This window comes from Myotis myotis, unplaced genomic scaffold (genome assembly GCF_014108235.1).
Source record: "Myotis myotis isolate mMyoMyo1 unplaced genomic scaffold, mMyoMyo1.p scaffold_m19_p_5, whole genome shotgun sequence".
Lineage (NCBI taxonomy): Eukaryota > Metazoa > Chordata > Mammalia > Chiroptera > Vespertilionidae > Myotis > Myotis myotis.
In genome coordinates this window covers 32090223-32162311 of record NW_023416357.1, presented here as the reverse complement: position 1 = coordinate 32162311, position 72089 = coordinate 32090223, and the positions used below count along the sequence as shown (strand labels likewise).

The 72089-nt window shown below is 45.5% G+C and overlaps 1 non-coding gene across 1 annotated transcript; it reads left to right on the top strand.

Annotated features, from left to right (window-relative positions):
* Nucleotides 1-51048: 51048 nt before the first annotated feature.
* Nucleotides 51049-51152, top strand: LOC118657161. The gene has a single exon (XR_004967893.1). It is a non-coding gene; the product is annotated as a U6 spliceosomal RNA (small nuclear RNA).
* Nucleotides 51153-72089: the final 20937 nt, after the last annotated feature.

The following is a 72089-nucleotide window of genomic DNA, read 5'->3' as shown; positions in this document are numbered from 1 at the left end:
TCCCCCACCGTTACCCTTGAGAGAAAACTAATTTGCAGGAAAATAGCCCCTGCCAGCTAACTTCTCCTCCCAAATGTAGGATGACCCCAAACTCTTGTCTCTGCGGGCACTTCATTCTCATAGAAAAACCACAAGGGTTCTGAAAAGCAGTCCTCGCCTTTAAAAGTCGCCCCCCCCCCCCCCCCCGAAGTCTGGGAGATGCTTTCTTTTCCTTTCATTCTTTGCTTCTCTCTTTCTCATGTGTGCTGAACTTGGCACTTTCTCCATTCAGTTCACTCCCTTCCCAGTATGAATGCAGGCAGCGATGGAGAAATGCGCGCAATTTCTCCCGTCTCCGCGCTCGGCGAACCCAGGGGTGATGGATTAAATGAACAGGCTCCACCTTGCACATCACTGTTTAAGCGAAGCGCTGTGCGCGGTGTCATCCGAGCGCGCTGCAAGCAGGGGAGCAGGCTGCCTCCTCTGTTGTCTGAGTAAATAATGGAGCTAATGGCATTTGGTGCAAATGAGACTCCTATGCAACACGGCGGGCTGGGCGCGCTCCTTCTTATTTTTCTTTGTCAGAAAGCTCTCTCTCTCTCTCTCTCTCTCTCTCTCTCTCTTCTCTCCGGAGCTCCACCAGGGTGGCCTGCCTTGCTTATCTGGGGGAGGAGGGAAGGTCTCAGGGAGTTCAGGATTTTGTAACTAATATTGAACGCCAGGGAGAATGGAAGCCAAGGTCAGGTTAAGAATAAAGAAAATTGATTCGGAGGTCAGGGTCACCATGTGAAAGGCCCTGAATGCTGCCAAAATATTTTCATTATCGCTGTTTTTGTTATGGAAAAGACCAGGCCCTGTGTAAGGAGGCTGAGAGGTGAGGGCTGAGGCTGGAGAGAGGGAGCCTGAGAGCGAGGAGGGGTCAGAACTCCAGGATTTACTGGCTGGGCTGCCGGAGTTTCTCTGCCTGGCATGTGCCTCCCTTGTCTGAGTATGTGGACGGACAACCATGGACGATGATGCTTTTTCCCACTGAACCGGGCAGGTCTGAACTCTGTCTCCCGCTCTCCTGGTGCAGGGGAGCTGGGGACCAGGCCTCCCGTGCTTTGCAGGAGGAAGCTATTTCATGCATCACTGTGACTCTACTTGTCGCCCAAGCCTTCAACATGTCTGCAGCGCGGGACTGTATATTTTCGCAAAATCCTGTTATTATTGGAGCTCTGACCCGATTCTGTTTCTATATTCTGAAGTAGAAAAGACTCCAGTGGCATGAAATTAGCAACACATTCTGCTAGTGTGTTAATTGTGTGAGAGTTTTTGGCAGGAGAAAATCTCTGAGCACAACACGGAATTTATTTTTTATTTAAATTTGGTAGTGATTTCACACTGTGTTTAAAGAGAGGCACCATGGCTTAAACCACTTGGGATTTACTGTACGTTCAAGAAAGGGGGAAAATCTGCCTAATGCAGTAGTGCAGAAGGAATTATGTAATTTTTTTTTACTTAGCTGGGAAGCTGCTGGTGTGGATTTCTAATTTGTTATGAGAAATTGCCATTCCCAGGCAGTGGTTTGGGACGTCCTTGAGCCCCAGTACAGTATCCAAATGCAGCTGTATCTGGCCAGTAGCAGATTACCTGCTTTGATAAAAGCGAACACACATGGAAAAGAGAAAGTCAGAATCTGCCAGGCTAGGGGGGCTGTTTCTGAATCTCCCCCAAAGACCCAAGGAGACATTGCATGATCATGGCTGTCCCCATAAACATGTAGACGGGAAGCAAAACACGTAGAAAGGGGAAAGATGGGCATTCCTGCCAACTGATGTGTCCCACCAAAGAGGATAGACTCATGCCCTTATCTGGCGGGGAGGGCAGCTCTGAATGAGGAAAAAGGTAAAATAACATTCACTGAGAACCTATGTCTAGCAGCCACTGTGCTGCACGCCATCTCATCACCCTGGCCGGACAATAGATATGTGCTTCTCTGCTCGCCCTGAAGTCAGCAGCATCTCTGCTCCTGGCCTCCTGCCCATCTCCTCTCCCTACACTCCCCTTCTTGCCCACCACTAAGCTCTCATGTGACAGGCTCTGAATGGGACTCCCATCCCGGTTCTCCCACTTGGCGGCCTTGGGAAGAAACCCGGGCTTGGGTTTCTGCATCTGCGGAAGAGATGGCTGCACTTTGGACCAGGATTTCACAAAGTGATGGATGGAGAGCTCTCAGCCCCAGGCTGGCCCCTGTCTCCCAGAGGTCCCTTTGCTTCTTGATAGTTGAGCCCACATGAGGGGCCAGGCACCATGCCAAGCTAGGCATGGACAGAGACTACCCAAGGAGTACCTACCACCCCTCATTTAATCCTCACAAAACCTGGAAGAGGCTGCATAGACATCTTTCTTCTACAAATAGGAAACCTGAGGCTTAGGCAAGGGCACTATAGCAAGAAGAGCAGAGCCGGATTTCATCTTGATGGGTCTGATTCAAAAGACCCCCCCCCTTTTTTTAACTCTATGGTTCTCAACCCTGGCGATCTGCAAGCTTTTAAAACATTGATACCAAGACGCCTAGACCAAGTGAATGGAGATGGGGTTAAGCATCTGTTGCCTTTAAAAGTTACACAAGAAATCTAATCTGATGCTCAGTAAGTGATGAAATCACTGTCTTAATTTTGCTCCACTGCTCACCTTACCTTCCACTCACTGCCCACCTTACCTGCCACTCACTGCCCACCTAACCTGCCACTCACTGCCCACCTAACCTGCCACTCACTGCCCATGCCCACAAACTAGGGCTTCTTAATGAACAAAGGAATTTCAAATACTGGACACTCAATAGTAATTAAACTAATGTTTGCCATTTGTGGAAGATCTACTATAGGATGGGCACTTTATGTTATCTCTGATTCTCATGGCAACCATTTAGGAATGAATTGTAGTCAGTTTTCCTGGGTCACAGAACTTATACAAATAACTTCGTGCCTGGTACAAACAAGCCCTCAGAAAGTAGTAGTAGTAATATCAGCATCTTTTGAATCCTCGCAGCAGCCTCCAGACCTGTTGACTGTCTCCTGAACACCTGGGAATCTGTCTGCTTCTCACTAACCTACTGCTCCCTAATCTGATCCCCACCATCTCCCACCTGGAGAGCTGTGTCAGGGTCCTAACAACTCCCTGCACCCAACCCATCTTCTCCAATCCATTTTCTATAAAATAGCCAGGGTGATCTTTTAAAAACACAAATATTTAACCTTTCCTGGCTGTAAAATGGTGATAACTGTCAGGCCGCTGGGTAAGGTTTGGTAGGTTGAGCCCTTCATAAAAGTTCACAGTGGAGGGGCAGGTGGGTGGTAAATCTTCTCCCTGCTCTGCCGGCCCAGCCTGGACTGGAGACCAGAAACTGCATTGGCTGGAGGACAGGGTGCCTTTTTGTGGTTCATGGGCCCAGAATGTGTGTGTGTGTGTGTGTTGCGAGGGGCGGGGGAGATAGTAGGGGGGAGATAAAGACAGGGGCATACTAGTATGTTTTTCTAATTCACACAAAGGTTTTGTAGTAATAGCAACTGCCCTGAAATTGAACCTACCTCACTGAGTTGCTATGCTGGATAAATGTGAAAATTTAAGTAAAATGGAGGGTCCTTAGGGGAGTTGAAATTTGAACACAGGCTGTTATCTCTAAAGCACTTATCCTAACCCCTGTTTGCCCTTGAATGCAAAGTGATGATGTCAGTGGGACCCCACAGATAGGAAATTCCTTGGGCAGGGCGACTGGGAGAAGCTTCACAGAGGTGGAAGGTACAGTCGCTCGCTTCAGGGCCAAAAGTGGGCCAACCAAAGCCAACCAGCTTGTTCCCCTCGCCCATGTAGTTAGGGCCTCACTTCCTTTGACCTTCCAAGAAAAAAGGTGGTAAAGTTTTGATGAGAAAATTTTCTTTTAGGACAGAGGGGTTTAGGTGACAAGGGAAACGCTTGGCATCTGACCTCTGTTTCCAGCAGATTCATTCCAGGCTACCTGCTTGATAGGGAAAGTAGAGACAGAGAAAATGAGATTTTAACGTGATAATCTATCATTATTCTTCCTTATCAGATCATTGCTTGTGCCAGCCCTTGGACTGAATACTTGGCACAGCATTTTAGAGCCAGAACATCCCCTAGAAAACATCAACTCCAGTGGTAGGCATCCAAGAGCTCTTTTACGGGTGGGGGCCGTCCCATGACCTTTCACTATTTCTGAGTTTATATGTGTTAGGTTGGCATGTACTGAACATCTTATTTCTTTACCTTTGACTAGAACTTTAGTAACATAATATGTTAAAACTTTAAACATCTCATGCTACCAGTAAGTTCTGGCTAGCAGGTATGTTTTTAATTGATAAAAATAAAAATGAAAACACTTATCCAAAATCACACTTGGAGTCCCAGCAGAGTTCTGATTTCCAGACCAGGGTTTAGTTCCACCATAGCATCCTGTCATTTTCTTGACATTTAGGTTCATGGTGAATTTTTTTGATAATTAGTTTCAAATCACTCAGCTTGAATTTTAATACAGTAAATTCTTTTTACAAATTTCATTTTAAAGAAAACTTGAGCTCCTGTAAATTTAAAATCAGATCCCTTACATCAATAGAAATAAATACTATGGAAACAACGCATTGTGGTTGAATTTTAGCTAACTACAGCTGCCTGTTAGGGCTCTTAAGCTGAGGCTGTTCACTTTTTATTAAGGAAAGAGGGTAGAGGAGATTTGGCAGTGCTGGAGAGGTGGTAAAGGAAAAATGGCTTCAAATTGTGGCTTATTCCAGACTTATTCAGAATATGGGAAGGCAGTAAAAAAGGAAATAATACTTTTCTCACCATTTTTTTTTTTCATATTCCTACTACTTTCAGCCCATGGGAGAAACACCACAGAGGTTGTAAGAGAAGGCAGAAATGGAGCCTCTGCCCCCGCCCACTATCCTTCCCCTTTCAGTTTAACCAAGGCCCCACTCCTTTTTCCTCTTGAACAGACCATCTCTACTTCTCCTTCTTCTCCAGGGCTCATTGATCCTTTATCCCCTTTGCTCCCCACTTTCAGGGCCCTGCCTTTGCTCTACTAGGTCTCAAGTCATGGGTGTCCCAGCTGACTGGTGAGGGGGCTTTGGATCTTAGAGACAGAAAGAGAATGTGGTGGAGGCAGAGAGGGGGTGGCAGAAAAGTGCAGGTGGCACTGGAGGTAGTGGTGCAGGTGGTGAAGGGGGTGGAGGTGGTGGAGGTGGTGGTGGAGGTGGTGGTGGAGGTGGTGGAGGTGGTGGAGGTGGAGGTGGTGGTGCAGGTGGTGAAGGTGGTGGAGGTGGTGGTGGAGGTGGTGAAGGTGGTGGAGGTGGTAGAGGTGGTGGTGGAGGTGGTGGAGGTGGTGGAGGTGGTGGAGGTGGAGGTGGTGGTGCAGGTGGTGAAGGTGGTGGAGGTGGTAGAGGTGGTGGTGGAGGTGGTGGAGGTGGTGGAGGTGGTGGTGGAGGTGGTGGAGGTGGTGGAGGTGGTGGAGGTGGTGGTGGAGGTGGTGGAGGTGGTGGAGGTAGTGGTGGAGGTGGTGGAGGTGGTGGAGGTAGTGGTGGAGGTGGTGGAGGTGGTGGAGGTGGTGGAGGTGGTGGAGGTGGTGGAGGTGGTGGAGGTGGAGGTGGTGGAGGTGGTGGAGGTGGGGGAGGTGGTGGAGTGGTGGAGGTGGAGGTTGGAGGTGGTGGTGGAGGTGGTGGAGGTGTGGAGGTGGTGGAGGTGGTGGAGGTGGAGGTGGAGGTGGTGGAGGTGGTGGAGGTGGTGGTGGTGGTGGTGGAGGTGGTGGAGTTGGTGGAGGTGGTGGAGGTGGTGGAGGTGGTGAGGTGGAGTGGAGGTTGGTGGAGGTGGTGAGGTGGTGGAGGTGGTGGAGGTGGTGGGGAGGTGGTGGAGGTGGTGGTGGAGGTGGTGGAGGTGGTGGTGGAGGTGGTTGGAGGTGTGGAGGTGGTGGAGGTGGTAGGTTGGTTAGGTGGTAGGGGGAGGTGGTGGAGGGTGGTGAGGAGGTGGTGGAGGAAGTGGTGGAGGTGGTGGGTAGAGCACACTGTTCTTAACCAGGTCGGCTATTCCTGCTCAATAATCCAGGTTTGTTTAGTTCTCCTTCCCATTCCCATTGTGCTATGGGAGTATAACTGAGCCTAAATGTTAATTCTGACACTTGAGTAAGCCCTTCAGCCTCTTCCTCCCTTCACCCCGCTTCCCTGTCTCCCTGCTTCTCCATGACAAGTAGGAGGCCCCCATCTTATCCTTATATCCGTTACTCTGCCCTGCCTTCCTAAGGGTTCATAAATTGCAATACTGTTTTGTTAGTCAATGAAGTAGGCTAGATACATTGTTTAATTATCCAACGTTTCTATCCTGGTGATTTCTGGAAATTTAACCATCGGAAGCCAGAGTGTTATTGTAGATACCAACTTCCTTGTTACTTGAATCATATCAACTCGTTCCTCCAGCTCCGTGTCCCTTATGTTTGTTTATCCAGAAACTCTGTTATCTGAAACGAGGTTGTGTTACTGGCTGTGTTTTATTTACCTTGAAAACTGCCTGGCTCACCTGAACCCCCACCTGTCCGGTTTAATTCAGTGCTTACCCGGATTCCTCAGATCATCAGGGCCTTGGGGATCCCCACTCCATTTCCATGTTGTTTAACCTCTGCTGCAGAACAACTCCGATTTCAGTCCTCCTTTCTATGGTGGAAACACACGCCACACACATTACCTGAATTCTAGCGTTGCTCCACTTTATTCCTGCCTACTTTTTAAAACTTACATTAAAAAAAAAGGAATTGAACTTTTTAAACATCCTTTGGTATTCTGAGACAGCATGGCCAAAAAGAAAGAATGCTGTCTTACATGTAGGGACCTGTGTTCTTGGCTTAGTTCTATAAATGACTGTGTAACTTAACACAAGTCCCCTACATCCTATCTATTTCCATTTCACAATCAACCCATTGGGGGTAATAGTATCCAGTTTCCTCGTTTTCTGATGTTCTGTAGATAATAGAGAGTATAGCTATAGAAAAGTTTAGAGGGACTATCCTTTTTATAATTAATTCAGAGAGAGAGAGTCGTTCACAGCTAATTAATAATGAATCTAGAGAGAGCCCTTATAATTATTTTTGTAATATTTCACATTTGGCAAAGAATAAGATTGAGAGGTGTTAACGGAAAACTGGCATCAGCCTGAGCCTTTCTCTGAACAATGCAGAAATGTTGATTCCCAGCAAATGAATGCCCTCGCTCTGCGTAAACACTTCCCATAATAGCAAGATTGCTACTTCTTTTACAAGTTTGCATTACTGAACTCCTAGATATTTCTTTCTTGCATAAGGTAAAAAAAAAAAATATCCCTTGGGAAAGTTTCACTTGATTGTCCTGCTCCAATTCAATTTACTAACTATTTACCAAGCACCTACTGTATGCAAAGTCCTTTGTCAGTCATCTAGGATTATAAAGATTAATTCAGCTTGGTTTCTGCACTCAAGATCTCTGCAAATATTCTACAAATGAAAGGTCAAGTGCAGTGGTGGATATTTTAAAGACAGAGGTACCTCACAACTGGCAAAGATGGAATAATAGAGACCAAACATACCCTTCTTCCTGGAACAACCAAAATAATGAAGAAAATACATCCAACAACAGTTTTTAAGACACTAGCTATCAGGCAACAAAAAACAACAGTGATTTCCAAGAGATGGGAAACAAACAATTGTCCCTAAATAGTAAGCCCTACAAAAGCTTTCTATTTTGAGAGAGTTTTCAGGTTCTCATGCAGGGAAGGGGAATCAGGCACATGAGGCCAATGGACACCCTGAGAAAAGATGGAGCTGAATCCGGGGAGCAAAACAACTAGAGTTTGCAGGACAGACCATTGAAGATGAGAGAGCTACACAGAGTCAGAACACCAGAGATCTGCAGAGGGTCCTCTTAGATATTCAGCAGAGCGCCGATGAAGGAATGCATGTGAGGAAGCTACCAATGAGGAGGGTACCACCCCCCAAAATTAGAGGGAATAGGATCATGTTCCCACCAGCCAGACTGAAAAGCCTCATAATTTATGGGGCATTGAATAAAGTACTCAGAAAGCTCTTTTCTGGGGAATGAAAAATAATTCACCCTAGACTAAACACAGTTCTGGTTCCACCTAACAAATCTTACAAACAAGACCCAAAAGGAGCAAACTGTTCACACGCAATTTTAGTGTATCCCAGGACGAAGATTGAGAATATTTATAGGAATACAAAGTATTCACAAAGTATGGCATTCAGTAAAAAAATTACCAGGCATGCAAGGAGGCAGGAAAAATGTGACCAATGATGAGTAGAAATAACAGTGAATCAAAACCAACCAGAAGTGACACAGATGTTAGAATTCACAGACAAGAACATTCAAACTATTGTTAAATCTATATTGTGGACGGTCAACTAGTGAAGTACAAACATGGAAGATATTTAAAAGACCCAAAGTGAACTTCAAATGATGAAAACTACAATTTCTGAAATAAAAATTCCATGGAATGGATTTACTGACAGATTGGATATTGCAGAGGGAAAAAAACCTTGAGGAACTTTGAGAAGTAGCAGGAGACACTGTGCCCAATTAAACATAGAGAATAGAAACAAAAATGAAACCTCACTTGGAATAACTTCAAGTAGTCTAGAATTCATGGAATTGGGATTTGCAAGTAGAGTAGATGGGGATATAAAAAAATGATTGAAGTCCAAGCAGGGGAAACATAAAGAAAAGTAAACAAGCAAAGATCATAAACAAATTGCTCAAACCAATGATAAAGAGAAACTCTTAAAAGCAGTCATAGCAAAAAGACAAATAACGTATAGAGGAGCAACAACAAAATACTGGCGATACTTTCTCATCAGAAACAACACAAGTGAGATACCAGTGAGCAATATCTTTAAAGCTGAAAAACTGTCAACCTGGAATTTTATACCCCATGATAATAACTTTCAGAAATGAAGACAAGATAGAGACTTTTTAGACTACAAAAGAAGAAAGAATTTTTCACCATCAGATCCATGCTAAAAAAAAAAAAAAAAAAAAAGTTCTTCAGGCAGAAGGAAAAGTGATACCAGATGAAAATCTGAATTTACACAAAGGAATGAAGAGCACAGGAAATGGCTGTTAAGTATATGCCTTTTAAAAATTATAAGCTATATCTCTCTAAAAGATAACTGTTTAAACAAAAATGTAAGGTAAGATTTATAAAGTATATAAAGGAAATGTATGACAAAAATAGCACAAAGCCTTAGAAGGGAGATATAGAAGTATTCTAAAGTTCTTAAGCTATGTGTGAAGTCCAGTATGACAAAACAGTTTCAGCTAAGACAGCAAAGGAGATCAAACAAAATCATAAAAAATAATCAAGTTAAAAGAAGGCAGAAATAGAGGAAACAGGGTAAAATAATAAATAGGAAAAAATAGATCTTGTCATCCACTCTAGACTCAAAGTAAAAACTGGATCTCCCCATTCCAGAGTAAAACAGTTTCCGCTTGTGTGGAAACAATACCAAGGCCTCCTCTGAGGCAGGTGCTTCACAAGATGATACTTGTCCTCCTCAAGATCTGACCTTGCCTTCCTCTCATTACCAATAACTGGAGTTAGGTCTCAGTACAGCCGGATCCAAGAGATACAATGCCTCCTCCTTGGATACCAAAAGACTTGCAAGACCTGACAAATAGGCACTAGCAGAAACCAGCAAAGCATACATTGACATGCATCTGCAGAGGTCTGGACAAAGGAGGCCTGACTATGAAGATGGGTGGGAAGAATTCACTGATATCGGAGCATTCCTCCTTGACTCAGGATTTAACATCCTGCAAAAACTAGGATGCAGTCACAGTACACTGCTAACATGACTGTTGGAACTTGGCTACAACAATGTATTACTGTCATTAAGGTAGAGTTGCTAGAATGACCTTGACAGACTATCAAGGAAAGGTTGGGAGGATGGAAATGTTCAAATGGATTTATTAGTGAGAGCAGAAAACTCTTCATCTGTCTGTATTCCCCAGAAACTCTAGGAATGTCCTCTGGGAATGTCTAAAGCAATAAGACTAAATAATGACTAAAGCAATAAGAAATTCACTGATGAAGAAAACCCTGGTGTCTTTTGAGAAACTCCAATGGTGCCTGTCCCCCATAAAATGAGGTTGATAGGAGGAGATGCTGCTATGGGTCTGGGCGCCTTAGCACCAATCATAATGATAGGATACTGGAATATCAAAGGCCATGTGGCAATTCATATATATATATATATATATATATATATATATATATATATATATTATTGATTTTTTACAGAGAGGAAGGGAGAGGGATACAGAGTTAGAAACATCGATGAGAGAGAAACATTGATCAGCTGCCTCCTGCACACCTCCCACTGGGGATGTGCCCGCAACCAAGGTACATGCCCTTGACCAGAATCGAACCTGGGACCCCCCAGTCCTCAGGCCGATGCTCTAGCCACTGAGCCAAACCGGTTAGGGTCCATGTGGCAATTCTTAAGTGATAGTGAATGGTATATGTGGTTGCTATTTGGGCACCAAGGCTGGAAGATACTTTGGCCCTCAGGCATCTGTGCCAGTGGCTAAAAGGCCACAGTGTTCCTAGTGATGAGATGGAGGAACAGCTAACTAGGGTGGCACTTGCTTGTAGAAATGGAGAAAAATATTGAGAGCTGGCACAAGTACACCTCAAAGTAGATCCAATAGGTCTACAGACTCGCCTTGTGGTTATTTTCCCCATTCCCCAAGTGCATAATTTAGATGGATAGACAAAGTATCTGGCAGAAATCTCCCACTGGTTCCCTGACATACATAGTAAGAGCCATTACAGTAGGAAGGGCCAAGTGGAAGCCTCTATAACTATCCAACCTCACCCCCACCAGCCAAGACAGTAAACCCAAGTCAACACTGCACCCTGAAAGAGAATTGGTGCCACCATCAAGGACAAAGTATATGGGGATGATGTTCTCCATTATACTCTTATATAATTCATCTGTGTGGCCCTTGAAAAAATTAACTGACAGATCATAGTGGATGATGGTGGGCTACCATGAACTTAACCAAGTGGTAGCCCCAACCTCGGTTGCTGAGCTAGATATCTTTATAAAACAGATAAGCACAGCCTCTGGCACTCTGTATGTTGCTATTGATCTGGTGAATATGTTCTTTCAACCCCTCATCAATAAACAGGATCAAAGCAGGTCTCATTTAAGTGGAAAGGACACTAGTACATTCATAGTCTTGCTTAAGGCTATGTGAAGCCTCTTGTGCAATGTCACGAAATAGTCTGCAGACATCTCAATTGCCTTGATATTCCATACACATCCTGGAACACTATATGGATGACACCATGCAAATAGAAACAGCAAGTCAGAGAAATCAAACCCCACACAGATTCCCCATCCTGCTCCATCAGTGACAGCTTTAGGAGTTCTACAGCCTGGAAGGTGCTGGCACAACACCTTTCAAGTAAAGAGCAAGATGTTAAATCTTGTACCTTATTCCAGTTTTCTATTGCTATGTAACAGTGATGGCGAACCTTTTGAGCTCGGCGTGTCAGCATTTTGAAAAACCCTAACTTAACTCTGGTGTCGTGTCACATAAAGAATTTTTTTTTGATATTTGCAACCATAGTAAAACAAAGACTTATATTTTTGATATTTATTTTATATATTTAAATGCCACTTAACAAAGAAAAATCAACCAAAAAAATGAGTTTGCATGTCACCTCTGACACGCGTTCACTATCACTAGGTTCGCCATCACTGCTATATAATAAACCACCCCAGAACTTAGTGATGTAAAAGAACAACCATGTTATTGTGCTCATGGATTCTGTGGGTCAGGGATTTGAGCAGGATGCACCAGGAATCTCTCTCTACTTAATTTCTGCCAGCTTTTCTAAATTGGGTTCCATGATAGAATTAAGCCGGAAAATCCTAAGGCATCCGTTTGTATATAATAAACCAATTTCTCTCCAGTGTATCTAGAATGGTTTTGTACCATACTTGGGAGAACTGAGAAAACAGTCCCTCAAGCCATTTTCTGTCTTGTGTGACTCAGATGAGGAACCTCGGTTCAGAAAGGCTGGCTGGAGCCTTAGGTGGGGAAGCTCAAATGACTGGAGGTGACTCAAGCTTGACTGGAATCCTGTGGCATGATCTTTGCCTATATTTCTAGTGCTTAGGCTGGATGACTTGAAGGCTAGGCTCAGTGAGGACTCTCAATTGAGATACTAACATGTGGCCTCACCATGCAGCTTGGATTTCTTCACAGTAAGGCAGCTTCAGGGTAGTTAGAAGAATAAGTGTCCCAATGAACAAGGGAGAAGCTATATGACCTTTTATGACCCAGCCTCAGAAGTCACATCATATATCTGCCACTGTCCTCTATTAGTTGAAGCATAAAAACCCTAACCAGATTCCAGAAGAGGGGACATGGACCCCATCTCTTGATGGCAGGAGTGTCAAAGAATTTTGAGGGGTTTTAAAATCACTCAAAATCTTTAGAATCTGAAGGCAGCATATACTGCTCTTGGGAACACTGCTCTGACCCATTTATTGGGTGACTTGGAAGGCTGCCAGTTTTGAGTGTCAGAGAAAAATCTGCAGCAGATCCCGCTATGGGACAGGTGACCCTGTCACTCACGCCATGTGACCGGTAGGTCTAATGGTGCTGTCTATTGTGAATAAAGATGCTGTGTGTGTGTGGTCTCTGTCGAGCCCAATAAAGACAGCTGCGGAGCAGATTCTAGAGTTCTAGAGCTACCCTCCTCCTGCAGCAGAAAACTATAAACTATTTGAAGGATGTCTCCTGAGCCCTGATAGAGATGGATCTTTTGACCATGGAACCTTTGGTGACCATGCATCCAGAACTGCTCATTATGAGCTGGTGTGATCGGACAGATAGAGTTGGGCAGGCACAGCAGTAATGTGTCATACCGTGAAAAGGATTCATTTGGAATTGGTCCAGAAGGGAACCAGAGGCACAAGTAAGTTCCCTCTGCCTCAGACTCCTATGTTATCTACCTCTCCTGCTCAGTTCACACCTAAGGCCTTCTAGTTCCCAACCGACCAGTGAGACTTGGGCCGAGTTCACAGATGGGTTGCCTTGACAAAACTGCACCACCACCAGACTACAACCTCGGGGGAAGGTCACTCCTCCCAGCGAGCAGAGCTGTGGACAACACACTTGCTTATTCACTCTGTAGGGAGGGAGAAGCGGTCTGAGTTAAGGATACATGTGGACCCATAAGCAGTAGCAAATGGCTCACTGGTTGGGACAGAAGTCTCAAAAGAGCACGCTTCCAGTTTGGAGACAGAGGGATGAAGTGTGGAGAAAATATGTAGATGGACCAAAGGTACTGGACACATAGCACCCGGATCTGTCTCCCAGCCAGCTGAACCGCTAGGTGGACTGGCTGTCCTGAGGATGCCAGCCAGCCGGCTCCCTAGCTGCTCCAGGACTTGCGTGATGGAGGGGACATGGCACAGGGGCAGAAGGTCTGAGTGGCCCCAACAGCATGAGTGGCTTCTCACCAAGACCAAGCTAGCAACTCCTGTACTACATGTCTGCCTGTCACCACAGAGACTGCCACTGAACACTCCCTATGGCATGTATCCCTGAAGGAGGCCAGCCCGTCACTTGGTAGTAGGTTTTTCCATCAGATACCCTCTATCCCGGAGGGAGCAGTGACTCAGCCTTTACCAGAATCAGATATGGGTTTACTTCCTTGACCCAGTGCCTCTGCCAGCACCACCATGGGCTTAACATTCCGATATATGTGCACACCTGGATGCTTGAGGAGTTAACATTCCAGATCAACCCTGGACCGATGGGTACCAAGAGCCAGGAAATGATCCTCTCTTCTGTTCCTTGAGAGGTCGGTCCCCAAAGGTCCAAGCAAGATGGAGCCACATTTGACCACTGTAGGGACCAGCTCAATAAATCACCATTTGCTTTCCCTCCTCCTTTGTTTGACATCTTCGTTTCCTATTCCTGGTGTCTGCGTTTCCTAACATAAACCACCTGCCTCATCTCAGGCTCTGCTTTCTGAGAGAATCCAGGCTGAGACACTATTGGAGACCTAGTCACAAAACATGCTTTTTCTGAGAAGTCCATGTGGTGTAATTCAAGCAATCTCTACTCTCGTTGGCACAAAATGTGTTTTCTGTTTGTTTGCTCACTTGCTTTTAGGTAAAAGGTAATTTGGAGAACACAGATTTTCAGGTTCCAGCTTTGGTATTGTAGATTCTAGTCATGGACATGATGCACATCACACTGGTCTTCTGGTACATTCTTCAGGTGAGGCCCTGCACAAAGGATTTGGCTGAGGACTAGGTAGAGTCTTCATTCACCAAGTGGAGCACCTGGCACAGACACATCTGCCCAGAGGAAGGGGTGCCTCTTCCTCATTCCCAAGAGGCAATGTTGGCTCACTAAGCCCTGTGCCTAAAAGGCATTTCTGCCCCAAAAGGTGCATTTTGTAATCACCAGGAAATCATCTTAGGGGCCAGCAAAGCGTCAGTGCCTATCCACACTCCCACCTCTGCCAGTCAGCTCTTGATGCCCCCACATTTGGTTCAAAACTAAGAAGCATTTTCTTGATTAAATAAAAACTCAGAACACAGCTCAGCACATATTTTAAAGTTCTAAGGTCCAGAACTAATGAGAAAATAGTTGTGAAGTTGGAAGGAACTTTAGAAATTATCTAAGGTTAGGCCAACCCATCCACTTGACAGATGAGCAAACTGAGTCCAGAACCACTTCTGCATCGCCTGCTGCTCTCACCAGGCCAGGTGCCAGGCTCCAGCCAGGGATGCTTGGTAAGCAGCTTCTGTGACCAGCTCAGTGTCAAGTAAAGACTAGATGACCCCTTTCCTGAAATCAACTTTATGAAGATAAATAAAGTGAGAAAATAAGGCATCAATCGACACTGTGCAAACTTAAATTACACACTTTTTCATTGTGCATATTTTTGGAGGAGTTTCTGTTTTTTGTGGACCCTAGGCAATCTTTTGACTGTAGTTACTAGGTGCCTATAAAAGTGAGGACACGTTATTGAATTCAATTTTAATGTACATAAAACACCAGGCTCCCTTCCCACCACCACCACCCCCCCCCCCAAAAAAAAAAGAAAGAAAAAATATTATTGAATGGCCATTTCATTGTTGTGTTTTCAACAAGCCATGGCCATTCCACTGGGGCCTTTTGACTTGCTGGTGGCACAGCTTTGAACATGCTTTGTTGTAGGTGGTAATTGATCACATTTCACTGTAAAATGAAAGATGAGACCGATAAAAAATCTAGTTATAAAGCCGCTGTCTAAGAGGAAGTCAAGAAGGAGATGTAGGTAAGCTAGTTTCCAAGAAATGAAATAAAGAGCCCGAGGGATCGGGCTGTGGCCCAGGCTTAAAGAATTTGTGAATTCCAGGCTGAGCTTTGTCGGGTACCTTGACATTTTCTGCTGGCTTTTTCTTATTACCTTGCTCAGGTGACCGCTCTGACCCTGCTCAGGTTAGTATCAGGTTAATAGATATACTGATGATGGTAATGTCATGGCAACCTCCATGCAAGGAGGGAGTCTGCCCCATCCTCTTCTGCCCAGAATGGGCAACTGAGCTGCATGGAGCACACATTTGCCATGGCTCTCCATGGTACCCATTTTGGAAACTGAGGACCCACCTGGCTGACCTTGGTCCCCAAATTCCCACAACTCTGCTCTCCCTTCTGTTTGATAGCAAGGCATAAAAGTCTGAGAAGCAACTACTCACCTGCCCCTATCTGCTGGGGTCTGCACACCTGCAGGAAGGGACCTTGGAGGAAGTGAGATTGGAGGGAAGGTTGGATGTCTGCAGATGGTCACTGCACAATGGGGAGGGTGATCCAAAATGTGAGGGACTTGTTTTGCATGGTAGGCAGGCAGGCAGAGTGGATCAACTTCAAACCAGGGGAGGTGATCCAGCCCCTCTGCTTCAAAGTAGCAGGAAGGGAAAGAGTGGGCCCTGTTGCATAATGCTAGAACCCTGCTTCCTGATTAGAGACCCAACGCTGCTGTTTATCAGCTCTGTGACTTAAGGTGCCTACCTTGACATCTCAGTGCCTCAGTTTCCTTATGTGGGAACTGGGGACAATAGCAACAAACATTCACTGGCTGCTTGCTTGCTATGTGCCAAGCCAGTTCAGAGCCCTTTACTTATTTATTCCTCATACTGAGCCCATGAAGTAGATACTACTATTGTCCCCATTTTGCAGATGAGAAAACTGAGTCACCCAACTGGGAAATGGCAGCAGCAGCATTCAAACCCCGTGGCCTGGCTCCATGGTCCATGCTCTTGGCTGCTCAGCTATGGTACCTCCTTCATACAGTTGTTGAGAGACTTAAATGAATTAATCATGTTGAGATCTTACAGTGTGCAGTGCTGGCCACCTGGTAAGTGCTCACTAAATGTGATCTGCCACTATTACTCTTGTTCCACTCTTATTTGGACTGATGATGAGGGCACTGAAAAGGGTGAGGACATGGGAGTAGAGATGGGGAAACAGGAGATTTGGGATGACTTGGATCTTTCTTTCCCCAGCAGCCCTTCCCCAGGCAGTGGGGATGATCATATTGGTATCTAAGAGTGCACAGCTTTATCTCTGTGTAACATTCCACAGAGAATTCCTGTGCGCATTTTGGGCCAACTGATCTGTGATCCCAGCCCCATGCTTGGAAGCTCTGAGCACAGGCAGAAAAATCAAATCACTCACCTCCTGTTGCCCCAGCAGGCCCTTCCTTTCTGTTTCAGTTTCCTGACTAAGAGACACCCCTTCTCTCCAGGGCACTGACATCGAGGGCTCTGCCCCCTGAGTTTGTTACTCATTCCCCATCTCCAGACCCATTTCCTGCCCTTCTCTGCCCGGGTCTATGCATCAGGGAGCTAATCTTTATGGACTGTTTACCCTGACTCCCTTACCAATGGGCTTCCAGTTGGGCTTGGTCAACAGGAGGCACCAGCAGAAAATAAGAAAGCAGAAGAGAAGGTCAGGGTACTTCTTCCCAGCTTCATGGGTGCCTGACAAGGGCTGTGACCCTTCACTGCTGCAGCTTCCACCGAGGAGCCCCTCCTCCTCAGCACTGTCCCTGGGCTCTGTAACTACTTCCTCCTCTTGCCCCTTTGCCCTAGAGGTGCTCCTGGCTTCCCACTGTTCCTGGTGTCTGGGTGCCTTGTCACCCCTGCCTGCTCCCCTTACCTGTTTCAACCACTGTAAACGGTGCCTTCATTCATGCTCTGCATTTCCACCATCTGGTTGAACTCAGGTCCCTGCCAGGATCATGGCTGATGCACCTACGAAGTGGGGATCATGTTACCCAGGAGGCCCAGAGGTAGAGCTGTACCTGTTCATTCATTATTATCATAAAAGTTGATTTGGCTGAAAATGTTGAGTAGCACATTGCTAATGTTCATTGACATTAAAGTTGGGAGTGATAGATGAGAATGAGAAAAAAACACAACAATATCACACACATTCCCAGAGTGCAAAATAAGCACTCTTTTACGGTGCACATTCTTATCACAACGGGATCATCTTGCATTGTTTACTGGCCTAAATGTCTTAGGAGTAATTTTCTTCATCAATACATATACCTCAACACTCATGAATTTACCTCTCAGACCTCTGAGTCAAAAGTCCCAGTGGCTGCATAGTGTTCCATTGAGCCAGTACCATAGCGTAATCAGTCCTTTATTACCGAACATCCTGGTAGCTTCCAGTTTTCCTGGTTATAAACTCTGCTGCAGTAAACATTCTTGTGCAATACAAAATACTTGAAAATACGACACAAAAACTCAGTCTTCCTAAAGCAAAAGCCGGACATGTGCTGCAGCAGCAGGATCGCCCCTCTCCAGAGCTGATAATATCAGCCTCGCCTGCCTCCCACCGACGCTGCGAGGTTCCACTGAGAGAATGTATATGTAAGCTCTTTGTAAACCGTAGAGTGTGGGGGTTGGTTATTGTGGTGTGATCTTATTCTTTCACAGCCTGCGAGCAAGCATGGTGGATGTATCCGTGAGGCACATTGTGCTGACGATTTTGCCGGACATAAAGAACTGAAGGCTTTCTTTTAGGCTTTTATATATTTCTCTTTAGCACAACAAAGAATGGTGTGTAAGAAAGCAGCCTTCCTGTACAGGAGTAAACTACCAGCTGGCAGCACATTCGATCTGTCCTGGGGCACGTTAACTCATTGTGTCCCTTCCAGACAATGGAAGGAATTTGAGTAGTCTAAAACGTCCCTGGGGCGCTGAAGGCCCTCGCTGACAATATTGGTTACCCCAACTCCTGGAGCTGATTAGTCATAATGACTGCTTTCCAGTCCTTTCCTGATAGTCTTTTCTGAAAAGCACTTTAGATAACTCTGCTTGATTAAAACAATTGAGAAGTAGCTTCGTGTGTGTTGTTGGTTTTTTTTAATGGGAACTTTTATGTCAAGTATAAAAGCTACATATGACATAGAAGCCTCCCCATCACTTAGAAGCAGGCGCTCCATTTAGGATGAATTCCTGATTTACCGTCTATGGATCTAAGTTCCTGGATGTTTCCCTGCTCTTGCGAAGGCAGCACTATTCAAACGCCAGAACACAGTTTTCTGAAGCAAGGGTCTTACATAGTTTTAATTCTTAATAAAAGGCACCAGACCAGTTTTTAAATTGGACTTGAATCATGCTTAATGCTGTTTGTTAGTTAGTGTGAGAAGAAGAGGTTTCTATGCATTAAAGTGGTGACGTCCTCCCACGGTGAGTGACGTCCTCCCACGGTGAGTGACGTCCTCCCACGGTGAGTGACGTCCTCCCACGATGAGTGACGTCCTCCCACGGTGAGTGACGTCCTCCCAAGGTGAATGATGTTCTTTAGGATTGCTTGTTTTCCATTACAGTTTGGTTTTTCCACAAACATTCAATAAAGGGGGCATAACTCTACTTTATAATATCAAGAAGTGTTTTTACTTCAAATCCCCACGAATCAAGAAAAGGCACAAAGCCTTCTCTGATTCTTTTCTTGGTGACTTGACCATTTTCATGTCTTCTGCGAGGAACAGAAAGGAGCAGGGCGGGTGTCATGTGTCAGATATAACTCCCCTCAACAACAAAAGAGGCCCAGGACTTGTTTTCTGTGTGTGTCAAGGAAGCACCTGTCACCTAGTCCGACGACCTGATACAGGGGTCTTGGCAAGGAAAGGTGTGCACGCCTCACACAGAGATACTGAAATGGCTTTGGTTTCCTTCCTGCCTAATTTTGTCTCTGTAGAGATTCAACTGTTTCCATGAATTTTTTAAAATTTCTGTCACTACTACTGCCTCCATTTTTTTATAGTTGTGTATTCAACCAAAGAAAAAGTAAGAAAAACAATTATGATAGTAAAAAAGAAAATTCAAAACTGCCGCATGTGAGACCCTGGGGAGTTCCTGATTCGTTTTCATTTTCGTTGTTTAGTTCTGAGCTCGGCCTGAGTCAGTAAACGTGTGAATAAGCACGGTCATGGGCTTGATTTCCTTGCAGCTTCAGCAAAAATGAACCAGCCCAAGTCTCTGTCTTACTGTGACAGGTTCCTGAAAGGTGAGAGCTGTGACTCCATGTGCAGGCGCTCCTCGTACCACAGCAGCCAAGCTTTGTCACGGGGCAGTTCCCAAAGTGGGTGTCTTAATAGATTTTAGAGCGCAGCCAGCTAACTCTGAAAGCTTCATGTTGTAGACAAAACTGTTCACCCCTTTGTTTGTGTCTCCCTTGTCTTTTCTTGGATCCATATTCTCCTACCCATTCTGAATGCTCAAAATACTAATTCTGAAAAAGAAATAATCAATTAGCAAATAGTTTCAATGGTTAGGACTCTGGAGAAGCTTGTTGAAAATACAAAGTAGCAGCATGATAATTGTACAAAAAGTACTTGTGAAAATTCAAACGCGGGGAGATGGCCGTACATTGGGAATGATGAAGAAAGGAGCAAGAGCCTAGGACAGGTAGGAAGGCGGGATGGGGCTGAGCGAGGTGGGCAGGAGGAAGACAGACATGGCATTTGTGAAGTACAAGTTCACAGAGGTCAGAGGTTAGTCTGAACAGGTGAGTTAAGAAAACAGTGAGTCTGACTAGAGTTTTCATGAAGGGGCGATGGTACCTAAGGGCAGCAAGCCATCAGGAACTAGTTAGTTCACTTAAAGCAGTGGTTCTCAACCTTCCTAATGCCGCGACCCTTTAATACAGTTCCTCATATTGTGGTGACCCCCAACCATAAAATTATTTTCGTTGCTACTTCATAACTGTAATTTTGCTACTGTTATGAATCGAAATGTAAATATCTGATATGCAGGATGTATTTTCATTGTTACAAATTGAACATAAAGCATAGTGATTAGTCACAAAAACAATATGTAATTATATGTTTTCTGATGGTCTTAGGCGACCCTGTGAAAGGGTCGTTTGACCCCCAAAGGGGTCGGGACCCACAGATTGAGAACTGCTGACTTAAAGCCTACGAAATTTGGGCCTGGTCCTACAAGCAACAGAAAGTCTCTGAATATTTTTAGGCAGGAGAGTAGAATGGGGAAAGGCATACTTAAAGACGATTAATGTGATACTAATAACCAACATGGGTGTCAGGAGGCTCCCACGCAGTCCAGCGGTGAGGCCATGAGGCCTGGGAGGACGGTGGCCTTGGCAATGGAGAGAGTAGAAGAGAATGACCAGTGAGGAGAGGAAGACCTAACCGAACTCTGGGAGCTGTCTGGGTCCTCCCAGAAAATGCCTCAAGGTTAAAGCCTTTTTTCTTCCTCTAAAAAGTCACCTCTGTCCTACTCCTTTGCTTTGCCCTTGACAGCTTGATCAGCTGTGCTGTGCTAAGATGGTAAGGACAGATTATGACTTAAAATAGGAGCCAGATAACACAAAATTGCACAGTGATGAGAAATATTAAGCAGCAGGCACACTATTAAAAATAACTTCTCATAAAATGTTTTCAAAATTCTAGAAAACACAGTTTTCAATAGAAAAAAAAAATGATAGGGTTGGGAGGAGTTACACAAATTTTTCTTCAAGTTGTGGCTTTGGAGTTGTGGTTGACGGCTACGACACCAAGAGCAAGCAAGTGGGCCTGGATATCGTTTTTCTGCTTTCCAAATTACCCTGATTGCTCAGGGTCATTGCCCTCCACACATCTGGACTCTGGGAATGAGTCATTTAAAGAGGCACCCCCCCCCCGCCCCCAAACAGAAGTTTCTGTTCTCTTCTGTTGCTCTAACGTGCACTCTACTTGGACAGCCTGTTAAACAAATTAAGGAAGAAAACAAGAGTATCTAAAGCAGTCATGCAAATTTCCACAAGCTGAAAAAAAAATAAAAATCAGTCTGAACAGAACTGGGCCTGGCCAGAATGACCTCAGGCATCTGCCAAGGAGAAGAACTTTGCTTCTGAGAATGTTCTGCAGCCTTCCATGGCTCCCCCCATGACAGGCATCAGCGGTGTGACAATTAGGTGTGGTGGGTGGGCATTTCTGTGGGCTGGCAGCCTATTTTAACTTCCAACTGTGGGAGTGAGCTTTAACTCTGTGCTAAAATTAGGGGAATCCAGCAACTCCTGTGGTTATTTCAATCAGTTCCCACTTACTGAGTAGCAGCAGCACAGTTAAGTAATAACACGGTAACCTTGCCAAGACTTAAATGAAATGCTGAGTGTTGCCCAGTTGGATCTGAAATCGCTTCAATGATCTAAGTGGAGAGCCAAACCAACAAAAGGGCTGCTGGCACCTCTGGGGGTGGGGGAACTGGGGACATGCCGCAGCGTCCCCAGAGCAGCTCCTCTGATGCTTGGGGAAAATTTAAGGCAGCGGGAGCTATGGGCCTGGCAATCCAAATTTCCCAAAGGAGATGCCAAGTGCCCCGATGGTCTGGAAGCCTCGGTTTGGTCTCCCTTTCAGAGATGATCTCCCTTTCAGAGCAGCCCGCCACCTGGGCCAGGGCATCCGGTGAGTGCTCGGCCCCTGGTGCTTGCACTCACACCATAGTAATGGATGCAGTAATGATCCAGATCAGCAGCTCCTGTGGCTGCACTCTGCAGAGCGTTGTTCTGACTGGCTCTGCTTTGAGAGGAGGGTTTTCTGCCAGCTCCCCATTCAGACGCGGCAGCGAGGTAAGGAGGAAATGCCAAGGAGGAGAAGGGCAGAACCAGAGGCCGCAAGAAAGGTTCTATGAAGGGTGCTTGGAGCACCAGGGACTGATATCCCCTAAGCCACCCCCACTGGGTTGGGGCTAGAGTCGGGGGGGGGGGGGGGGGGAGGGAGGAGGGAGCCCTAAGGTGGCAAAGGTAGTTGATAAGCACAGATTGATCACCCAAGTTTGTGGAGCATGCAGTTTTTATTGCACTTTCCCCACCCTTCTAACTGTGCTGGCCAGTTTCCTCTGGACAAGTCCAGATCTGAGTTCAAGTCCAGCTCACACTCAAGGGACAGGGGCCACACAGAGCAGGAAGACCAGGAGGCAGGACCACTGGCGGCCACCACACGTTTACCATTACGTGTGGGCCATCTGAGAGCAAGAAGGAGCTCCAGGAAGGAAAGAAAAGGACCGGACCCAGTCTCCTGTGCTCCGTGTCTGACAGTGGCCGTCCACCCTGGCTGCCCTTCAGCATTCTCTAGGGATCTTCTAAAAACACTGGTACCTGCCCCTGCCCCTGGTATTTTATTTTATTTTATTTTATTTTATTTATTTTATTTTATTTTATTTTATTTTATTTTTTAAAAAACATTTTTATTGACTTCAGAGAGAAGGGAGAGGGAGAGGGAGATAGAAATATCAATGATGAGAAAGAATCATTGATTGGCTGCCTCCTGCACGCCCCCTACTGGGGATTAAGCCTGCAACCCAGGCATGTGCCCTTGACTGGAATTGAACCTGGGACCCTTCAGTCTACAGGCCGACGCTCTATCCACTGAGCCAAACCAACGAGGGCAGCCCCTGGTATTTTAATTGACTGGTTGCAGGCAGGGGCTATGCTTCCAATTTTAAAATCTCCCGTGTGATTCCACTGAGCAGTAGGACTGGCAAACACGGATGTAATCTTTCCAGCAAAGGTTAGGGAAGGGAGACGGCTGAAACTTTGACCAATAGGAAGCACAGGTGTAAACGCCGGGAGTTTGCAGGTGGAAAGGCCTGTTACAGGCCACCAGCCCAGTGCCCCTCGCCCCCCACCTGAGGGGTGACTCACCTCCATGCCATGCCAGACAAGGAGGGGTGCCTTGGCCTCTGGGATCCCCTTCGCCAGCACCTCCCCCCATATGCACAGGAGCCAGGCAGCTCACAATGGACACAGCACACGGCTGGAAAGTCACCTTACGCTGAGCTGATTTCCGTGATCTTTTCTGTTCTTATTCCTATCTTGAATTTTAGTAGAAAGGCACAAAGAACATTCCACACAACATTGCAAAAAAGAAAGAGAAAGAAGGAATCTGATCACCAGCTGTCTGAAGGGCTTGAAGGCTGGGTCCTGTGAGACTTTCAGTGAGGAAGCTGCTCAAGTTGGAATGGCTGGTCTCGGCAGTTCCGAAGCTGGTCTCCTTTCTCCGCCCCTGGAAGCCCACCTGTCCCCATCTTTCATATTCTAGCAGTACCCAGGGTCAAGAGCTTAACGTGCTCCTTTGCCTTTTGTTTTTAACAATTGCTTCACTGCCTTATCCTGAAAGTGGGGCTCTACATAAAAGTTAGTCACTTTTGTTTCATTTTAATTAACTAATGAATTAATATTTTCATGCAACAAACCTTTATTAAAAGCCTATTTCAGGCAATGCTAGGTCCCAGGACATATTAAGGTGGGGCAAAGGGACCCGCTGTTCCCCTTTCATGGGAGCCTTCACCAAATAGTCAATCAAACATGTGTCAGGTCTCCGCTGGGATAGGTTGTGTGCAGAGAGCACGCCCTGGGCCTCACTGGGGTGGGTGTTGGGGAAGTGAGGCTTGCCCCAAAATGGGTGGGTTAGGAGGGTGGCGGTTGGGAGAGAAGTCCAGGCAGAGGGACAAGCACAGGACAAGGTCCTGGGTGGGGAAGGAGCTTGTGTGGGAGGAATTGGAAGAACTGTGTCTGAAGTCCAGAGCAAGAAGGAGGGGGCCCAGGAGGGGATGAAGGCCATGTGAAAACAGGTCATCACAAGAATAGAAAACCATCGTTACCAACGGAGGGCAAATGTAAAGATGCCAGAAACCTCCACATTAGTTACCTTCCCACCCCCAGTTCATACCACTGCTCTGCATTTGGATTTTAGAGCCTGGGAAGCTTCTCTTAAAAACTGCAAAATCCTTGCCCTGGCTGGTGTGGGCCTGTTGGTTGAGTGTCATTCGGTGCACGGAAAGGTTGCTGGTTTGATTCCCGGTCAGGGCACAGACCCAGGTTTCATGCTGGAGATCTGTGTGTGTGTGTGTGGGGGGGGGGGGGGGGGGGGCGGGGAGGGGAGCGGGCTGCAGGAGGCAGCCAATCAGTATTCTGCTCTCACATCAATGTTTCCCTCTTTGTCTCTCTCCCTCTCCTTTCCTCTCTCTCTAAAAATCAATTTCTAAATTTTTTTTAAAAAACCTGAAAAAATTCTTTCTAATTATCCAAAGGCCTCTATCACTTATTTATTCTATTACTATTTCCAGCATCCACTGTGTACGGAGCACTGCCTCTTGGTCACTGCCCATAGGAACTTACTCCTAGGAGAGAGAGACAGACAAGGAACAATAGCCAAGCTGTCAGCCCTCCTCCCCCAGAGCTCCTGATATTCCCAGTGCCTCCCTGCACCCAACCATCCTCAAACCAGCATTGGTCTGAGCAAAGTGGAGACTCACAAGGCAACACAATAGTGAAGAGAACAAAGTCCCTGCTCCTACCAGGCTGGCAGCCTAGTGACAAGAGACAGGTAACACACAACAAATAAATAGGTATATACCCAAAAATCAGGCAGTAATAAATGCTATGAAAACAAATCAAGTAATAGGGATACCAAATGATGTGGGCTTGCTATTTTACATACAATGGTCAAAGAACATTTCTGATTCAGTGACATTTGAGCTAGGAAGCTCTCTTGGGGCACAGCATTCCAGGGAGATGGTGTAGCAAGTGCAAAGATCCTGGGGTATGTTCCAGGAGCACAGGGAAGTCGGTGCAGCTAGAGGGGCATGAGTAGGGGGTGAAGTAGCAAGGGGAGGTTGCCTTAGAAAACAGAGGGCATGGTGTCTGAGAAGGAGGCAGGAGCCAGGTCACATAGCATTTTGTAGGCCGCAGTAGGGAGTTTGGGTTCTCTGTTGCAATGGGAAGTCAGCATCTATAACAAAGCCTTGCACACAGTGGTTAAGTTCTTTGAGAAAATAAATCAGGTTAAGGGGATAGAGAGTGGCAGGAGGCTGGGGAGGCTGTATTTAAAACAAGAGGTCAGAGAAGTTCTCTCTGAGGAAGTGACTTTAGGAATGAATCGTGAACCACCTGAGCTGTAACCATCAGAGATCTGGGAGAAGCCAGTTCAAGGCAGAGAAAATAGCACTGAAGTGAGACTAAGCTGACATATTCCGGAAGGAGCAAGGGGGTCAGAGTGGTTGGCACATACTACAGGTGGGAGAGTTGGGGAGACCAGGCCGGGAAGCAGGCAAGGGTCAGTCCTGGAAGCCCCAGGAGGCCAGAGTGAGGCCTTCTGTTGTAATGCACTGGAAAGATTTTGGAGGATTTTAAGTGGAGAAGTGACATGATATCTGTTTTAGTAGGATAACTCTTGTGCTGTGCTGAGGAAAGACAATGGGGGGGGGGCGGGCAATAGTGGAAGCAAGAAGATGGGATGAGAGGCAGCTACCGAAGTTATGGTCCAAGATGGCAACAGACCGGACTGCGATGGCAGCACTGGATGTGTGTGTGTGTGTGTGTATTTAGTTTTTATTTAATGATGATGATGATGAGAGAGAGAGAGAGAGAGAGAGAGAGAGAGAGAGATAATATCATTGATTTGACCGAACCTTGGCATATTGGGACGATGCTCTAACCAACTGAGCTACCTGGCCAGAGCCAGATTCTGGATGTGTTTTTGAAAACAGAACTGGCAATACTCATTGATGAATTGGATACAGAGGTTGAAAAGAAAGAGGAATCAATGCTAGCTTCTGTTTTATTGTTGTTTATTTGGTTTGTTGGAGGAACTGGATCAAAACCCAGTTGCTCTTGGTTGCTCTTGACCAAGAAGACTATAGACCAGCCATGGGCAAACTACTGCCCGCGGGCCGGATCCGGCCCATTTGAAATGAATAAAACTATTGAAAAAAAAGACCGTACCCTTTTATGTAATGATGTTTACTTTGAATTTATATTAGTTCACACAAACACTCCATCCATGCTTTTGTTCCGGCCCTCCGGTCCAGTTTAAGAACCCATTGTGGCCCTCGAGTCAAAAAGTTTGCCCACCCCTGCTCTAGAGCAAAGCCATGGTTTCTGGGTGAGCATGTCTTTCACCACGACTGGCGTTACCACCAGCGTCATCTCCACAGGCATCATCTGTAGCTGAGGCTGAGGCCATTTTGATGACTGGCAAGTCTTTGAAAGCCAAGAAGCATTTCTTCCCTCAGAGATCAATTTCTACTACAAGAATTAGTAGTTCTGTTCCAAAGAAGATATTTAAAGACATTCAGTCTCAGGGCATTCTGTTCAAATGTGGCACAGGTTGTCCTGGAGGCCTATGGTTGGTTTCATGAAGTTCTCATCCAGGCCAGACTGATAGTTCATGGGATGACTTGATTTTTCTTATAAACTTACTGAAAGGAAAAGCAAACTTATCTATCCTCCCGGCACATGCATGGTCCCAATGGTTTGTTTGTTTTTTCTGATGCTAGGTGGATTTGTTACAAATTTCCAGGGCTCTGCTGAGAATGCAGAGTCCACCTGAGCGGGGCACCCACACTGTCTCATAAAGTTGAGTAGTGATCCCCTACTGCAATTAGAGAGAAATGGCCCAGTAGCAATATCCTTGCAGCTTAATTGAAAGGAAGCCTGACCCTAAATGAGAAACCCATCCTTTTCCTACATACTTGCCTGAACCAAAGGAGCCTAGCAATTCAAGGGCCTGTCTCTTTAATATATTTTAAAATTAAAGTCAACATGGAAATGAGGTGGGTGGGTGGCTCACACTGAATGGTCATTGTGCACCAGGCTGGTTATCTCACCATTTGTTATACAATAAAGGAGGATCAGATAAACACAGGCATAACCTCTGCCTCCATTGATAATGTAAATCATCCCTTGTATCATTTGTCTTTCCTTCAGACTGGATACAAAAGGCACAGAAATGAACAATTCATGCCTAAACACAGGAGAGCTTGAAAGCCAGTGTATGTCAGATGTTTATTCTAGGTCATCATTAAGGGGTTGAGTGGATTTGCTTATAAACACAGCCTATTCTGTCAGTGGGGACTGGGAGAGACTAAGTGTTTCCGGAGACAGCTCTTTTAAAGTCACATTGCAACTTTTCTACCATACACAGTAAGCTGTAAAGATAATTCTTCTTATAGGATATGAAATGTTGTCTCCTGAGCAGTGCAAAGCATAATGTGTTATAGAAACAATGCTTTATTCTCTCCACTTTGTGCAAATGCCATTTTTCATCAGCCACTGAGTTGGGAGCTTGCTAGAGATTGAAATGACTACAGGGTTGCCCTTCCCGCAGATGGTCAGGCACTTCCTAACACACACTCAGCAAAGACCTCCGTGGGAACCTTGGGAGGCCTCCCCAGACAGCTTTCCCCACAATCGAGTTTTGGAGCACCACGCTCTTGAAAGATGTTGCATCCTTGTAGGTTATCCATTTTCCCTGCCCTCATTCTCTGCTGAGGGTTTTGGGGGTGGTAGTGGTGTTTTTCCCACCCAGGCCCACCAAATGCAGCTAAAGAAAAAGTGCCAAGACAAACAGAACGAGAGCCTTGGGGACCCAGTAATGGGTACAGAGCGTAGAGTCTGGTAATCATTCTTTTGATTTGTGCTCAGATATGTTTTCTATTTGCTTTTGTACAGAATGCACATTTTCCCCCTGGATTGCAAATAATCTGAACCAGGGTAAAACCATTACAAAGTGGCCTTCAAACATCACGTCTGCATTGGAATTGAATGACTGATCAGACATTTAAATACGGAAACTGGGAATTCAGGGAAATGGCACTGATATGGTTTTTAAAAACACTCTCAGAGTTGTTTAAATCATCTTTGCTTTCTTGGGTCTCTCTCTCTCTCTCTCTCTCTCTCTCTCTCTCTCTCTCTAAAGAATTTGGCATCTTTTTCCTTTTTATTTTGTTCCCATTTGTTCCTATTTTAGTGTTGTTCAATGATTTAATTGTTCAATGATTTAAAAATTGTTTTTTGCATCATTCCCAACAGATAGAGAACAAGAGGAGAAGATGAGATCTCAGACAGGGCTCTAAGTCCCAGGTTAATGTCAAGTGCTGGGTTTTCTTTTAGTTACTCAAGGATCAAAGGGAAATTATTCAATAAAAAGGAACTTAACGGGGACTTCTGGGCCGACACAAACCTTAATCAAAAACACTTGTTCAAACGCAGCTTCCTTGACCAGCCTTTTCATATTGTCTTTCCAGTTCTTATACAATGTGATTAAAATAAGGGGTTTTCTCCATCACCGTGCAGCATTCCCTCTGCTATAACTGTTCCCAGTGTTATAACTGACAATAGGAAGGAGCAAGCCAAGGCACATTCCTGTTTGAAGTGTGGGTGATTAGCCACCTCCTCTGTGAAAACTACCCTTTAATAACTCCCAATAATTGCCTCTTACTTGTATGAATACCACTCATGCATTTGAACTTTTCACTTCGGTTTGTTTTGCCCGCTCTGTTCAGATCCCTGTGCCTTCACAGTTGAGTTGTGTCAGAGATTTATCACACTGTGACCTCAGTCATATTCTCCTTTAAAGGGAGTCGAGCACAGACTTCCCGGAGTCTCTGTACCCTAGGTGTTCATCAGGGAGACTGGAACATGAAATTCCTCCCACTCAGAATACACCCACATCAATGTCTCTCAAAAAATCTATTTGTCTTAGTCACGACCTATGAACATGACTAGAATGTGGCTAATGTTCCCCTCTATCCCGTGTGCCTGAGCACTGGGTAAAGTTAGAATTCATGCAGTTGCCATTGCTAGGGAGAAGGGCAATAACTTCACAGTTTTCTTTAAAACAGAATTCTTTAGGGAGCAGAATGTGCCCTTTCTTTTTCTTTTGCAGCATTAAAAAATATCTCGGTCTCTCAATTTGGTTCGCCTGCTATCACGTTGCTGATTTTGTGATTGTTGGATTAAGAAAAATGGGAAAGTCTAACAGCAGATGATTTGACAAGTGAATGCTACGCATACAAGAATAGACAAGCACACACCAGGAATTAAAGGGGAAATGGATATTTGCAGAAAAGGAAACAGTGATCCTTTGAAATTTGAAGATAAGGGCTTAATTAATTACTTCAATAGAAAACTACAGGAAGATGTGACCTGAATTTGATTGAAGAGAAGTAAACTTCAGTGGTCAAATTCTTGGGTGGTAGGCCAACATTCTGCTTGAATTCTGTCTATCTTACCCCAATGAGGGACAATTTGGAGTAATACATGTTTACTCTGCTAATGAGTTTTCTGAACACTGCAAAGAAGAATGGTGCACGTGAAAGGGAAAACAAAGGGTACATGGAAATTTAAAAAAAAAAAAAGTCCTGGGAACATGGGAAAGTTCATTTTGGTGGGCTGGTAGAAGGCCAAACAAAACAGGTTTTAGAAAGAGGTGATGTGGTTAAAAGACACTCACTCACTCTGGCAGGGGCAGAACTATAAACAGAGTTTGACCCTGACCTCCCATAAATGTTATAGGCATATGTTGACAAGCAAACTTGGAGTATGTTGCTTGATTCTGCCCATTATTTATGCTGCATGAGACTTCTTTCTGTGTGCCTTAGAGTTTTTTCCCAATCACCCCAAAGTCTAAAGTCTACACACAATCTGAGAAATAAAAAAGTAGGAAAACCTTCTCAGTAAGGTTTAAATCCCTAATCAGAAATGTATAATTGAAGATATTTTCCAAGTAGTACCAGTATAAATTTGGTTAGGGTAATTAGGGCTATTTAGTCTCAAGATGAGAACATTTAAGAGACTCGACATATGTTTAATCCCTTCTATATAGGATTCTGTTGAGGGGCAGAGGGATCAGAAAAGAGGAGCAAGGAATAGGCTCTGCCCTTGGAAAGTTAGGACATGACAATGAAAAAAACGTAGGCACATAGGACTAAGCAAAGGGTTCTACAGTAAGAATGGCTTTGGCCAAACATGCCACAGGAGAGATGAATAATCCAAGAAGCCCTTTGGGAAAAGCAGAAGCTTGTCCTGATAACCAAAGAATATAGAGGTGGAGGGGAAGGAAGAGGGTGTCCTTGGGCCAGGGAATAATATCAGGAAAGGCAAGGAGGCTGGTGAATCCCTGAGATGGCTCAGAATATTCTGGCTATCCACTGGTGTGTAACAAACAACCCCAAAACTTAGTGGTTTAAAACTAACATTTTGTTTTGCTCACAGTTCAGGAAGGGCTCCACTGGGTAGTTTATCTCTGATATATATGATGTCAGCTGATGCTGGAGGGTCCATTTCCAAGACTGCTTCTTCACTCATAACTGACGCTTAGAGTCCTTGGCCTGCCTGTCTCTCTCCCTACCATCTCCTCACCTTAACTTGGGCTCCTCAGCATGGCAGCCTCAGAGTAGTAGGATTTCTTCAAGTCCAAGAAAGTGTTTTCAGGGGCACAGCCTGAAGTTTCAAGGCTTCTTATGACCTGACTTTGGAAGACCCAGACATCACTTCCACCACATTCTGTTCGTAAAGCAGATAACAAAAGCCAGGCCATAATCAGGGATTGGGAATTAAATGCCAAATCTCAATGAAAAAAATCACAATGACTATACACTGAGTGGCCAGATTATTATGACCACCTGATGTTTGTAGGCAAATTAGCCGTACACTGCATCGTATGGGATATGGAAGCCGAAGGCCTATTCGAACACCTTTGCTCTCTGCAGTTACCAAGATAAAACGTCTCCAATTCACACAGGAACACAAGGATTGGACAGTCAAGCATTGAAAAAAAGTCATGTGGTCCGATGAATTATGTTTCCAGTTGCATCATGCAGATGGCAGAGTGAGAATTTGGCGGAAACAGCATGAAAGCATGCACCCCACATGCATGAGTACAACCCTTCAAGCTGGTGGGGGCAGTGTTATGGTTTGGGGCATGTTTTCCTGGCATGATTTGGGCCCTTTAATTCGTGTGGAACAACGTCTGAATAGCACAACATACCTAAGTATCGTTGCTGATCAAGTTCATCCTATCATGTTGATGGCGTATCCCAATGGAGATGGCGTCTTCCAACAAGACAATGTGCCATGCCACAGTGCTCGTATTGTGCATGAGTGGTTTCAAGAACACGAGGGAGACTCTACCTTGCTTAGGTGGCCCCCACAATCACCAGATCTCAATCCAATTGAGCATTTGTGGGACGAAGTTAAAAAAGCCATCAGGCAGCTGGTTCCACAACCATCAAATCTCACAGAACTGGACAATGCTATTCATCAGGCATTGTGTCAGATTCCTCGCATCACCTTTCAACATCTCGTGGAGTCAATGGCAAGAAGAATCGCCACAGTATTGAAGGCAAAAGGTGGCCCAACGAAGTACTGATGGGGTGGTCATAATAATCTGGCCACTCAGTGTATACCAACTTTAATCTACCATAGGGAGCAATGAATAAAGCAGAATGGTTTAAGTAGATGATAAATGCCCAAAAGTGGGAGCAATCATCAGGGTGAGAGGCAGTGTTGAGTATAGAAAGCTTTGAAGGTGAGGTTAAAAGATTTGAATATTTATAGAATAATACTTTTTCTTATGGCATATCCTCTCTTGTGGAACTCCGTTCAGCTAGACCCGTGGTCGGCAAACTGCGGCTCGTGAGCCACATGTGGCTCTTTGACCCCTTGAGTGTGGCTCTTCCTAAGCCTTAGGAGTACCCTAATTAAGTTAATAACAATATACCTACCTATATAGTTTAAGTTTAAAAAATTTGGCTCTCAAAAGAAATTTCAATCGTTGTACTGTTGATATTTGGCTCTGTTGACTAATGAGTTTGCTGACCACTGAGCTAGACAAAAGAGAACACTAGGACTTTCTAGAGTTCCCAACCATTGGACGAGGTAGGTGAAGGAGACTAAAATCCCCCATCTGAATCTCTCTAACAGGATACATTCTGGTCAATGCATATTCAGTTGTGAAGAACAGAAATTCATTCGAGCCAGTTTAAGAAAAACAAGGATCTACTCAGAAGCACAACAGGAAAGCATAAGAGCATCCTGGGACAAGAGAATAGGGGAGTTGGGCCACAGGGAGTTTGACAAATCTGACACTGCAAAGCCCAAAGCCAGGGTTATCCTCTCTGTCCCTGACAGGGGCCTGAAGTCACTCATCTCTGTGACAGCTTTGATCTCTTGCTTGTCTTCACAGATGAGCTTTCTCTGTAGACTCATTAGAATACACATGGCCAAAAATGGCTGTCCCAGGCTTGCCCAGTCTTTGATTCCTGCATGACCTTTCTTTATGCCTTTGCTTCCAAGCACCCAACATTATCTGATTACAGATTCTGTATCTCTTAACTTGAATTTTGGAGAGAAGGCATCTGATTGGATTGGATCAGTCTATGAATTGGTTCCCCTTGAGTCAAATATCTACTTTTAGTACAATCAAGTATGGCTAGAGAACAGGCTTAGATGTTTAATAAAAAGTAAAAGCATAGTCACCTAGTCTTTCCCTATAACTCCCCCATGAGTGAGAGAGCATAGTTGGGGAACAATTCAAGAAAAAGGTATAGGATGGCTAAGTGACAAGAAAGAAGGACCACATAGAAAAAATGCCAGCCTAGAGCTGGGGACTGGAATAAAAACAGAACAACTTGGTGTCTAAGTCATTTATCATTTACATCCTGAACTCTCCCCTCATTGAGTCAGACCAGTTTCCTATTGAACTTTTCCTCACAGTCTTGATGTATGAAGCAGTAAAGTAATAGATAGTAATGGATAGTATCAAAGAAGGACCTTTCTTATCTGGCTCTCACAGAGGATGTTAATGCTTATAATAATATTTTGGGGTATGAGCCCTCTCTTCCTCTATTATTCTCCAGCATGCGCATCTATACCCATCATAAGGGAAAGAATGATAGCACAATGTAAGCTCTTTAGTTTTGTCAATAAAAATTATTAATTAAAAAAGTGAGTAAGAAAACAAATCCCAGTCGGAGTAAAGTATTAATGGCACTTTATACTGTCATAGAAAAATGCAAATTGGGATTTTCCTTTTCCCTAATTAGCAGACATAAATCAGGATAAATTTTAAAGTGATGAGAGCTCTTTCAACATTGGAGAAAGGTATTGACCTTCTGTGGTAAAGGTAAGTATGAAGTACATTAAAATCACCATTTTCTCAGTAATCAAGTTTACCTCTACAATAACTTTGGACTATGACACTCCTTCAGAAATGCTGTCTGCTCAAAATTCTCCAGCAGCAGCAGTGAATAGAATTCTGCTGGGGTAGGAGAATCGTGGCTGGGCCATCAAAATCAATTTGTTCCTGTGATTGACATGAGGGTCTGTGTGTCAGCCAAGCTCTTATACCATCTGTGCTCTGATTATGATCAATAGGTATTTGTGATATGCCCAGGAAATGTGCTGTTTGATTACTTTCACATGGGAGAGAAGACAAAAACATCTCAACTCAGAGCCTCCTAATGTGGATGTGGAAGCTGGTTGATGAATTATTAGAATATAGAGTTTGCACTGATAAACTTTTGAACTTTCATTGAACTTGTAGATTAAGAATAGGCAGTTTTTCCAAGAGGAAAATTCACCAGACAACCAACAATTTTTCTTTCACATATTTAAGTGAGATGTTCGATCTGGTAAGGAAATAATAGTAATTTATGTCTTTGATAATTGAGAAGGATTATAGTTCTATACACAGAAAAAGCAACCATCACCCGGGCCCTGTGAGTCACAAAGCCATTAAAGAAGAAGCTTCCAGCTGAAAAACAGATGAAACCTCCAGATTTGGAGCGTGATATTCTCCAAGAGGGAGTTGAGAGAGGAAAAAAATCCTCATCTACTTGTAAAATTAGGACCCCCTCCCTGCCCTCTTTCCAAAGGCCATAATGACACTTATCAGATTCAGCTTGATCTCCCACACTAAAACACACACACACACACACACACACACACACACACCGGGGGGGGGGGAGAGAGAGAGAGAGAGAGAGAGAGAGAGAGAGAGAGAGAGAGAACCATTTCTCTTTGTACACACACATAACAGACCCACAATGACCCTCAGTGGGAGGCAACACTCCAAATATAAGCGATGAAGCTGCCTCCTTCTATTTGCAGAGACTCATCATTCTCCAAACATCATTTGTCCTGTGATCTGTAGGAACAGCCTGGAGCTGATTAAGGTTAAGAGGGAAGATTGCTGACCAGCTGGAAACATGTGTTTGGTACATTCAACTCACTACAAGAAATTATTTTACTGATAAAACAGCGTCAGCTGAGATCAGGCTCCTGAGAGATGGGAATTACTAACTTTGCTGCTATGACACTGAACAGCTTGTGGCTTGCTCTTTGGCCTGGTTGGTACAGTATACCAAAGACTTCAACTAAATGCTGGCCATTCTCAGTTCAGTTGCCCTTTTGAATGATAGACCCTATCACCTTCCTTCCCTGATCTCTTCACTGTAATGCTTTTGCTTCCCTGGAATTCAGGTTGAGTGGATCCTATTACTACTTTTAGCATGCACCTTGTTAGATGCTAAAAAATGAGGACACATCTTATCACAAGTTGCTAATAGCTGGTGTTTATAGCATCATGGGTGTTATAATGCAAGGCTGGGAAACAGGAACACTGTCTCCAAGAGAAGTCTAGAGATGGAGCCAACAGCTCCATTTGGGGCAGTGGTTCTCAACCTTGGCTGCACATTAGAATCACCTGGGAATCTTTTTAAAATCCTGATTTCTGGGCCTCATTCCCAGGTGATTCTAGTGTGCAGCCAAGGTTGAGAACCACTGATTTGGGGGCTCCAAAGTGGCTATTTCAGTTGCAAGGAACAGAGACTTAAGTTATGGGGGTTACTATGTGAACCCAGGACCTGGCATAGGACAGTCATCAGGAACTTGGGCAGGTCTGGGGACACATTATTCACTCCATCTCTCTTATGCCATCTCCACCACATTGCCAGTTCTGTTCCATCCTCCTGTCTCTACTGACTTGTCTTACTGAAAGTTTCTGTTTCCTCATAACCATGGTTTGCACATGACCACTCATGATCTTGACTCTATCTCCTCATGTGTAGTTTTAGCAATCACTATGGCCTTCGTTTGAATTTCTAAAAAGGAGAGAATTCAATTGTTCCTACTCATATTTCATGTGGCCACACTCTGGGTTACTGGCCAGCCATGGATAGACTACTCAAGTGCCAATTACCCAACCATGGACCAATTCTCTATGGCCAAAAGGACCAGGTTATGGGATATAAATAAAGCTGTCCCTTCAGTAGAGGCAGTTCACTTTATAAAGGGCTTGGCAGGCATTCTGAATGTCGATCTGCCTGGTCCACGGGACAACTGGTAAAGGCTCCCTGGAGGAGGTTACATTTGAGACAAAAAGGTCCTGTGTGTAGGCAAAAATGAAGTACACATGGAGTTAACTACAAGTAAAAGCCAAAAACAGAGAGTATATTTTGAGTATTTTGTTTTGGCCACAGCAGTGCTTCCCAAACTTCCTGTGCATGTGAATCACCCGAGAAGCTTGTTAAAATGCAGATTCTTATTCAGTGAGCCTGAGGTGCTGCATTTCTTACAAGATCCCGGGTGATGCTGATGTGTTGGTACACGCTTTGCATTGTAAGGCTAGAACAAAGACTATGTCAAAGCCTTGAAGACCAAGCTAAGAAATTGCTACCTACTCTACTTCAACAAGTAAGAAGCTCTAGAGCAGTGGTTCTCAACCTTCCTAATGCCACAACCCTTTAATACAGTTCCTGACCCCCAATTTCATTGTTACAAATTGAACATAAAGCATAGTGATTAATCACAAAAACAATATGTAATTATATATGTGTTTTCCGATAGTCTTAGGTGACCCCTGTGAAAGGGTCATTCAACCCCCAAAGGGGTCACGACCCACAGGTTGAGAACCACTGCTCTAGAGGCTGTGGGACAGATAATGATATAATCAGAGAATGGTATGAAAGGACAATTCTTTTGACAATTGTGAGATCAATCAGATCACCCATTTAACAATTGTGAGGACCAGGAAAGAGGTACTAAGGACTCAATCCGGATGACTGCCATGGAAGTAGAAAGGAAGGGTTACGTAAGATATATCCAATTGAACATGCCCTTCCCACTGTCCTTACCTAGTCTTGCTTTACTGATAAGAGAAGCCACTTCCTTGGGCATCATCTGGTGACATCTTTCTATGTCCTTGGAGGGTGTCTGCTTTTCATTTTAAATCACATCTAAAGATACAGCCTCTCTTTTACCTCTAACCCTTAATTTCATTCTCTCCGCCTAACTGCATTTTCTATTGTGTGCAACTTGCTGCATGATTTAACTATATTATGACCATGTAACTATGTTATTTAGCTATTATTTCATTGTGTACCAGTAACCAAATTCAGTAACTATATTTGTTCTGCTGAGTTTTGTAGGAAGCGTATCTGAAGGGCACTAGGCAATGAAGTAAAGTCTATTACCGCCTTATGACCATCAGGAAAATGATCTGTTTGTTTGCAGTTCACTGAAGTACATAGCCAAAGAAATTGAAAGAGCTTAGGGAGGGCCTGAACAAAGTCCAGATGTGGAGATGGATGGATACCCTAAACACTATTTTTTGTTCCAAGATCCCCCAAAACAGCTATGATAATAAGCAGCATAGATGCTTCCAAATCATGTATTGACAGGGAAAAGAGATAGAGAGACAAACCCTATATTAGAATTCATAACCTTGGTTATTACCCAGCTTACCCAGTTTTTACTATACATTTAAAACCAAGAAAAAGATAAGCTTGATGTTAAACACAAATCCTGACTGAAATTTTCTTAAGGCTAAAGGCTTCATAATATCCTGAGATTATGGCTCTAAAGGAAGAACTCTGTGCTTACCTATTGGATTGTTCGTGCCATTTTAAGGTCGAACTCTGAATGTTAAACTTTGGTTTTCTGGTTGAACATTTGAGGTCCCTGTACCTTAAATAATTTACACAGTAAGCCAGATTTTAAATCCAATCCTTTTTCTCCTAATGGGATGGGATTTTGTGCACCCATGCAAGCTTACAACTCAGAAACAAAACAGTAGCTGATCAAAAAATAAAATAAAAATAACAACTTGTTTGTGTTTATTAAACAACATTTAGAAAGAAAAGAAAGAAAGAGAGAGAAAAAAGACTGCCCAACCCAGGAGACTAGACTATTTTCATTGCACAAGAACATAATCAGAGTCAGGAACACAATGGAGGAAAAATTCCCAAAGGAAATCAAGATTAAGATGCACACTTTGGCCTCTTCCTACAAGCGCCAACCTCCCAAGCCCAGAGGTCATTTTGCTTGACTGTGTCACATCAATTCACATTTCACAATATGCTCTTAACTTGAGAATCTTAATGTGCTGGTTGGAATTCACTGTATCTTTGAAGAAGAGCCTGATCTTGGCCATGTCCTCCTCTGGAGAGACTTCCTAGTTGGTTGGTAAATGAGAACCAGGAATAAATAATGTGTGTGTGTGTGTGTACACATAAGCATATACATGTATGGATTACATACAAATAAATATATACATGAACTAAACATATGTGTTTCCTCTATATAAAATTGGAGACATAGCAGGCATGTCCTTTAGGACACCGGGAAAAACTATGCTTTCCCAAGAACATGGATTCTGGGGGGGAGGAGGGGGGAAGCCATGTTCCATAATGACTGTAATAATTATTTCAGTACATATGTATATCAAATAATCATGTTGTACACCTAAATATATACAATTTTTATTTTAAAATATAAGAAATGAGAAACTGAGACTTCCTGTATTTAGTGAAGGTAATGGTAATGGGTCAAGCTTTCTGTCCCCATTACTGGGAGTAAAATGAAGTGCAGGCCGCCAGGAAGCTGCAGACCGGTGTGAACGTGTGTGGGTCACGGGGTAGGGGAAGGAAACCTCAGCTCCACTCCATGTTCTCAAGACTGTGGGCACATTTCTGAGTGTCCTGGGGAGGCTGGCGCCCGGAGGGAGAGGGCACAGAATCAGCCTGCCATGCTGATCACCTGTGCTCTCAGAGATCTCCCCCAGAGGTGATCCAGGAGGAAGTATTACAAATCCTGCTTCCCTCTGGGACACCCCCTGGCCAGTCCCACCTCCCAGAAGTAAGAAGTACCATCGTCATCAGCAAGATCCCTGAGAGGTATGGTCTATGGTCACACAGCTATTACCACTCAGCAACAAAGAAATTCAGTCTTTGGATGCAGAATGCCATGGCTCTTTCCTCCCGGCCTTGTGAGCAGAGCACCATTCAGCATCTGTGACTGCCTGGCAGGCCCTGCCTCCCCGGTACAGGATGGATGCTGGGTTCAAGGTCCCATCCCGCTGCTCTTTGCAGTGTCACCCTCCAGGCAGTCATCATGGGACATACTCCTCAGTCCCAACATCACCCACAACCACCCTCTGCCCCCACTAGGAGAGCTGAGGTTTCGGGGCAAAGTACAGATGCAAATTAGAATATTTTTAATGTTATAAGAACGATAGTGAAAACTCCTTGAGGACAAGAGTTGCATTTACTATGCAAATGTGTATTGAGAAGAATCCCTGAAAGAAGTTATCATAAAAGAATTCTAATGATGATTGAAAACACATGTACTTTAGAGGGGTGATGTCTAGGGGAGGCATCGTGGAGAGCTGTGGGTGTTTGGGAGCCACTCTTACCCCGAGGGTATTCGTGAGTTGATGTAGAGAAGATTTCGAGAGAGCACTCACAGTGTGCTAGCCAGGAGAGCCATGCCAAAGTGCCCAGGCAGAGAAGATCCCTGTGGAGGGAGGAGAAGGGGCACAGCACAAAAATGGGTCCGCTGGAAATGTCTGACTCCAAAGCCCACCATTTAACCCAGAAGTCAGCATGGGTCAGAACCTGGCAGCCAAACGAGGAGGGTCCTTATCCCTCAGAGACCAAATGCAGGTGACATGGAGAGACCTGGCTGGGTACACGTGGAGGATGCTGGGCACTGGCTTGCTCAACCTCCAGTCTAAGCTTCTCCAGGGGACCACCCTATACTGCAGACACCGTGTGAAAACTAAGGTTCCTGTCCTCCTTTGCAAGTAGGCATCCAGATGAGATTAGGTTCCACCGATCAGGTGCACTGGAGCAAGACCTGCATGTAAAGCCCAGCTGGGTGGGGTGCGAGGCCAGGCACGCAGTCTTTACTTGGCTGGCCCTGATCATGGCAGAGGCAGCGGGCTCTGCAGGGGCAGGTGGGAGCGCAGAGCCAGAGTAATTCCGAAATCTGGGGCTCCTTCTGGGGGTTCTGAGGAAAGCCTGCTTCAGAGTATTTGTAAATCACTTCATGCCCGATGGTTAATCCCCTCCTGCGTCAGCCAGCAGAGTGATCCCTGTCGTCTGAATCAGCACAGGCAGTGGAGGACCTAGCATATTTGATGCCCAAAGGGGATCGTTTTTTTAACACCCTCCACTGTGTGACAAGATCATTTTCAGTGATAATCATATAAGACTCAGTAATTATTTTTATTATTCTCATTAGTTCATTCATTTTAAAATAGTCATTTAAAAAGAATAAATTCCTATTTTAAAAATATTATATGAATTCAGTCAAATACTTCATGTATGAACTAAAATTTGCATTGACGAAATTTTAAACAGAAATTAAAATGCCAAGTCATCACCTAGAAGCACAGAATTGAATGGGCTCAGGTTTTGTTTCTGCGCTTTGCAATCACTGTGCTGCCATCATTTGCCTATTGTCTTCATGCAGGAATACCTGGCACCAGGGGCTGGAGGCTCCACGTGTGCTGAGAGCCAGATGGAACCATCTAGCACTCTTCTTACTGGGGGTTCTCCTAATTAACTTGCATGTAGGATATGGTATTTATTAAAGGATAAGTAGTAAAATATGCTAATTTGAAGTGTATACACACACACACACATACATATGAACATATGCAATTAAAATTCAAAAGTCACCTCAGCGATTGTTTAGAATGTGGACCAACAAAAGATTTGGGGGAAGGAGTATTTTATCACTGACATTGTTTAGAATTGCCAGCATGGGGATAATAAAAAGCAGACTGACTTACAGTCGATTTTATTATTGGTTTTAAATTCTTGGCAGACACTGCAGCCCCGCACCGCGTGCACCAGCCAGGAGGACTGCTCCACCTGAGGCACCTGCTTTCAGGTCGGCTGAGCCTGAAGGAGCCTGAGCCCAGGCTGAGGGCCCCATGAGGGACATGAGCACGAGGGGAAGTGCTGGAGGCTGAGCCTGAGATACCAGGGCCTTCGCCGCCTACACCAGAGGCCTCTGCCAGGGACAATCCCGACTCCCCCAGTTCCCCATATCACTGAAGCAGGAAGATGCCCTCAGAGGGTGCCTTTGGTGAAGAGGAACTGAGAGCCCAAAGCTCTGTGGAAACACTGGTGCCGGGTTCTCAGTAGTGGAGTGACGCACCCACCGCATGTGATGGAAACGTGTGTCTCAGCACAATCAGAAATCACTTCATGTCCCCAGTCCTGGAGGGCGCACACAAACACGTGAATCCATAAAGGTTAACTCTATCAGTGCCAACCTTCCACTTCCATCTTACCAGTGCCAGGCAGAGGAGCAGTGCCGCCGCTCAGGGGACAGGCAGAGCGCAGGTCTGGGCCGGGGCACAGCCACCGTGCAAAGCCACCCCCAGGTGGGCACTGTTTTTAATGAAAGCACCTCTCTCTCCTCCAAGTGGTAGCCCCCCTGAGAGACATCGAAAGTGCGTTGTGGGCAGAGACTGAGTTTCTGTTCAGTGACCCCACGGTCCCCAGTGGCACAGTCTGATGAAAGGCTAATTTCCTAGTTCTGGGGAGAGTCAGGTTTGTCTTTTCTTCTCTGGGTGAGAGAGTTAACAGAAAGGTACGGATTGCAAAGGGTGGCTGCAATCACCAGCAATTTGAACCCTGGCTCCTGAGACCTTGTGGGGAAGGAGGAGTGAGCATCTCTCTAGACAAACAAGACAGCAGTTACTCACCACAGCGGAGGCCCTGGGCACTGGCACATGGATGCAGGTGTGCAGTGCTGACACCCAAAGCCTCAGAAGGCTGTGCCCTTTCTCCTCTGGGCAGCAGCGGGCCAGACATCCATCCGCAGGTCCCGAACGTGCAGCCACAGCAGTAGGAGTTGCATGCCAGCCTTTGTGCCTGGCACTGCCCAGGAGAGCACCACTAGGACCCCATCCCATGGGACCAGTGGGTGTTGTCCTACAAACTGAACAGGCAAGAGAGGCAGGGCCACCTAGCTCTGTGGCTCGTGCCCTGGTGTTCGAAAGTGAGGCTGCCCGGGTTCATGCATTTCAAACCTTCGCTTGGATTGCTATATTCCTGTCAAGTAGTGTCGACCAGCCTTATATCTAAGGGACTACAGGCCTTAATTACTCCCGGGAAAAGTCTGGTGGCCAAACAAAGAAAGACTTGTCTCAAAGGCTCCTTTGTTGCAAGGACCTTAGCCTGGATTGCTTCAGGCACCCCTTCTACCAGCCACCAGCCCAAGCTGGGAAGCAGTACAAGCCCAAGTGACCCTCTAACCCTCTGCTTTCAGAACCTCTATTTAGCTCAGGTTTCCTGCTGTGTGACCCGGGATAAGTCGCAGCTCCTCCCCAAGCCCCCATTTCTTTGTGCATAAAATGCAGCTCACCAGTGTGAATTCCACCCACATTCTCCAGGTCCCAGTGCTGAGTGGCCTGGGGCTGGTGGAGGTGCCCAGCACCCCTGGGTGGTGTCCAAACACTGCCGAACAATATTGGTGCCCTCCCCTGGCAGGCAAGATCGAACGGTGTTTTTACCTAGGTAGCCCTCCATCTCCTCACACATACGTAAAGAAGGTGTTTGTAGTGAGTGTTTTTCCTTTTTCCTACCCAGGATCCAACACTCTCCCTGTCTATAGGAGCAGGGGAGAAACCCACCTCCCACTCGTGAGTGAGGAACTCCACCCACGCCCTAGAGTCAGAGAAGCAGGCAGGTGATCGACCTCCAGGCCACAGCTCCGACCTCAAACTTGGAATCACAAGGGAAACTGGAGTGTGAGACAAAGGTTCAGGGAGGACCAAGCTTCCTCACGATATTTGTGGAGCCAGAAAGCAGGCACTGGGGCCAGGAGGAGGGGGCGCTGCAGGGCCGTAGTCCATGGCTCCTGGGGACGGGCCTGGGCCATGCTTTTGCTGCCCCACCCCCAGGTCCTGCTGCTTTTCTGAGCTTGGCCCCACCTCTGTCACTTCTGTGAGCTAGTGGATGGATAACCTTCCAGTACATTCCTTCTCAGCTTAACCAGGTTTGGGGTCTGTCCTTTGTAACCAAGAGTCCTGCCTGATACTGTGAAACATACAACCAGGGAGGAAGTTACCCAAAATACAACTTAAAAAAAATCTGGCCCTGGCAAAGTAGCTCAGTTGGTTGAGCACTGTCCCATTTTTACACACACACACACACACACACACACACACACACACACAGGTTATAGGTTCAATTTCTGGTCAGGCACATAGCGAGGTTGCGAGTATGATCTCCTGGTCAGGGCGCATACAAGAAGCAACCAATTGATGTTTCTCTCTCAGTGATGTTCCTCTCTTTCTCTCCCCCTTCCTCTCTAAAATCAATAAAATACATATCCTCGGGTGAGTATTTTAAAAATCTGCCCACACAAATATATTTATCACAGCGTTATGTAAAACTGTGAAAAACAGAAAAGAGACTTCATGCCTGTGGTGAAGTAGTTAAATAAACTCTGATCTATTCACTGGGAGAGGTAAGCAGTCATCAGAATAATGGGTACAGATATGACACAATGACAAGGGAAGTGCTCATGAGACAGATGGACAAGTGAAAACAGGATAAGAAATTGTACAGACAAGATACTTGACCAGCTTCCCCCCTAGGAATATAAGCTTCCTAGGGGCTCGTCTGTATAACCTGTTCAGCATCCCATATGCAGACGCTGGCAATAGTAGGCACTCAAGTCATTCTTATGGAATGAGTGAATGTACGAACCAACAAACAATTTGCATAGGGGAGTCGGAGGGGAAAGTACCTTCAAATGCTATTAGTCAGATTTTAGGTTAGTCGGATTTTTTAACGCTGCTATTTTCATTTTTCTATTTCCAGTATTTTCCTTCATGCGGTTTTACTCATTTTCCTGAGGGAGGCGGGGGAGGGAGAGTATTTTCTTAGCCCAAACCGCTGGTAGGGGACCCAACTTCTAATATTTAAGTCCCCTCCCAAGAAGTCCAAGTTACCACCAAGTAGGGCGGTGATAAGGGCAAAGGAATGTTTGCTCCCCTTGCCTAGTGGCAATGCTGGCCAAAGCAATCCATTAGAAGCTGGCCCTTCGGCAGTAAACACTACCTTCCCGAGAGAGCAGCGCCAGACCTCAGGGCCCCACAGCCTGGCAGCAGGAGTCTTTCAGGGCCAAGCCAAAGGCCTCCCCTCCACCACTCGCCTCAGCATCATCTCTCCTACTTCCTTACCAGGGGGTGGTCACACTGCAGGGTCTAAGCCACAGCAGATTCAACAGGGAGGTCAAAGGAGTCACCACCCCATCCGATTGGCATGCAGCTGAGGCCGCCACCAGCTTAGCAAGCGGGATCCCGTCCCACCTCTGAATGACTAAGCAGGGAAGCGAAATAGCTGACCCTGAACTCTGCAGCAGGAAGAAAAGAGGATGTGAACCCCCACCAGCCCCACCCGCAGGTGAGCTGTGAGGAATGGAATCTGCTACAGGTCACAAGGCCTGGCTGGCTGTGGACACCTGCTAAGACTACCACCTTGAAGACCACCCTGGCTTCACTCGCTGTGACAGTCAAGACCCTCTCTCCCTTTCTCCGTCTCTGTCTCTCCCCCCCATCTCTCTCTCTCTCTCTCTCTCTCTCTCTCTCTCTCTCTCTCTCTCTCACACACACACACACACACACACACACACACACACACACACATGTTCTTCATGATAACATGAATAAAGCCACGGGAGGAAAATGCTGGACACAGAGAAAAGACACACACTTGAATGCACATGCTCTGCATGGGCTCAAGTTCGCCTTTTTCATGCCTCCTTCAGAGCTGCTCTGTAGCTGCCTCTTCCCCTGCTTCTATGAAGGCAGCTCCATCCTGGTGTGATCCAACCCAAGGCCGCAAGACCCAGGCTCCGTGGCACACCCTGCAGGCATTCTTTTCCTTCTCATGAACAGCCAGTTGTCCAAGTTGTCCACAGGGCAGCTGGGCAGTAGCCCTGCTCAAACTGTGGGTCCCGCTCTGCAGGGTCCCTCCTTCAAGGTCCTGAGGCACCAGAACCAGCTGGACATGTCCCGCTCCTTAGAGTTCTGGGTCTCAGCTGTGTGGGCTCCTCCTCCAAGCTGCCAAGGAAAGGACAGAGCCAGCCAGGCAGCAGCCCTCTACCAGAGGACTGTGTTCCAGCTCCATGGGCCCCTCCTCCAAGGTGCTAGTAACCCCAGGTGCTTCCAGGTGCTAGTAACCCCAGCCTCTGGCCTCTGTTTCCCAGGCTCTTGAGATGGTAGCTGCTTCCTGCAGCTAATATCTCCGAGATACCTCAGGGTTCCTTCTTTGCCAGTTCAGTCTGCTAACACCTGATTAATTCATTTCCTTTATTAAATTCTTTCTGTTAAAATAACAATGGTGATCAACTCCTTACCTTAATTGTGTAAATGATGCAACGACTTTCTGGAATGGTATTAACAGTTTTAGTTTCCCTGGCTAGTTTTATTGAATTTAAATTCATTGTATGTTTTCCAATTGTGCTTTAATTTTATAATATTAAAAATAAACTATAGTGGTTTCCGCTTTTCTAGTTGGACTCCTATACTGATATAGAAGAAAAGAGGTGAGAACCTGCCAGTGGAGACAAGTTTCTGGGTAGTTTGATGGAGTGGTCCATCACCTCCTCACATGGGTGGGGAAAAGAGCTTTTCATCCATCACATTCAAATGACAATCACCAGAAAACTGTGGTCAAGACCTAATTGGAAGTTACCACCCACTAAGCTGTCCAAGTTATTGACCATTTCTTATATTCTGAGGGGTTTTAGGTGTAAATGAACAGTGGAGGAACATACGTCTTTTTAAAAAGCCGGGGATTCCAGAACTCCTGAGGATTGGCAAGGAAAGAAGACTGAACTGGAGAAGAGAGTGCTATAGAACAAATATACAGCAGGAGTTAAGCAACCTCACTGTTCATAAAGACCAAAGGGAGGCCACCACACGCCAAGTGGAGAGGGGAGGACTATGAAAATCACAGGTGGTTGTAATAACCACACATCCACTCAGTGCCGAATTTCCAATCCCTATCTCCTTACTTTGGGAGCAATTAGTCTCGGGTGAAAAATGGCACTTGCAACTAATTGCACCTGCAATTACCTACTTCCGGGTGCAATTAGCCACTTGAACCTAATTCTGAGTGTGCAAGTGTTTAATTTCATATGTGAGGAGGTGATTCCAGATACAGTTAGTTGTGCCCTCAGTCTTTGCACCTGCAACTAATTGTGACTAATAAAACTAGTCTTCATGCAAGTCAGGTTGAAGGCACACATGGTGACTCTGGGGAACCAAGGATTGGCTTGGTTGGGCTGATAGAGGTACACGTGTCCTCAAGGGAACAAAGGGACAAATTATTAGAAACTATCATCGTGTGGCTCTATGGTCACATTATCCTTCCTACAGTCATGCTCCTCCCCGACTATGGAATCTGAAGTCAGCCAATGAGAGGCCTGGCTCAGCAAAGATAACACAGAAAGTCTTCTGCCAACATCGAGGAATATCCATATGGCACAGCGCAGTATTGCATTCCAGCCAGTTCTCCACTAGCTGGGTTAATATAAGAAGGCTCCACAATGGTAGGATTTGGTAGAGAGGAGGGTCTAGGTATTGCAGAAGGATGGTGAGAACAAAGGAGATGAAGTCTGTTCTCTGTTGGATGGGAAGTTGCAAGAAGTAGGGCCTGCCTAGAGCAGATGGTTTGAGGTGTGAGCAGTAGGGTTGGTTTAACATGGAGTAAACTCATATGGAAAGGAGCCTTAAAGGCCAGCCAATAAGAGGTAGGAGCCATCAAACCTGGATTCTCTTCCAGACTCCTAACAAGCAGTAGCATGACTTAGTTTCAGCCTAAAGTGTATCTGTGTGTGTTTGGCGGGCGGTGTATGGGGGGGGGGGGACCTCCTTCCCCTTTTCTTCTCTGTGTATTGTGTGTGGAGATTATGAGAAGTCATCATTGTGAGGATAGTTTCTCTACATCCTGGCCCCTTTGCCAACACTCCTGGCCAAAATGGAACATGTCTTCAAGGATACAGGGAAAGTAGGAGGATCCACTCTTTCCCTCCTTCCTCTCTTGTGGCCAAAACTGACTCAATGCTCATTAATTAAGCTTCCTCCCTCAGCACAAAGGAAGATGGTGTTTCACAGCCTCCCTCGAAGTTAGAATCATGAACAGGATTATGGTCGAACAGCCAGTACAGCCCTGGCCCCTAAAACATGCAGTCTAGCCTTCTATTCATTCTCCCCTCCTAATTTATGAGGCTGGAAATAAAGGACTTCAAGTGGTGGAGACACATGATGGCAAGAATCTGCTTCCCTGCTCAGAGAGGAGCCACCAGACCTGCCCCAGACCACGGCAAGGCAGGGAAGAAACATAAGCTTGGTTAAGCCACTGAGATGTCAGCTTATTCATTACTGCAGGCAGCCTAGTCGACATATCTTGGCGTGGCTATCCTCGCCCCAACCCCCATTCCCTGCCCTCTTGTTTCCCTTTCTTCTGCCCACTTCCCACTACCCCCTTGGCCTCATCCATTTTTTGTGCAACAAAGTATTACAGCTCTAGATGTGGGGATAAAGAACCACAAAGGAGACACTTCCGCCTTTTTCTTCCTCGCCCACACTATTGCAATGCCCTCCACAACCTCGGCTGGTCTCTCTTCCTGGAATGTTCCTCTTCCAGATGTTTGCTCAGGTGGCCTTTCCTAGGCTGAAATGACCTTTTCTTAAAGAGCTTGAGGCCACCTGCTCAACAACTTCCCATCACAACACTCTCCTGTACTGACTTTAGAGTGTGTATCAATTCATGAAATTATCTTATTTGTCTCCTTCTAGGGTGTCATCTCCATGAGAACCAGGTCTAGGTTTTGTATATTGCTGTTTCTTTAGTGCCAGAACATGCCCACACCTTCTCAATAACTAAGTGTGGAATGAATGAATGAATGAATGAATGAATGAGAGGGTATAAAGATTCACACCTCCAGGTCATCTAGTCTCACTTCCTTTACAGATGACGAAATGGGGCCCTTTTCCCTAAAAAAGAGGAAACAGAAAAGCAGTTACTGCAACCCTACCGTGCTTGCTTCACGGCTGCTTTTGGAGTGCTGAACTTGGATATGATTTATTGAAATGAAAACTCTGGGGGAATTGTTTCAGAGGGACCCATAAAACAAATGTCATTTTCACCTGGAGAAGTCACCCAACCTTCTAACCAATTTCAAATATAGTTCTTTAATGCACATTTGACAAATTTGAAATCTCTTACCCAAAGCCCTTTATCATCTAATGTGTGCCTGCCCTGCTCCGCAGTTTAAGTTACAGCTTTTTAAGGGTGTAAAACATTTCTATAAAATCATCAAAATACCTTAAACCAAACTGCCTATAAGAAATTGATGAGAGTCAAGCATTGACTCAACCTCTGAAAACATCAACCTTGCCATTGGCACCATGGGCACATCTAATAAAAACAGCTAAGGAGGTATAATGAATACCTAATGAACCATTTTGTATGTCTATGTGGTCCCTCGAATTGAGAATAAATCAATGAGCCTTACAAAATGCATATTTTAGTGGTACATTCATAAACAATAATCTTGTTTTTCTGTCATGACTCGAGTGTCATTCTTTTTATAACACAACTGAAGATTTAATAATTTATTTTATATATACATCACCCAGAGCTTAAAGGGGGTGGGCAAGCTAGTGTTTGATTTATAAAAGGTCTTTGTGTGTGGAAGCTATGTGGATCATAAAGGTAAAACACAGCACTCAAGATCTAGTAGTGAACACAGGGCATGTGAATAACAACTGTAAACAAAGTTTAGAAACTTCCAGGAATGCAATACATGGTAGCCCAGACTGAGTGCAGTGGGCTAAATGAAGGAAAACAGGCAATGTCGCTGAGCCCATGCTGGTCCTCCTGGCCAGCTCAGCCAGAGGCAGTGAGCCTCACTGGCCTGGGCAGTGGTGTGGTGTGTGCCCCCGCAGACCTCCCCTATGACCCGGCCAAAGGGTTCAGCTGGGTTGTCCCACCCGCTTCCTCGCTGACAATGGGTGAGCTGCTTCCCCTCCTGCTGGCATGGGCTCAAACCCTATGACCCAAAACTGCCTCTCTACCTCAGCAACTTCCCTTCCAGAGGCCAAATATAACCATCCCTTTCCCAACTCACAAAAATTCCAGTCAGACGCTGTGTGCAGTGACAGCCGGCCAAAGAGCATCTCACCAGCCCAGCCCACAGCCAAAAATAACTGGGTTAGTATGGGCTGGAGAGCCTTTTTTTTTTTTTTCCAATGTTGGGACTTTGTTTGGAGTTATTTTTGTTTTGGTTTTGTCATTTGGAAGTAAACAGAGTAACTGAAGAAGTCGCTATATCAACATCCCACATCAGGCTCATGGATTTAGCTCTAGCTTGGGGGGGACGGGTCATGACTACAAAAGTATTCATCTTTTAAATCTCTCCAGTCACCTACACAAAGGGAGAGTCTAGCAAGTGCATCTCATCCCCACTCTATCCAGCAATGCCTCCTGCCCGGCCATGGTCACACTGAAGCCCACCACCAGGCTGCATTTTCTCCTCAGCCCAGCTGGAGTGGGTGGAGTAACTAGAAGAAGCTCATCTGTGGGGATGAGTGGGGTCCCTTCCATGTTTATACCCATGATGCATCTGGGCAGCAGACAGACCCTGGGCCCCAGAGCTGTCAGTTCAGTGCCCTCCACAAGTACTAAAATGACTTAAATTATTCATTTCCTTTTTTTAAGCACAGTGTTCAACAACAACCAAGCCCACTTTTGATCTACTTCCTGACACACACAGCTCATGTCAACCAGGTTCTTTTGCTGGCCAATTGACACATCTTGTTAAATCTTAGCTAGCATGTGATGCTAAATTGCAGCATGCTAAAGAGATCCAGACTGGGAGGGGTGATTGTCTTCTCCATGCCCTATTTCCAAATGCAATGAATAATAAGCAATCGTGCAAAACTATAAGCTTCAATTGTGGGAACATCTTTGTACTTTTGTTCTTCCAAGGCAGAATGTTTTCTGGCATTATGTGTCTATCTGGAGAAAAAAATACTCCCTCACTTTCTCCTTGTGCATGCCTATCACACAGACACATCTCATTTCTTGTCATATTGTATGCTGTCCCAGGACCAATAAATAATTTATGCATTTAATGCATTTGTCAGCTCTTGTGTTTGTGTCTATGTACATATACACATCCTATGTGCTAGTGTCAAAGATGTCTTTCTTTCCTTTTCATTGAATTTATTGGAATGACTAGTTAATAATATTATATAGGTTTCAGGTGTACAATTCCATAATACATCATCTGTATATAGTATTGTGTTCACCACCCCAAGTCAAAGATGTCTTCTATATTAATAGAAAGCAAGCAACCTCTTGGATGATTCTCCACCATGAAATTAACTTTGTATCTTATCCATCAAACAAGTGGAAAGGGATAATAGGTCCCTGTTCTTTACAAAAAACTAAGCACTAGTCGATACCAGAAAAGGAGTCATGTTAAGCATTTCACATTACATATTTCCTAAAATTGCTCCCCTTCCTTTATTCTTTTCCTAAGGAAGGTCTTAATTGCTTCAGGGCCACTTAGGTTGTAGAGGGAATATGGTTCCTACATTTCAACTTGTTCTATTTAGATTGCCTTTCCTTGGACCACTTATCGTGCTTGTCATCAAGAACTGCCTCTGAGCACCTGGCAGTGCCAAGTGTGGTACCAGGTGTGTGTGTTGGCACTCCTCACCTCCACTGCTGTCCACAGGCTCCAACTTGGATTTAACCATGGTCATCATTCACACCCTCGTGGCAGCAGCATCTTGAGGTGCTACCAGCATGATGAGAAGCAACAAGACAAGGATGAGCATCAGGGCAGCAGCTGCTGTGAGGTAAAGTCAGGTGACTGCATCTGCCTCACAGTTGTCTTTCTGTTCCTGCTCCCTCTCTTCACCCACTTTCCTCCTTTGGAAGGCTTTTGTGTTTCAGTGATGCCACGAAAGAATTCCCAGATTAATTCAATCTTAAAGGAAGGGATCTCAAAACACCTAGCTCCTTTGAAAGATGAGGAAAGGAAAGCCCTGAGGGGGCAAGCTTCTTGGCCAAGCTCACCAAGTGGTTGTTGAGAGAGCAATGACTGGAATCAAGTAATTAAACCCACTTTCCAATGCTCTTTCCTCTATATCAGTGGCTTTTCAACATCTGTTAGCACAATCCATAGCATGAAACAAATTTTATACCATGACCCACAATGTCTACACATATAGGCAACTAGCACGAAAGTCTCACAATACAATACTTGTCTTTACTGTATGTGATATACCCTCTGATATTTTCTATTGTAGTATATTCATTTAAAAATATTCTGGAAATTGCTTGCCAGCATGTGCACTAAAATTGGAACAATACAGAGAAGATTAACATGGCCTCTACACAAGGACAACATGCACATTTTCCCCATATATTTTGTATATTTACCAAATGTTCCTTTTCTTTCCAGGGATAATATTTATAGGTATGCAGTCAAATGATTTGCATTTTTTTCTAATTAGATACATCGACTGAATGTCTACGAATGTAGGAGTTTGAATTAGATAAGGGGGTGAGGGAGTCCCTTCCAGCTCTAACCTGCCATGTGCCTAATCAGGAATGATCTTAATGTCTGATATGTCTTTAATTCTGAAATGCAGAATGGCTTGGTAGAGAGAACGCTGGGTCTAGCCCTGGCTCTGCAATCTTCGAAGTGTGTAGCTTTGGGTGAGTTTTCTCTGGGTTCTGTTATCTCATCTGCAAGATCAAGCTGTTGCTAATTGACAGAGTTCTGAGAATTGAACGAAATGATGCAAATGAATGCAATAAAAAGCTCTATACACAAGACTTGTCCTGGAACAGCAATGGTCTTAAATTCTCACATTTCAGAGAAATATGGTGTCTCAAGATGTTTCTGGATTCTCATCAAAACACCTGCATAATGTATTATGAATAAATTTGGTATAATAAAGGAAAACTATACCCTGGAACTGACTCATTTTTAAATGTTTTGCAGGTGTTTGGAGAGGAGGGGCTGACCGTAAATCTTGAAGATGTTCAGCCTCAAAAAGGAGAGGTCATTGAGACCAAAGATGACTCTATGCTCTTGAAAGAGAAAGGTTAGGAGTCACAAATTGAAACCCCTATTTAAGAAAGGCAGCTATTAGTGAGGATGAAGCAGAAGAATTGAATGAACATATGGTTAAACATTCATATGCAAGAGCCATGCAGAAGCTGGTGGGACAACTGAGGCAGAGAGAATGAAAAGGAGTCCAAGGTGCACTCAATAGGCTCCAATTTCTTTTGAAGAAGGCATCTTTCTAGGTGGTTAGGATTGGTTTCAGTGTGTTCCAGCTTTAGACTCACAAAATCCAACTAATAAAAATGAAAAAAAATTGACACAGAAATTATTTTTGAAAATATTCAAAATGTCTGCAATGACCTTGCCAAGAATGACAGTGAGAAGGATCCTTGACCACAGAGAACATCAGGCAAAGCCACTCAGGGGTTGGTTGAGGTTTGTGGTGAGGGTGGAAAGGGCATCACTGGCACCAGGAAGGAGGGAAGGAGGCTGCTTCATTGCTGCTGCCACTGGGTGAAACGGAGCAGAAGTTGTCACAAGGATCCTGAAGAGGAGGAGGACGCTGGCAGAGGGGGTGGAGGTGGCATTTCTAACTCCTAAAATAGTGCATTATCACTATTAATGAACTGCTACAGGAAGCTCAGTGCTGTGTTTCTCACCAATAACCTTAGAAACCACTTGGGGGAAAAAAGACTTAAGAAAAGGTTATGGGTATGTGTTATAGGTTTTAAGTGACAAGATACACAATGGTTTATGGCTGTCACTGTACATGCCCACAGATAACATATTTTGTGTTTTTGAATAAAAATATCTGTATGTTCCTTTAAAAGATTTCCAGCTATGCTTACAAAGTTTATTCCACTACCCACCAAAAATACCATGTTGGAGGACAGCCCACCCCAAGTGCGGAAGGGCAAGCCTTGAGCACAGGCCGTATTCCCTCTCCTCCCACGTGCACACCTCCAGCCTGCTCTCATCTTCTCCTCTGACACCCACTCGCACTGTACCCTCATTCCAGAGCCTTTTCAGTGCCTTCTGGAGCCTCTGTTCCACAACGAGTAACCCCCCCTCAACTTTAGCCAGGGGGTGGGGTGGGGTCCCTTCTCTCCCTGTTTCCTTTGAGCCTCTCTTCACCCTCATCCAGGCAATGCCCATCCTTCCCATCCATCCACTCCTCCCAAACCCCCTGGGCTGAAGAGAGAAGATCTGTGTCCTACTTACCTTTCAAAGATACCATACTCTTCTACTTTCATGTGGATGCCTCTTTCTCTTCCTATGACACCTGCTTGCCCACCACCACCCCAGGACCTCCTATTGGCATTTTGGTTGCTTACCATCTTAGTTCTATCCTAGAGCTTGTCATCAACTCACACACTTTCATATCCATGTGGACAACACATCCAGTGCACTGGCCCTCACTCCCCTCCATCCCCTCCAGTCTCCCGTCACAAGTTTGACTTTGGAATCACCTAGCTTTGTCTCACCTGTGCTATTCGCCCTGCTCTCTGGTCACTTCCTCCTCTCCTGAGACCTTGTTCTCATAAATACACTAAACCCAACTTTTAATCACCTTGAGCCCTTTCATCTCTCATTCTTTCCATTTCTCCAAGCTTCCTCGTGATTTTGCTTCTGTCCCTTTCCACCTAGACCCTAGAGCCCAGAACTTCAACTACTCCTTGACAATATTCTAAACCAATGGTCTATAAGTTTATTTCATAGTGCACAGCCAACAATGAAAAAAAGAGAAATAACTGAGCACATACCTCTGACATTCATTCATTCATTCATTCATTCATCGCATAAATTTTACTCCTGGGCTGACTTTTTCATTTTAAAACATACCACAAAAATATACTAGCAATAGTATAAATAACAAGATCTTAAAAGTAAGAGCTTCAGTATTCTCTGCCCATCCCCAGTGGATTATCTTACCCAGCCCTTAGAGGTATGCAGACCACAGATTGGGAACCATGGCCCTCAGCCTTGTCACTCTCTTTTCCCTCTGTCACATTCACCCTGCGAACTCAACCCTGAATTCTTCTACCAACCTGGAGCCCATCTAGCCTTAAGAGTCCTCTTCTCTCCCGGGTGGCTGCATGATGCTGGGGGACCAGCTGGATCCCAGGTAGCCTTCCTGGACTTACCCTTTCTCCTGAGGACAATGTCTCTGATAGCCTCAAGGGGCAAAGTCAAGTGGACAGGCAAGAAATTTTCCTTCATCTTCGTATCACCAGCATCTAGCACAGTGCTAGACACTTGCATGTGAGCCACGAGTGTTTATTACATTGAATTGTATATACACATGGCATCTCTATCGCTCTAGCTGCATGGTTGTAAAGGCATGAAGAGCACATAGAGAAAGCCCAGTGGGTCAAGAGTCCCAGCTGGGCCAGTGCTTAGTTCTGAGGCCATGTGAGAATCACCTGTTCTCCCATCACCTGTCTGCCCACTGTGACCCAAACAATCAGCTGGACCTTCAGAAGCCACACTCCACAGAGGACCCCAGCTTGAATGAGATCATGTGTGCCTGAGGCAGCTTAATTAAAGCCATTTCACACCTTGACTGTTCTAGGGGGTTGCTATGGAGGCAGGAAACAGGGCCACTCCAGACAATCTACTCTTTACCCAACTGCTGGAAGCAGCCCACGGTCAGGGCACCTCCTAACCCCCTCACTGACGTCTGCATCTTTAGCGACCAGAGGGAAGAGACAGGCAGGGGAGTGAGCAGCCTGGGGTTAGGCACTGTTGCCTGGGTAAGCATGCAGGAGGGTGGCCCAACTTCCGTCTCAGGCCAGGAAGGAATCTTTTGTAATCTGCACCTGCCGTGCCCCTGCTCACCACCTGGAGATGCATCCCCAGGTGAGCAGAGTGTGCAGGACACATGGCAGCTACAGCACTTTCTCAGGGGGAAAGATGATTTGGGCACAATTCCCTTGCCTCCTGACAGTTCTTTCGTCTTCTCTTCCTGGTAGAGTATTTCATAACCAGTGCTCCATGGCTAACCCCCGACATCAGACTCACTTATGGGTTTATTAAAAATGCAAATTAAATAAGAAATTCTGGAACTGGAGCCAGGACCTGCACTTAAACATTGTTTTCTCCGTTAGAGTTTGAGAACCACTGAAAACCAGTTACTTCTCTTCTGCCCTTCCAGGTATCCTTGATCCTCAGCCCCCTCCATCTCTCCCTCTGTCCCTCCACCCCCCAGCATCACAGCATCCACATGGAGGGACCAGAGCAGGAGTAAGGCCCACTGGGCTTTCACCTCCCTGCACTGACCTCCCCCTCCTTACAACCTATTGTGCCTTCATCTGTGACTTCTCCTCACAGGGTTCCTGGAGGCCCCACTTAATTTAATGTGGCCTGCTTACCCAAAAAGTATACCTGGCAAGCGGGGACTTACTACGCTGAACTCAAAGTTGCCAGAGGAAGCCCGGTAAATCAGGGAGCTGAGATTTGACCTAAGGTTGATCTGTTTTTGGCCAAAGCCACCATCTACCAATGGGTCTCCACTAATAGGCTTGCAAAGATGGAAATCTTAATCAGTGCCAAACCAGGGTTATAAAAGGTAGAAATGTTTGCCACTTACTTCACTCCCGGGGATGGGGTGTGAGTTGGAGATGACTAGGACCATGAAGCACTCTAAACCCGAAGAAAATTCTCTGAGCCATTCTTCCCCTCCCAGATTTCCGTGGCACCAGTCCCCGTGCAGCTCTGACACTGAGCTATTTTTGTAAGTGAACAAGTCAAGCTGTTGTTATCTCTGCTGTGAATCAAGGATAAAAGGAAAAGGTGAGAGGGAGACAGAGGGCATGAGAGAGAAGAAATGGAGGTGAGATGCAGAAAGGCAAGAAGGACATTGGAACATTGGAAAACGAAAGAAAAAGAGCCAGGTGCCCTTCCCAGGGGCGAAGTAACCGACCAGCCATTTTGTGAATCCATAGCATCAGGTGACTCCTGGAAACCATAGTGACAGTCCTCCCTCTGGGTTCATTTGGGTTCTGGAGGGACTAGGGATGCCATGTGTCAAAGGGCTTGGTTAGTGGTAAATGTTGTCCATACAGGGTGTCCGCTCCCTATTTGTGACTAAGGAGCTACTGCCCCTTCCAGCAGCCCCACCCAAAGACTCAGGACACCACCGACCAAAAGGAAGCCTCCCCAGCAAGCACGTTTCCATCAGTAGCTGCACTTCCTCTGTCCTCTCGTCAGAGTACCGAGGGACCTGAACGAGGGTGCTATTTTAGCAAGAAACTGAAAAGCCGAGAAGAGAATACGCCTGCTCAGAACATGCTGGATATTTATTGTAGCACACAGCCCCACACAGAGCCTGCATTCTACACACGTTTTAACATATATATATTTGTTTTGAGACCAGCAGGGCCTGCGCCACAGCTTCCTGTGTTCTCCCTCATCCGTGTGCAAGATTTGCTGCCAGAGGCTCATCCGGCTTCCTCTGAGGCTCTCCTTCTCCTCGGAGTCTGACTAAGACCAGAAGCTTACCCCAGCACTTCATGAAGAGACTTCCTCCAGGTCTCCTTTCTGACTCGCCCCCTTCTGCTTCCTGCCTGAGCTAATGAGCAGGCCTCGCTGCAAGGTGCGCTTGCCTCCAGGACCCAGCACTAGAGGGAGCCAGAGAGCGATGAGGGCCCAACTTGACCCTAAAAGAGTTAAAACCCCTGGCACACCCACTGCCTCCTCCAGCCCAGAACCTGTGAGGCTTCACAGCATTTGCCCTTCCTGGGAAACAAACATCTCACCTATCATCGGATAGTTCCCTGGTAAACTCTTACGTTCTTCTTTATCAAGTCTGGGTGGAAAACAAAACAATTAATTTAAAAAGCAGCACACAAGAACCTAAACATTATTTATGTCTCTAATTATCTCATTCTAGTGGGTATTTTAGTCCCTGTCTGGTCAGGACATTAATTATCTTCATAACTACAGCAAAAAGTTAAATAATAAGCACCCAAGGCTACAGCACTACTGTAATGTGCAAGCTTAAATGAACTTATAAATTTTATTAATGAATGCTTTATACAACTCCATATATTATAAATCACACAAGAAACCTATTTCTATCTTTTAAGGGTACAGTGCAAAAGCTTTAACATTATTGAGGATAATTTTTATTAAGTTTAAAACTCCCCTTTTTTTTCAGTAATGAGACTGTTATGAGGATAATTTAATCTAGTTTGTCATGAGGCACCCCGGCTTGTTAAATAAGTTAATAAATGACTGTGCATTAATCAAAGTGACAAAGCTATGAAGAGCTGGGGATGGGAGACAATTCTGGTGATAGTATTAATTAGTATTTAATTAGAAACTTAGGGCCCATAAATTTAAAAAAATCATTGTGGAGACATTTATGCAAATTGCTGGGAGCCTGCCATGGAGTTAGCTTTGCTTTAAAGAAACACGATTTTTTTCCCCAGCATACTGTACACAGCGGCACTGCAGCCACATCACGTGGCTTAAACGAGCTCTTCTTTTGTTTCCAATTTGTTCCAATTACAGGCCTGTAAATTCAAATCATTCTTTTGACTATCCTGATTGAAATGTAGAGTTTCCACAATTTCTATTGGGAGTTGTTGGTTGTTTTTTTAATATATCTAAAAAGAGAGAAATGTTTTCAAGAAATAAAGAGTTCCAAATGCTTTTTCTGCTGTTTTGATTAAGATGTGTGCCACCATTTTCTAAGAACAATTGTGAATTCCATTTGGTGCACAGACAATGCCTCCTTTTTCCATCCTGGAGAGCTGTAGTGGGTTTTGTTATGTGATATTATATTGAAGGCTGCACGGACTCCGCTGCCATCGTGTTTATTGTACGCATAGCACTCTCCCCTTTTCTCTCAATGGCACGCTTTGATAAAGGGGCCATTTTTGATGGCCCCAAAAGATAATAACCAGTTGGTTCCGAACGTCACTGCTTTCCTGAGGTACATGGTCCTCTTTTTCAGACTTTATTATTTGTTGCATTTATTCAAGAAAGGTTATCCACAGTAAAACTGCTTTTTCTATTCAACAGTCTATCTCTGTCATGGTTCATTTATGTGTGAGCATGACGGACTGAAACCCGTATTATCCACAGCTGACAAGTGTCAGGCCGACAGTTCAATCAGCCTTTCCTTGAGATGATGCCCAGGGCCCCGTGTTTGAAGTAGGACAATAAAGCAGGCAACACAATCAGGGTCAAACTGAACCAATCCCTGTATATAAAGGGGATTCTGCCTAATAACACAGTGCGATTTTTTTCCCCTCTCCAAACACATTAGTCCTTAAACAGTGACTTGGCCCTTAAGAAAATCTGTGACTGACATGAAAATGCCCAAGTTTTAACGTGGTTGGTTTATCCGTAACCTCATGGGGCTGCTTCTTTGTTGCAGACTGGTTTTGTCAAAGTCAGAAAAATAATGTATTCAGTGTCTGATCATTTTTAGGGAGCTATTTGAATGGGATTTTAAGCCAGACATCCTGATGTTGACACAGGGATCATTTTCTTGTCCTTTTGTTTTACATGTGCGGAACAGATCATTTGCATCGGCTGGTAAAATTAAATCTCTGAAATGCGTACAAAAGAGAGCTGCTCCTTCAGCAATACTCCCAACTCCCTCCCCCGGACAGCGAGCACAGCGGCTGGGTGTGTTTCCTTTTTACTAGGTCTCTCCCTAGAGCGCACACTGGAGTGCAAACCTACCTTCAAAATGAGTGCCCCTTTGCCTTGGCAACACTTCCACTCAAATGTGTATGAAATCCTATCACTGCAAATCCTAACAACCCACAGCAGAGCCAAAGTCGATAAAATGCTAATAGGCTGCAGTCTGTTCCTCGGGGGGACAGAGGCCTGTCGCCCGTGCTCTTGTCCAGCCTTCAAACCACTGCAGGTGACGGCAGGCCAGGGCGGGCTGCTCACCTGTTTGGAAGGGGCCAGAACACTAACCGCCTTCATAGGGAAGAAGCCAAAGACGCCCCTTGAAGAATCACAGGGCGTTCAAGCCAGAAGGCATCACAAGGAACATCAAATGCAACCCCTGGACTTCATGGATGAGGGAGGCTCAGAGACATTTGTGACTTCCAAGGTCAAAGAGCTTGTAAGCAGCGTAGAAGAACAAAGTTAGCGACGACAACAAAACTCCTCTGTATTTTGCTTCTCTTTCTCTGGCCTTATCGGGAAGCCCACATTAGTGTGGGAGAGTCTGATAACAAGCAGAAGCCAGAAATCAGAGAGCAAGTGCTGGTGCTGGAGCTACCAAACGGGACTTACATGGAACCCGTTCTTGGACAATTCCGGAAGGTCTAAGGAATGTGTTCTCTGGGTGTTGGTGATTCTCCGCTCACACTGCTCTGCCCGGTCCATCCATTTACCCACATTTGCTGTCCCGCTCCAGCCCTGCAGACACATCGCCCACGCTCTCTTGGCGGGGGGCAGGGGGGGAGTGGGGGGGGGGAGGACACTGACAATGGTTGGTGGCGGATCAGAGGGTAGGAGGCCAGAGGCGGAGTAGGCCTTCCTTCCTCACACCTTGCTTCGACTCCTCATCTCTGAAGCAGCTAATCCCACCATCACTTCTTTTCCACCAAGCCCTCCCCAGGGCGCTTGCTGTCTTGGGCCAAGTCATTCCATTTTCCTCCCTTTTGCCTCTTAGTCCTCAGAGGCCAACAGCTTCCCACTGTGGCTGATCTCTGGGTGCCTGCACATGTCTTGTTTGTTCACCTAACCCTGCCCATACTTCTGAATGTAGTCCCTTCTTTAAAGTTGCCACCTGAACCATCTTGATGAATTCTACTTCCTGCTGGGACCCTGACTGACACACTGAATTGCTTAGCTTCTGAACTGATCTTCCTACTTCTAGCCCAGTAGTTTTTAACATATTTTGGAATCCCATAGGGAATCTAATGAAAGGTATGGGCTCTCTCCCCAGAAGAAAAAAAAAAAGGCCACTTACACATATATACAAAAAAATCTGCATGTAGTTATAGAGTGTTAACAGGCTTCTAAAGGCTATCCACAAATCTTTTAGGGACCCCCTGAACCTCCAGTTCATTCTTTCCACCTTTACTAACTGAATCTTCCTAAAACACCCATTTTTTTCCCTTTGATCATATGCATTTTCGCCTCAAAACCCTCTAGTTGTGTCCTACAACTGCCATAAAACATGAAGCTCAGAATCCTCAGTAAAGCATTTCAGACTGAATCTGAATCTGTTAAGAAAAGAGCTCAAGAGAAGGAATTTAATAGAAGGGAGCTGTTACAAAGATGTCGGAACAGGTGAAAGGGCTAAGGGAATGGTAAGGCAGCCCAAAGGGGCGCGCCAGCAGGAAGCCAGTACCTGGGCGGGGGGGGGGACAGAGGGAGAGCCCAGGGGGCCAGGCTGCCTGGAGGGGCCACAATCATAGTGAGTGCTGCCAGGCAGGGGCTGGGGCCTGGGAGAGGGTGTAGCCACTGCAGTGACGTGCTGGGGTCCAACCCCAGCAGGTCCAGGGGTCCCCAAAGGTGTGGACGGAGTCGGCGAAGAAGGAATGACACGGAGACAGCGTTCAGTTGATCAGCAGCCTAGCCAGGATCTCTAGCCAAGTTCTGGTTAGGATCTCCAGCGAAGTTCTGGTCAGGATCTCCAGCCAGGTTCTGTGTCCATGTTCTCTTGCTAGGTTCTCCAGCCAGGTTCTCCAGGTTCTCCAGCCAGGTTCTGTAGCCATGTCCCCTCACTAGGTTCTCCAGCCAGGTTTTGTAGCCATGTTCTAGTCAGGTTCTCTTGCCATGTTCTATCCAGGTTCTGTAGCCAGGTTCTGTCTCTAGGTTCTTCAGCCAGGTTCTCTCGCTAGATTCTGTCTCTAGGTTCTGTGGCCAGTTTCTGTCCAGGATCTTTTGCCATGTTCTCTCCAGTGAAGTTCTGTCTCTAGGTTCTGTGTCTAGGTCCTGAGTCTAGGTTCTGAGTCTAGGTTCTGTGTCTAGGTTCTGTGTAGGTTCTGTGTAGGTTCTGTGTAGGTTCTGTGTCTAGCTTCTGTGTCCTGTTGTCTTGTTACATCTGTATTTATACCAGTTGATTCCAACCCTATCAATCTCTATTCCAAAGGTTAGGGCGTTTCTTATCTCCATTCCAGGGAGTAAAGATTATGTAGCTTAAGCATGATTGTTTGTAGTTAAAGTGAGTAACTACCCGCCTGGCACTTAGTTAAGGGGTTTTATTCCCTCCCTAACTTCAGGGGAAAATCCCCACCTGGGGAAACAACCTTTCTCAGAGAGGTGACCTTGGTTAAAACACATAGTGCCAAGAAGGTAAGCAAACATAAGAACAGTATGCCATATATGCCAGGTCCCTTGAAACAGCAAGGATGGACCGGCTCCCGGCAGTGACGCTGCCCAAAGCAGGAGGAAAGGGCAAGAATATCCTGGCCCCTCTCTCCCCTGCTCTCCAATCTTCCACAGACCACGCTACCCAGGTGCCTGCTGACATGGAAGCCAGCAGGGGCTTAGGGTCTCGAGGTTCAGGGTGGCAGAAGCTGGGTGATGGACCTAAGATCAAACAGGCTAAGATCCACGAAAGCCCTCCAGAACCTGGCTCTCCTGCCATGGAGCCATGGTGGAATCTGGGGTGTCCTCGGAAGGCTCAGTCTTTTTTTTTTTTTTTTAAATATATTTTATTGATTTTTTACAGAGAGGAAGGGAGAGGGATAGAGTTAGAAACATCGACCAGCTGCCTCCTGCACACTCCCCACGGGGGATGTGCCCGCAACCAAGGTACATGCCCTTGACTGGAATCGAACCTGGGACCCTTGAGTCCGAAGGCCGACGCTCTATCTGCTGAGCCAAACCGGTTAGGGCGGCTCAGTCTTCTAATAGCTACAGCGCACCGACTGTATGCCAGACACTGGTCACAGGAGGAAGGCTGGGGAAAGCGGCCCGAGAGTTGCAAATACATGTTTAGGATTGAGGCTGAGGACTTGCTCAGGCAGAAAAGCAGCCGGGTAGCTCACTGGAGCAGGCAACCACAGAGCTGGGCAGGGGGCGGAGCAGCAGTGACTTGGGGGACAGGGCATGGGTTTGTTACTGGGATAGGCAGAGAGAGAAACCTCCAAGGATGAACCAAAGACTTCAAAAACTGCCACTGAGAGGCTTGGAAGAAACCATACCCCTGGCCCTCGACTCAAGTTGTAAAAGGAGGAGATGCCCTGAGAACTGCGGCCATTCACTGGAATCTCCTGCGGAGCTTTTAAAAAAAAATAGAGGCTGTGGTACATCCAGACAATGGAACAGTATTCAGTGCTAAAAGGAAATGAGTTATCAAGCCATGAAAAGACATGGAGGAAACTTAAATGCATATTACCTAGCGAAGGAATCCAATCTGAAAAGTAGATGACATTCTGGAAAATGATTCCATTCTGAAAAAGGCAAAACTATGGAGAAAATAAAATCAGTGGTTGTGGGAAGGAGGGATGAATAGGCAGGTAGCAGGATTCTAGGGCAGTGAAACTACTCTGCATGATACTAGAATGAAAGATACATCTTATTATAAATTTATCCAAACCCATAGAATGCACAACACCAAGAGTGAAATCTATGGAAACTATGGACTCTGGGTGATAATAATGAAGGTTCATCGGTTGTAACAAACGTACAATTTGTTACATTCTGTTGAGGGATGTTGATAATTGGGGTATGCTGTGCAGGTGTGGGGACAGGGGGAAATGAGAAATCTTTCCCCCCTATCCTTCTGCTCAGTATTACTGTGAACCTAAAACAGCCCTGAAAAACAACCTATTTAGCCCTGCCTGTGCAGCTCAGTTGGTTAGAGCATTGTCCTGACACACCAAGATGGCAGGTTTGATCCCCCGTCAGGGCACATACAAGAATCAATCAATGAATACATAAACAAGTGGAACAACAAATAGATCTCTCTCTCTCTCTCTCTCTCTCTCTCTCTCTCTCTCTCTCTCTCTCTCTCCTTTCCCTCTCTAAATCAATAAATTTAAAAGAAACGTCTATTTGAACATAATGAAAACTAAAATAAAATAGGAAGAGGCCTCGGTCCCTTCTAGGGAGGGGTGTGCTGAAGCCAGTTCTTAAACTGTTAAATTTTCAGAGCCAGCTGTTGAAGACAGCATTATTTGAAATTAGATTATATAAGCTTATAATTAAATGCCTTATTAAAAATAAAGGTAATAACTACTCAACATGTGTCACTTTCTAATTATTTTACTCCTATCTGTGCTCCCGAGGTTGCCTTTGGAGAAGCACGAGGTGCTGCTGTGCCCAGCTCCTCAGCCCCTTGTTCAGGGCTGTCACACTGACGGCTTGCAGACTATTTACACCACAGAAATTAGCCAATGCTATAAATCAGGGCTGGATTTATTGTGTTGAGTGTGCAGATCAGGGGTCAGCAAACTACAGCACACAGGCCAGATCTGGCCTGCAGCCCATTTTTGTATAACCTACAAGTTTTCCCATTTTTAAAGGACTGTTAAAAATAAATAAGTGAGGAGGAGGGGAAGGAAGAGACCATTTGTGGTCCACAAAGTATAAAATATTTACTATCTGGCTCTTTACTAAAAAACATTGCCAACCCCTAGTCTAGACTTAAGAAAGTGATGGATAAGATGTTAATAATGCAAATTAAACTTAAACGTGCATCGCGTCTGAAACCGTTATACTGTGAATGGCACAGAAAGTTGAGGAAATGCTCTTACAGTGTTTGAAAACTGTGACCCGACCCCCCCCCCCCCCCCCGCCACCAGCAAAGCAGTCTCTCACCTCACTGATGAGCAAGCGAAGTTCCAACATACATCATCAAAAATAGCGACCAGCACTCATGTTGAAACTGCATCATGAGTCAGTGACTGAATCTGGACAGTAACCGAGTATTTATTTACAGCCTGATTTTGTGAAATCACAGTCAAATTGCAGCCATATGTTAACTACAAACACCAGAGTTCTGCAAAAGAAAAAAAAAAACAAATCAAAACAAAAAAACAGGAAAGCATCATTTAGAATCAATGTGCTAGAGCAGTGGTTCTCAACCTTCTGGCCCTTTAAATACAGTTCCTCATGTTGTGACCCAACCATAAAATTATTTTCGTTGCTACTTCATAACTGTAATGTTGCTACTGTTATGAATCGTAATGTAAATATCTGATATGCAGGATAGTCTTAGGCGACCCCTGTGAAAGGGTTGTTCGACCGCCAAAGGGGTCGCGACCCACAGGTTGAGAACCTCTGGGCTAGAGTGCCCTGTAATAAAGAATACTATATATTTTATTATCATTTGAAAGGTGTAGGCTACACATCCTTTACTTTAGTAAAATTTAGAATAAATTTCTGTACATATATGCATGCTTTTATTTTCCTAAAGAGCCAGTTTAACACTTTCCCCAGTTCACCACTGACCCCACCCCCAGGGTGTGACTTAATTGGTCTGGGAAGTGGCCTGAGTACTGGGATTTTTAAAACTTCCCCCAAGTTATTGCAATGTGTAGCCAATGTTGGAAATCACGGGCTTTAGGGGAAAGATCAACATGCAAGGAGCAGAATCCCCTTAAGATTTTGTTCTCTTTGATCAGAAAGCCCACTTAAATCAGACCAGGGAGCCACTGGTAAGGGAGCAGGGGGTGGGGGATGTGCTGAGGATGAGGGAGGGCCAGAGGTTCCTCCGGGAACTGGACACACATCAGTGGGCTGACTTTTTTCCAACTTCCCAGAACAAAAATTTCCTGGAGCAGAGTTCTCACAGCCTCCCAGACGGGCCACTGTTTCCATAAGTTACTCCCAAGGTCCCTTCTTTTCTCCTGTCTCCCTCCTAAATGTTACCCAGAGCTCACATTCCAGCCCCTGTTCTCTCAGACTTTCCCCAGCTATGCCAGACTCAATCGCTTCCCCCTCCAGAGCCCGTTCACCCCTTGCTACCAAAACACCGTGCCCAGCGGTCTCCAAGCCTCGCCTGTAGCCAAGTGTGGCCAGCGTAACACAGTTGTTCCACTGTGTAGCTAATGAGACCCGAGCGAAGTCTGATGAGGTTTGGGACAGAGCTTGTGCTTTCCTGATAGAAGTGTGAGGCACAGCTGGTACACACCCCTCCCCACTTCTACAGCCATCCTGTCCAGGGTGCGAGGCAGCCAGCCACCTGCAAAGGAGGGGAGAAAAACAAAAGGGGCTGGGTCTTCGAGGCCCTCACTGAGCCACACCAGCAGCCCCCCACTTCTTGCTTCGGAGTGTCTTGTTCTGCGAGAGAAGTAATTCCCTAGTTGTTCAAGCCACTCCTGGTTGGATAATCTGTGGTTGCAGCCAGACAAAATGCCAGTCCCACAATCACACAGCCATCGTCCCTCCTATAACTCTATATTCCTGCAGGTTTGTTCTGCCCCGCCCACAATAGCAATCTCCAATGTGTAAAAGACTCAAGTCCCAAATATTAAATTACAGATCAGTTGTTTGATATTTGTACCCACTTCCCTGTAAGATTGGACTTTCTTAGGAAATCCAAGACAGGGGTCTGTAGTAGTATGTCCACTCCTGGAATAATCAAGGTGATTAGTAACTAGATGAAGGCAGAGTTGGGCTCATATAGCTTCATAAAGTGGGTGCATGTGCTTGGGTCAGAACGTCAGGGGCACAGAGCACAGAAGAGGAAGAGAAGGAGCTGCTGAGAGCTGCCCCCTGAGCTCCACAGACCACACTAGCAGTAACTATTGCATACACGGTTGCATTCTGGTTTGGTATCACATTAACAGATGTCATATTATAATTGTTCTTAACAGAATCACAGAAATGAGAGATGCGAATGCTAGATAGAATGATGGAACGCTGATCTTTTACCGTTGAACACTATAATAAGCCCACTCAGTCATTACTTACAAACTCTGCCACAACCTTGCCAGTGAGGCAGACCAAAATGAGGAGATAAACAAAATGGGTTTCCTGGCTGAATGTGACGCCTAAGTTTTAAGATTCTTTGCTGAAGTTTTAAACTGATTGTCAATTAGTCAATGAGCTATGGCAGGCAGCGTATTTCTGGGTAATTAGTGTGTGTCTTAGGGGGCTTATTTGGCATGAGGCTGAGGGCAAAGTAATTTGTATCTCCCAGGAAGTGCAATAATTGCCTCAAGCTGAACTGCTTGGTAAGTGTATTAATTCTATTGGAAGCATTTATGGCGCTGTGTATGGCATCCTGTATATTCATGATGTGTACTCATTATCCCATGAGTGTGGCATCCCCGGGAACCAGGGGAAAGGGTGGGGTTGTTTGTGCAGGTGGAGAACTCTCATGTTGTCAGAAACGATGCGTGTTGGGTTCTGAAATTCATCTTAGTAGGAGACCACTGGATCTTAGGAGGGTGAAGAGGCAGTCTGTAGAAAGGTCAAAGGTCACAGGTAAGGTCATTTGCTTAAAAGTCGCTTTTCAGGGAGCCAACGACCTCTTCAGAGCTTGTGATGCGGCCCAGGGAGAGCCGAGAGTTACAGAGGTTAGGAGCTTGATCCTGGTACCTGTGGACACGGCCTTCCCCGACCCTGCTCAGGATGTCCAAGGCACAGCCAAGGCCATCATTCCTTCACTGAATGCCCAGACAGCATACTAGTTACCTACTGTTGTGCAACAAATTATCCCAAAACTTAGCAGCCTAAACAACATACATTTATGATCGCACAGTTTCTGTGGGTCAGAAATCAAGTGCGGCTCAGCTGGTCTCCTGCCTCGCAACCTCTCACAGGGCTGCAGTCCAGGCATCAGCAGGAATCTGTGGTTTCCCTGGAACGCCCATCGGGGGAAGGCCCGGCCCCTGCACTCGGTTTCCTGAGGGCATGGACCGAGGGCCTAAGTTCCTGGATGGATGCTGACTGGAGGCCGCCCCAGTTCCTGGCTGCGTGGGTCTCTCCAGTATGGAAACTTGCTTCATCCGTGTGTGAACCAAGAATGCAATAGCGTCTGCCAGCCAGGCAAAGGGCCCAGTCTTTTGTAACTTAATTGCGGAAGCGACATCCCGTCCCCTTCACCATACGTATTCTATTGATTCGAATCACTGAGTTCAGCTGACACTGCAGAGGAGGGAATGACTCAGGAGCCTGATAACCAGGAGGCAGGCTGACTGAGGCCACAGGAAAGCCGGCCTCCATCGCCAGCCTCTGTCCCCATGTCTTCTTAGTCTATCGGGCTCTAGGGGCTGAAAGGGAATACAGGCGAGACCTAATTTAGGCTGGTGACTAGGAGCAGCTCATCTGCTCAGTGACAGTTCATTTGAAGACTCAATAACAAAGAAACGTTAGGTGGGTGCAGAGTCAGGGAAGAACATGACGTGTTTGAGGAACTCAGCTAAGACCTGAGTGCATGAGGGGGAAGGCAGGCCAGGACGAGGTTGGAGAGGCAGGAAGGGGCCGGATCCTGCCAGGTGTGAGGCAGGGTGAGAAGTTTGAATTTTATTCTGAGTGCACGTGGGAAGCCACTGGAGGGTTTTAAGCGCAGAGTGACATGATCCAATTTACATGTTTAAAGATCACCCCGGGTGCTGCTCAGAGAATGAACTGGAAGCAGGGAGAGTAGTTGGGAGGTTCTGCTAGCAAGAGATGGTGGTGACCTGGGTCAGGGAGGTGGCAGGGAGACGGAGAGAAATGGGTGCACATCACATCACCAGGTTTCTTCACTCCCTCTCCGCTTTATCCATTACTTAAGGTAAATACAGAGAATGTGGAAGAAAGGATCATGTAACCATGATGGGAAGGAGAGGGGGACAGGATACAGCTGAGGATGACAAGAGCGAGGCCAAGACTGGGATGGAGAATAGCATTGGGAGGACGTGGACCTGGCTCGGCACTCCCTGTATTAGCTGCGGCACACAGCTTCATTCCTGTGCTTCCGTTTCCTCTCACATAAAAATATCTGCCCTTCGGCATATAGATCAATGGAATAGAATAGAGAGCCCAGAAATCGGCCCGAACCAATATGCTCAATTAATATTTGACAAAGGAGGCAAGAACATACAATGGAGCCAAGATAGTCTCTTCAATAAATGGTGTTGGAAAAATTGGACAGATATATGCAAGAAAATGAAACTAGACCACCAATTTACACCATACACAAATATAAACTCAAAATGGATAAAGGACTTAAATGTATGACAGGAAACCATAAAAATTCTAGAAGAATCCAAAGGCAACAAAATCTCAGACATATGCCGAAGCAATTTCTTCACTGATACAGCTCCTAGGGCACTTGAAACTAAAGAGAAAATGAACAAATGGGACTACATCAAAATAAAAAACTTCTGCACAGCAAAAGAAACCATCAACAAAACAACGAGAAAACCCACTGTGTGGGAAAACATATTTGCCAATGTCATATCTGATAAGGGCCTAATCTCCAAAATTTATAGGGAACTCATACAACTTAACAAAAGGAAGATAAACAATCCAATCAAAAAATGGGCAAAGGATCTAAATAGACACTTTTCAAAAGAGGACATTCAGAAAGCCAAGAGACATATGAAAACATGCTCAAAGTCACTAATCATCCGAGAGATGCAAATCTAAACAACAATGAGGTACCATCTCACACCTGTCAAACTGCCTATCATCAACAAATCAACAAACGGCAAGTGCTGGAGAGGATGCGGAGAAAAAGGAACACTCGTGCACTGCTGGTGGGAATGCAGACTGGTGCAGCCACTATGGAAGACAGTATGGAGTTTCCTCAAAAAACTGAAATGGAACTCCCATTTGACCCTGTGATCCCACTTCTAGGAATATATCCTAAGAAGCCAGAAACACCAATCAGAAAGGATATATGCACCTCTATGTTCATAGCAGCACAATTCACCATAGCTAAGATCTGGAAACAGCCTAAGTGCCCATCAGTAGGTGAATGGATTAGAAAACTGTGGTACATCTACACGATGGAATACTATGCTGCTCTAAAAAGGAAGGAACTCTTACCATTTGCAACAGCATGGATGGATCTGGAGAGCATTATGCTAAGTGAAATAAGCCAGTCAATGAAGGAAAAATACCACATGATCTCACTCATTCATGGATAATAGAGACCATTATAAACTTTTGAACAATAATAGATACAGAGGCAGAGCTGCCTCAAACAGATTGTCAAACTAAAGCGGGAAGGCCGGGGAGGGTTGGGGGACAGGAGGTAGGGGGGTAAGAGATCAACCAAAGGACTTGTATGCATGCATATAAGTATAACCAATGGACATAAGACACTGGGGGATAGGGGAGGCTAGGGAAAAAAAAAAATCTGCCCTTCAGGGTTATTGAAAGGATTAAATTAAATAACAACCTCACACATGTCCTGATAACACCTGCATGGTGCATTTGCTCACTTTGTCAAATATCTACTCAATGGTCACTGCTTCCTGACAGCCAAGCTGAATAGCACAGTCCCCACCTCCTTCTCTAACCCCTGACCCAGCTTTTGTTTGCTCCCTAGCACTTACCACCACCTGCTTGGCTTTGTTCATCGTACATTCTCAGGCCCAGAAGGTGTACGCAGCAGGTGCTCAATATATTTGATGAGTGTTGCAGTGTGTGGGCCAGTGTTTGTAGGAGCATCTCAGGCAGTGCAGAGAAACCTGCTTAGGATCTAATGACAGTAGCAGCCACTCAAACACTTGTATCGTACTTTACATCCACCAGCATCCTTGTTAGAAGAAGCATCTTGGGCACCACTTTGGACCTACTGAATCTGGATCTACATTTTAATAAGACTTCCAGATGCTTCTCAAACATAAAAGTTTGATTAGGTCTATCTGAGCATGGGGGGAAAAAAAAGTATTCCTTTATTATAAACTAGAGGCCCGGTGCACAAAAATTTGTACACTCGTGGGGTCCCTCAGACCAGCCTGTGACCTCTCGCAGTCTGGGACCCCTTGGAGGATGTCCACCTGCTGGCTTAGGCCCGCTCCCTGGGGGATCAGGCCTAAGCTGGCAATCAGACATCCCTCTGGCAGCCCCGGAGCCCTTGGGGGATGTCCACTTGCCAGCGGGGAGCAGGCCTAAGCTGCAGTCAGATATCCTTAGCGCTGCTGAGAAGGCGGGAGAGGCTCCCGCCACCACCGCTGTGCTGGCAGCCATCAGCCTGGCTTGTGGCTGAGCAGAGCTACTCCTGGGGGAGCGCACTGACCACCAGGGGGTAGCTCCTGCATTGAGCGTCTGCCCCCTGGTGGTCAGTGTGTGTCGTAATGACCAGTCATTCCCAGTGGTTCTGCTGTTAGGGTCAATTTGCATATTACCCTTTTATTATATAGGATAGAGGCCTGGTGCACAGGTTGGGGCCAGCTGGTTTGCTCTGAAGGGTGTCCTGGATCAGGGTGGGGGTCCCGCTGGGGTGTTTGGCCAGCCTGGGTGAAGGGCTGAGGGCTGTTTTCAGGCTGGCCACACCCCCTTCAGGGTGGAAGTTCCCGCTGGGGTGCCTGGCCAGCCTGGGTGAGGGGCTGATGGCTGTTTGCAGGCTGGCCACAGCTGCGGGCTGGAAGCAGGTATCTGGGATTTACTTATCTTCTATAATTGAAATTTTGTAGCCCTGAGCAGAGCTCAGGGCCGGCAAGGCAGTCAGGAAGCTTGGCTTCCTCCATTGCAGGGGGCAACCCAAGCCTCCTGCTCGTTCCAGCACCGTGGCCCCTGCCATCTTAGTTGGGTTAATTTGCATATTTGCTCCTGATTGGCTGGTGGGCGTGGCTAGTAGGCATGGCTTGTAGGTGTAGCAGATGTACAGTCAATTTGCATGTTTCTCTTTTATTAGATTAGACTAGAGGCCCAGTGCATGAAATTCTGGCACTGGTACTCCCTCCTTTCCCCTGGCTGGCCCTGCCCCCTGATCAAACTCCCAGATGACCTCTTGGTTGAGGAGACAATTTGCACAATACACTTTTATTATATAGGATGACTTTTATTTTTATTCCTCTTCTTTATTACATTAGCACCTTATATTAATTTTTTAATTGTATGTAAAAGTGGGTTATGCTATCAGTAAATTTCACCTCAAGAAAGTAAAATGGGAGTGATCAGATAAGTTTTAATGAAAAGAGTTGTGTGTCTGATAGAGTTGAGAATACTGCTCCAAGGTCCTGAGAATTTGATAATAGGGTATCATGAACTTTGGAGTATCTAAAAGAGAGTAAGGTGTCAGAGTCAAATTTCTCTGAACTTGGCCATTTATAAACGCAAATGACTCCTAAATCTATATTTCCAGCTACCTGTATTAATGTCAGAGCCCACTAGGTATATAGCTCTGCTTTCCACATGTACATTTGCCAGATCACAGAGTAAGTGTCCTGCTGTCTGCTACAGGGTCAGGCCGCACTCACTTATTCTACAAATGTTTTTTTGATCCCCTTCTTTGTGCCATGCGATGTCACAGGGCTATGAGTAATAAAATGACAAAGCCCACCTTTGTGGAGCTTGTCTGGTAGGAGAGCTCAGAGGCCCACATGTAACTGTACAAAGAGTTTGAAAGTGATAAGCTAACTGAGAGAGGTACAGGTAATTCTACACACGACTGAGAGTGTGAGAGGGACAGAGATCACTTCCACATAGAAAAAATATTGAGAGGTCATCAAAAGTCAGCTGAGCCTCTACACTGCCCAGAAACCCATGGTTTCTCTCAGCAGCTCTCTGTTCTCTAATGCAGCTATTTTAACTTTCTATACTCCCCTCAAACCTGAGTGGCTAGCCCTGCTCCCATCTCCAACCTCATCAGTTGATCTTCCTTTTTCTCAAAGTAAAATAAATCACCAAATTACCATCATTTCTCTCTGCGTTCTCACTGGTCCACATCTCCTTCTCTCCTCCTGTTACTGGGGCAGGGCTGTCCCTCCTTCTGAGGTAGTCTGCTCAGCATCCCATCCCTGCTTTCCCCCATCCTCAGACATTTCCACTACATCGATCATTCCCACCATCTCCTATAAAGTCAATTTCTCCCTCTCTCCTGGAACCTTCACATTAATCTTTAAACATGCTTTAGTGTCTCTCAGTATTATTTTTCAACCATCTACTGGCCTCTCCTCTCCTTCTCAACCAAACTTCTTTAAAAACAAAATGTGTCTGCACTCTTTCTCTCCACCTTCTCAACACCTACTTACTCTTTGAACCACTGCAGCCAGCTTCTGACCTCATCACCCACAGAAGCCCTTCTTACCAGTATCACCAACTATCCGCTTGTTTAATAACACCAACAAACTCTTCTCTGTCTTCATCTCATTTGCACTTTCATTAGCATTTGACGCAGCCTCTTCCTTTGATTTTCATAACACACTCCACTGTGGTCATATCCCCTACCTCTCAGGCCTCTCCTTCTCAGCCTTTGCTATGGGT